We start from the raw sequence: 71,217 nt of genomic DNA on the forward strand, positions 1-71,217 counted from the left end.
TAGGCGGGCCCAGGTACGTACGTTCTTTTAGAGCAGAGCTACAGATTAAAAACGCCCAAGGCGAAGCAGTTAAGAGTCTGTCTGTACTTCACAGCAAAAGATGCAAACTCAGCAGCCTGCAACAAGTGCTTTATGGTGATACTGTGCAAAGGAGGTAACACCTCGAATCTGATGAAACACCTGGCAACGTATAGCATTTTGTTAAAAGCCGAGAAATGCACCGTATTTGATAGCTTGCTGCGAGACCTCACACTGAGCACATCTACTGCGGGTGTGGTGCCTGTTATCAGATGTGAAGTTAGCAACATCCCCCAAGAACCCGAAGAGGAGAGTCCTGGCCCCTAGCGCTGCCAGTGTAGCAGAAATGATGACGGATGATGATGGCAGCAGCAGCCGTTCTTCTCTGCGTGAGTAGCTTAATGTTGTTCGTGTGTAATTTACGTTGAGTAGGCTAACCACGTTATTACATTAATGCATGTAAGGTGAACTAGCAAACACCGTCGTAGTTACATGCGCCTGTCTTCTTTTTTGATGGCAGATGCTCCCTTCACTCTGGCCAAAAAGGCTAAAATGACCAAAGAAAAAGTGGGAAACAGCTAAACATGAGAGGTTTTTGGACAAAGTTGGTGTTTTTTTCCCCCATTGATTAAGCACTGCTTCCAGCCAAGAGTGATACCATAAATCCCCTATAGCTGCAGAAAAGGCTAACATTGTTATCTTTTTACAAAAAACAAAACAAAAAAAAAAAAAACAGCTGAACATGAGAGGTTTTTGGACAAAGTGTGTGTTCTCCATTCTTTAAGCACCAGTTCAAGCACCGTTTAAGCACCAGCACCGTTTCAAATGTACTGGTTTGGTACTGGTATCGGATAAAACCTAAACAATACCCATCCCTATTGATGTCACAGGACCATGACAGAGTGATGTAGATACACAGGTACCGGAAACTGATGATCAGGGGCTCATAATTCCTTGCCTGCTTTGTAGTGAAGTCTATGATCAGCTCCTTAGTCTTGCTGACGTTTAGGAGGAGGTTGTTCTCCTGGCACCAGTTCTCCAGGTTCTTAATCTCCTCCAGGCAGGCCTTCTCGATGTTCTCAGAGATCAGGCCCACAACATGTGGGAGTGAATGTGAGTGCGATTGGTTGTCCCCTGTCTATGTGTCAGCCCTGCAACCGACTGGAGACCTGTCCTGGGTGTACCCTCCTTTTCGCCCTAAGACAGCTGGGATAGGCTCCAGCAAACCTGAAAAGGAATAAGCGGAAGTGAATGAATGGGTAGGTTAAGCTATGAAAGGGAAAAGAAGTGCCCTCCTTGAAAGCCTGGATTTCCGTGCTGACAGATACTCTTCACCTGGAAAGGAACCGCTTCGTTATAAAGGACAAACTGGAGGACTTGGATCAGATTTGGGGGCCACTTATTGAGCATCTGGAAATTATGAACAAGTGAGAGCTACTGTGTGGACTTCACCATAGGTTACAATAAGCTGATAGCACTCTGGGATAAGGTAATTGTGTGGGAGGGGTGTTTTTCCCCCTTGTTTTTTGGCTACCCTTTTTGTTACTTTCCACTTTCTTGGTTGTGTGTTTTGTTTTTTGTTTGTTTTCCCCCTTTCTTGATGATAAAAATATAAAAAGGAAGCAATGTCAGCCTATGGGGCAATTTGTAATTGTGTGGATGCTTAAAGCATCCACACTATTGAGTTCCTTCTTGGTGTTTCCGTACACTTTTCGCCGTGGATCTACTTCCACAATTTTTGTGCTATTTTCACCGTTCAAATTTTAAACTATTCTGCTATTTCTGTTAATGATGGCTATATCTTTTGGTATTTTTCACTATTATACTTTTTAAAATATTAAGCTTTTTTCCTTTAATTTGAAATGAATGGGAAACTTCTGCAATTCTGCTAAAATTTGCTTGTTTTTGAAACTTAACTACTTCCTCATATTTTCACGTAGAACAACCATTCAAACTTTAAAATGTTCTCAAATTATTGGGCTATTCAGGTATAAATCAGCTTTTTCAAAGCTTTTACCGTTTTACTTTTATTCCTCTTAAAGTTTTGAGTTGCCAAATTGTGATTTTTCACAAAATACATGCGTTGTTATGGTTGCTATACTCTTGGCTTCCAGTGTGCCACTGAAGGTTTTGCAGTTTTCTCTTCATGTCCGAACAACTTCTTGCTACTTGCTCAATTTTCACTCAACTTCCACAAATTATACATCAAAATGTAGGTATTTTTGCTGGCTTTCAGGAAATGTCACTATCATTGTTGTGGGACTTATAGGATCTTTGCAAATCTCCTCAGACCAACACAAAGTCGGAAAACTCTCCATAGAAAGTCAATGGAGAGTTTGTTCAAAATCACCGCTTGATTTCTGTAATGAGAGGCATATTCGAATCGTCATATCTCCTTAACGAAACAAACTTAAGACATGAGGCTTGTCCCAGTATATCTTCAGACACTCCTGACGCTCACAATTCAAGAATTTCTTTCTCACCTATTACCGTTCTGAAATGAGTTAGACTTGTTTGAGGGTAGGAAATTTGTCCTTCGCTCAGATTTCAAACTCTGGAAATGAACCACTTTTTTCTCTTGTCATAACTTTTTGTTGGATTTCCACAGAGACCTGAAAATTTCCATGACTGTTCACCAAAGCCTGCTGTCTCTTACGGTGAAAGAATGATATTGATACTCCAAATAGATTTAGAGTTAGAAAGCGTTGTTTGAGGGCAAGTCAAGGCAGTTTTTGCTTCGCCTCTACTCAGTTATGGTGCATTACAAGTCAAATATCTTTAATAATTCAGATTTTAATGATAAATTGTCAACACTGGAAGATTCCCCCATCTCTTCTGAACAAAATGGTCTAAGAATGACCGTTCTAGCCTCTACGGTTAGGAAATTACGGCCATTTGTTTGAGGGGAGTCCGCACTACGAGAAATAGACTGCAAAAATCAGCTGTCCATTTTGCTTTTCCAATTTTTCTGTTTAAGTTATTACTAGTTCTGCTATTTTATAAGATTTGTGCTAAATATAGTATTTCTGATTAATTATAGTTTTTCTACCAAATCATAGTACAGTATTTTTGCTTTTTAAAGGATTTTTATGGGATATTTATATTGCTTAATATAGTATTTGTGCTTTTTATAAGATTTGTGCTTAATATAGTATTTGTGCTTTTTATAGGATTTGTGCTTAATATAGTATTTCTTCTTTTTATAATATTTGTGCTAAAACATAGTATTTCTACTAAATGTAGTATTTATGCTTAATCATACTATTTGTGCTTTTTATAGGATTTGTGCTTAATATAGTATTTCTGCCAAATGATAGTATTTGTGCTAAAACATAGTATTAATTTAAAATTACAATATTCATACTTCATCACAGTGTCTCTGGTAAATCACAGTATTTCTACTATGTTGTACTATTTTTCTAAATCATAGTGTTTCTGTAATGTTCAAGTATTTTTGGCTAAATATATTCTTTCTGTTATCTTATACTATTTCTCCTAAAGTCTTGTATTTTTGAGAAGTTATCATGTTTCTGGTAAGTTACAATATTTCTGCTAAGTTCTGCTATGCTATTGTATTTCTGCCAAGTATTATGTTTCCTCTAAGATATTGCAGTTCTGCTAAGTTATTACATTTTAGCAAAGTTCCTTTGCTTCTGCAAAGTTTTTACAATTTCTGCAACTTTTCAGCTTTTTCAGCTAGTTTTTGCATACAGCTTCAGCTTTAAAGCATCCACACAGCATTTTCGCAGGAAATGCAAATTTTTCTAGTTGTTACTTGTGCTTCACAATAAAATATTTGAAGATAAATAAAGAACGTTTTTTGGAAAACCAAACAAATAAAAACACACACGACATTGACTTGAGAGCAAGCCTGAGGATTTGTGCAGTTGTAGCATCCAGCCTGTGAGGGGCAGTAGTGTTTCACCTCTGCCTATTACTAACAAAGAAGAACAAAGCAGAAGTGACCTACGTTTCCGGGGCTCGCGGTGATCGCAACGTTTTGTGGTTGTTGTTTTTATTTTTGTTGTTGTGGTTTTAAGTTTTCAGGAGATAAACATGTATGACCAGGATGAAGGTGAGCTGCACAGCTGTAAAACGTCATTACGTCACATGGTGGATAATTTTATTTGCATTTATTTGGTAATTTTATTAACAGGACGTGACAGAGGAGCTAACCCGTGCTACAGCTAACCATTTTAGTAATTTCTGAGAGAACAAAAGCTAGTATCACTCATCCAAACAAACACCTGTCACACAGGTACGCGTCAGCCTCACGCAGATCACGAGCCTCACCTGATTCGTGTGCTAACATCAGCTAAAAGCAGCGGGGCTTTGTGTGAGCTAACAGGCTAAATGCTGCTAATGCACGAGGACCCTTTATTTAACTTGATTATCGCTGCAGACGTTTACACTCAGCGTTACTGTGACACTACACCCACAAATACTACAATATATAAACAGTACCACAGTATAAAAGCGAACACTTATATTATGTGTAAATTCTGCGGTATAAAAACTGTGTACAATCCGCCATATTTACACAGTATAAACACTGCATAAAGAAAGCTGGACCGTGATCAGAGATTGATCAGCAATGGAAGTAAATGTTGACCACAAGATAATTGACCGATCTATCTTTAAGTTAAAGGTGAGAGGTCATTACCCAGTTTCTCAGGGAGGCAAAGCTACAGGCAGCAGGTCAGTTCATCCTGTCTTCTCCTCCTTTTAACCTGTAAAGGTCATGAAATGAAAGAGATGATGAGAAAAATAGACGTGTGGTGTGCTGAGACACACTAGTCTCCTTAATTACGTAAGGCTGAAGGGCTGCGGTGTTAAAACTACAAAGTGCAGAAGATGGACTACAAAATGTCTTCCTTCATCACAGGTGTTTTACAGGTTGTGATAATGAAAATGTCCCTTCAAAGACAGGACAGGATGTCTGCAGCAGCTCAAAACACTCAGCTGTCTTTATAAATTTCCTGGAATAACTGAAGAGGCTCAGGTTTAGGACTCAAAGACAGGGACAAAGTGTTTTTGCAGTAGACTAACAACACAAGTATTTGTAAGAGATTACTTTCAAGAGCAGAATATTTAAATGAGCCACAATAACTGGATTTGTTCCACAAACTTTAACTCTTAGTAAATAGTGTGTTAAGCAGAGTGTAATAGCTGATTTGATCATTTATGATTCATTGGAATGAGGGGGACGAGAGAATTGTAATCAGCTCAAAGCTGTGAGAGTAGGGCCAAGACTCATCACTTAAGTGTTTCAAAAGCCAAGCTTGGATTTTATGAAACAGTTGTTTGAGCTCACAGGGAGTGTCATCTGTAGTGTGACAAATGAAAGTCTGTCAGACTGCAGCTGTTAATTAGATTCTGTGTGGGCTGGAAAACACTGAACGTTGGATTTAGCCATCATCACCATCGTGCGGTCAGCAGTTTGGAATCAGCTCTCTGATGAACCCTGAGGCTCAGTCTTCAGGACCTCTCACAGTTCATATCAACAGAGTTCTCCTGATATCACTAGCTTCAGGCTGTGTGCTGCATTTGCCTGCACTCAGACAGGAAGTGATGTCATTACACTCGACTCACACAAACAGGAAGTTGACTTAACAGATCAGATGTGTTGCTTCTGATTGATCAGTTTGCGTGATCAGAACCAGTGAGTTAAAAACAGAACGATCAATAACTTTCCTGTGAGATTGTTATCTGTTTTTATTGATGTATCTGATCAATTCACCAGTTGTTTAAACTGATCATTAAACTCTATGTGCAGTTATCTGTGAAAAGGAAGTAACCTGAACCGACAATCTGTCATTGATTGATCGGTGAAGCTTCAACGTCTCAGTATGTGTATTGCTCACGTATATTTATCCCTGCTGTCTCTGTCAGATAATCAGTATGATGAAGATGATGATGAGATCACTCCTGACCTGTGGCAGGAAGCGTGCTGGATCGTCATCAGGTAAACTCACCTGTGTGTCCTTGTGGAGATGTAGTGATCATCTGTTCTTACAGGAAAAATATTATGGTGAGTCCACACAAAGCGCGGACCGAACGGCACGTACACGGACCCGCCATCGGTGTTCAAAGCTGACAGCTCAAAGGTCTCTGATGCTGCAGGTGTTGTCTCTCTCTGAACCAGCAGAAAAAGAAGATCAAACTATGTTTCTCGTTTGATAAACATCATTATTAATTCCCTCTGACTTTGGTTAGTTTTCCATCTCAGATCTCTGTTTTTTGCATTATTCACCCAACAGCAATGTTCCCTTTAAACTGCGCGCATGTTAGAGCTGGGCGATAGAACGATAACGATATGTATTGCGAAATAACTTTTTCTCGATAGAAAAATTAAACTATTGCGATAGACCTCGCCGCGCTTGTCCTCTTTAAAAAGAAAAAGAAAAAAAAGAACAGCCAATCCAAATTAAGTAGTAGCAGAGCCGAACCAATCACAGCCGCAGCGTCACGTCACGTGACTTGTTACGTACAGCACAAGTGCCAAGCCGCACATGTGTATTTGTTTGGGAAGCAGCCAGCCACCGTGCCGCTGGGTAATGGAGGAAATGAGTGTGCCGACTAGAGAAAAATCAACCGAGCATGACCGAAGGTTACCGAAGAGACAACAGATGATGGTTCCAATGCCGGAGAGATTGTCGAACGGAAGAGCCATAGAAGTTCCGTAGTGTGAAGGTATTTCGGCTATTTCAAGTCTGACAAAAAACAGAGTAGCGTTCACTGTAAACTGTGCCGAAAGCAAGTCTGGAAATACAATAAAGCGGTGCATGCTCAATCTCTGACTGGAAGCGCTAATTCGTCATTCGGCTTTTGTCAGACTAAAGTAACTGTTAAAACTGGTTGAAAAGCTCAGCTATACAACAAGGAGAGATTGAGAATTTCCTTTTAGTTCTCAGTTTATTTGATATTGACAAAAGTTAGTCAATTTTGTCTGTTCTTCTGTAAAACTAAGATTTATTTTTAGAATTAATATTTTGTTTCTAAGTGGAATTGACAATTTAGTAGCCTGTTTTGTTTGTTCTATTTTGAAACTTAAACGCTTCAGCGGCTGCCTTTTGTGTAGTTTGCAATATTTGCCTTTATTTATCTGAAAAAGTCTCATGTTCCTTAAGTACATCTACCCTGTTGAACTTATTATGGGAAATAAATATATAAAATAAAAACAAGCTGCTGATTATTTCACATTTTACTTGTGAGCAACGGCACATTTAAATCTTACAAATATAGTTATTTGGCTTATATCGTGATATATATCGTTATCGCCTGAAATGGAAAAAACCTATCGTGATATGAAAAAATCTTATATCACCCAGCTCTAGCGCATGCGCAATTGCGCACTGCTGGCACGGTCTCTGTGCACAGAAAACAATCTAACCTGAATTGAAATTAAAATAAATACGTTAACAATTCTGTTTTGCAGTGTTAGTCAGTGAGTGACTGAACGATGCCACCTTATCCCATAGTCCAGCCAATGATGTGATTCACATTCATATATACGTAGCTAATCAACATCGTTGACAGGCTATGACAGCGTCCTTATGGGCCGACACCGGTGTTTTAGCTAGCAAAGCGGCGTGGCTGATGTGGAGTGAAGCCACGTTAATGACAAAGTGTACAACCATTGGAGATGTGAGCAGGACAGACGGAACAATTGACGGTGTGTGGACTTTATACCAGTTTTAATTTTGTGTTGATAGGCCACGTAAAACCAGAATTATGATGAAAATATCTGCAATGTTTGGTTTTCTTCCTGAATACTGTCGTTGTTTATATTTACTGCGGGAAGAAATGGTAAAAACGGCGTTTTATAAGGAAAACGCTCGAAAGCACTTTCCGCCTGTGAGCAAAGACAACACCAAAAAAAACCCCACCCTTTCCTATTGGTCGAAAAAAGTACCATGTCGACCAATCAAAAAATGATATGGCAACATGGCATTTAGTTGTTTAGGAAGGGGGAAGTTTTAGGAGTGACGGCGGTGTTTTGAGATGTGAGAGATTTGCGACGTCTAGCTCAAATCTTGTGTAGTTAGCGTGTAGTGTAGTCAATAGTTTTGTTGTGTGTGTCAGAACAATGAGGCGACTACTGAATGTTACAGGTGTTACAGCAGTGATACATCTGCTGCTGTCAGGCCTGCAGGTATCAGGCTGTTGTTCTCCTTTATCTCATAGTGGACAGAAATTATTTTTGGAGTGGCACAAATAATTTGTGTGGCATTAGATTTGATGCAGAACAGCTGATTGTTCTGTAAATAGTTTGTTTATTTAAAAAACGCCTTGGCTGCATTTTTAGGTAAACAGCTGCAAAAATCTTTGTTGTTTGCAAAACTCAGTTACTTTTTAAAAGAAGTAACTATATAATTAATAGCCCAACATTGGTCATTATTTACTGTATTTTGCAGACAGAGTTACAGGACTCTCTCCCAGACCACAGACACAGACTCATAATACAAGTCAGAACTTTGTAAAAAAGAAGAAAGTTTTGTTTTCAAAATTGGAGTTCAAGTTATTTTTACTTCCAATAGTGTTAACATGCTACACAGGTCATGAAATAAATTTTTTAATTTTCATTGTAAGTGGGCTAAAGCAGTTAATTAAAAGTAGTCTAACATAAATGTACATGCTGTAATTTGATTATTTTAATAAACCATTGTTATGACCCGTCTAGGGCCAGGCAATAACATGAGTGAGGCACTCGCTTCCCCCCCCCAAGACCCAAGCAGCCACAAGAAACAAATCCGTTAGTTACAATGTGGTTTATTTACAATGTGAAATAAAGGAACCAAAACGGGAGTGTCAACACTTCAGGGTGAGCCAGGGCCAAAGCAATAAACAAAACAAATCTACACAAATCCCGCACCCCTGACCTTACCAAAACAAAGTCAAAAATAAAGACAGTCTGACCTCCTTAACTAACTCAAAACAGGAGAAAACGGGTGATCAAAAGAAACGGCAGCTCACCCCTACCCACTCCACTTCCACAACTTTTAAGCGCACTGCAGCCAGCGGCTGCCACAGGAATACTGCTGGGTCATGAGGAGAAACGCCAGGACCTCTCCCACTGTAGCACTCCAGCCTCCTTTTAATGGGCGGGTCCTCCTGCTGGAACCAGTCACGTCGGGGCAGTGTATCCACGCGCCAATCGGAGCAGGGCCCTGGCACAGCTAAATTAACATAAAAAGACACAACACCTGCACAAAACAAACACATGGACATGCAAGTTCGTAACACCATGTAACTTGGATGGATTCGATGCTGGCGTGACCACAGTGCACACGTCTGCTGTTGCTCACAGTGGTCCAAGGGACTACTCAGGGAGTTTGTGTGTTCGCTTAGACACATGAAAAATTAGAGGGAACATTGCTCACCAGTCTACCGTTTTTTACAGCGCTGGCGGCTGCTGTGTTAGGTTTTTTTTTTTTTGGGGGGTTTTTTGCAAGCAGCCGTTTTAACGCCATGCAACCTCAGGTTTTTGGCCTGCTTGGATGTTCTATCAAAAATTGTGCTCTGTTGTGTATCTGATGAATGAAAGCCAAACCAGTAACACACCACTGAAGTTGCAGCATTTTTACAAACCAATTCTGGTTCATCTGTTTCATTTAACGATCCGCTTTCCCCCTTCTCATTCTCCGTCGCCGCCATGCTTTTTCCACCATTTGCGTATGAAAACAAAGGCACTGTCTTTTGCTAACCTGGCAGATTGCGCTGCAGCAGTCGCAGCTGGTTTGTAGACACAAGTATGCGAACGTGCCATTTCCCCCCGCTATTTTAATGATAATCGTGCACAGAGGCTCAGAGACACACTGACACACACATGGAGATGTTGCAAATGTTTGAAAACGTAAGTTTGTGGAAAGAACTTTGCAAAGACACATTTGACAAAGTCTCTGCTTCCAGTTTTGACTTCTTCTCCTCCTCATCAGGGTGTATGATGCAATATTGTCTGAGTGGCGACACCTATAGTTTTGGAGAATACTGCAGCGCCTTCCTGCGCCTTAACAGCAGGTAGAAAAGGTTGCATCTGACGCAGGGGTGAGTGAAGCCACCACTGCAGGGGGGATATATTGGCACCTTAACTATTTACACCCCAATTTTGTGCTTTGGTGCTTCATCTAAACTCTGTAGCACTTATTTGTCACACCAAATATACCTGATCCTGGAGATAAAATACTGTGAGAACCTCCCTTAATAATGTCAGAAAGCCTTCCAAGAAAACAGAATATCAACGTCGACTCTGCATTCACCAACAAGCTGAATCAGTTCTACGCCTGTTTCGAGGTTAGCCAGGCGGCTAATGCTATCTACCGCCTAACTACCGAGGACAGTGACGTCATCAGCGAGAGACCGGTGACCAGCATCGCGGAGCATGACGTTTGAGTGGCATTGAGGAGAGTGAACACAAGGAAAGCGGCGGGGCCAGACGGCATCACCGGCCGTCTGCTGCGCTGCTGTGCTGACCAGCTAGCAGGTGTGTTCGCTTACATCTTCAACGAGTCCCTGGCGAAGTCTGTGGTCCCCACATGCTTCAAAAGATCCACCATCATCCCTGTGCCCAAGAACAGCAAACCATCATCCCTGAACGATTACCGGCCAGTTGCACTGACCTCTGTAGTAATGAAGGTATTTGAGAGGCTGCTGAAGAACATCATCTCCTCCTCCATCCCAGACACCACAGATCTGCTGCAGTTCGTCTACAGATCCAACAGATCCACAGAGGATGCCATTGCCCACGTCCTACACACTAGTGATGTGCGATACCACTGATTTCCTTTCCGATCCGATACCAAGTACTTTTCAGGGTGGTATCGACGATACTGATCAGATACCGATACTGTAACAAAAAATAATTTCCCCCAGGGATCAATAAAGTATTCTGATTCTGATTCTGATTCTGATTTATACAAAAAAACTTATTTTATTTATTGTATCTCAAATTATAGCGTCATAATGATTACAGGACATCAGATTACTTGTTCTTATCACTTAATAATGCAGAGTTCATCATATAGAAATAAAAAAAAAACTGAAGTTATGCGCTATTTGAACACGTTGCCTGCCTGCAGCACTAAAGGACTCTGTGAGAGACGTGTGTCTCGCCCTAGCAGCACCTGTCCCTCTCCTCCTCTTCAGTTCGTCTCAACATACGCGCCTCATATTCTGTGATATGATTTACTCTGAGGTGTTTGACAAGGTTAGTGATGTTGCCACAACCAAACATGCCAACCCTCCCGATTTTTCCGGGAGAATCCCGGAGCCACCATTCTCCCGAATTTCCACCTGGACAACAAAATTGAAAAACCATATTGCAGAATTCATAGCGCAGCCGAGCCAATTCCAGTTTCCAACAATGGTGGCAGTTACTTAGTTTTAATATTACTCTTCTTTCTCTTTCTGGGTCGCAAAAAACCCAACTTTTAACATGTTTTCAGGTGAGAATGTAGCTGTGTAAACTTCAAATATCTGAGCCGATCAACACATCGTCTTCAAACCCCCGCAGGCTTTCACTACTTGGGTTAAACATGATATATAAGTCACTTTGATAACTTAAAAATGTTATTGTTTGGCTTTTTCAGTGTTTTGTTTGTTCGTGAGTAAATCGGTTTGGCTGAGATTAAAGTTATTAGATTAGATTAAATTAAATTTAACTTTATTAATCCCTCAGGTGTGTTCCTCCGGGGTTTTCACACTGCTGAATAAACATCAAACAGAAAACTAATTAAAGAAAGTGTGAGACGCCAGCGCCCGGTTATATTTTAGATAGCAAGGAGCAGACGGCTGAGTTTCACTCCACCGAGGGAACTCAAGACGTACTACCCGGCTTTCTTTAGACCGGGAAGGGCGGGTCCTCAGGTGGAAGCAGCCTCTGAATTTGGACACCCCCGCTGTTTCGGTGACATTTAACGTATTTTATCTGATAAATAAACCCTGTAAAATGTGCCCTTTTGATTGTCTCCCTAATTCTGAGGTCTCAAGGTTGGGAAAGTATAGCCACAACACCTCACTCTTGGAGCACTTTTTTGCCACATGTATCGCAAACCATGTCTCAGCTGTTTGTGGAGGTAAAATACGTCTGCACAATTAGGCTCAGCTATTGTTGTGAGTGCGCGCGCCAAGGGACTGCGAGTCATTTATACAGCCGTATTTCGCACATGACTATGAAAGGCAGAAGAGGAAGTAGTTCCTTTGAATGTAGACAATCCGAATGTTATAGTTTCCTTCCACTGTGTTGCTGTTAATGATAAACTACAAATTAACCCTAAATTACTAAAAATATCGATATTTTAATGTGAGAATCGATTCTAGAACATAAATGACTGGTATCGGAGGAATCTATATTTCAGGATCGATCCGCACATCACTACTACACACCACTCTCAGCCACGTGGACAAGAAACAGGGTAACTATGTGCGAATGCTGTTTGTTGATTACAGTTCAGCGTTTAACACAATAGTGCCCTGCAGACTGTTCACAAAGCTCAGGGATCTGGGACTTAACAGCCGTCTGTGTGCATGGGTGTTGGACTTCCTCACTGGCAGAACTCAGGTGGTGAGGGTGGGTAGATGCGTCTCTAACAGCATCACCATCAACACAGGAGCACCTCAGGGATGTGTCCTCTCGCCACTGCTCCACTCCCTCTACACTTCAGACTGTGTGGCCACCCATGGCTCCAACACCATTGTGAAGTTTGCTGACAACACAGTGGTGTTGGGTGCCATCTCCCACAACGATGAGGCGGCCTACATGGATGAAGTGAAGATTCTGGCATCATGGTGCCAGGACAATCACCTCCAGCTGAACGTCGGCAAGACCAAGGAGCTGGTGGTGGACTTCAGAAGGAGTCAGCACAGAGACAAGGACAGAGAGACTCAAGAGGAGCTTCTATACCCAAGCCATCCGGGCCCTAAACACACACACCCGCCCTCTCACATCATCTATAATTGACTGAGACACGTGTGTGTGTGTGTGTGTGTGTGTGTGTGTGTGTGTGTGTGTGTGTGTGTGTGTGTGTGTGTGTGTATGTGTATATCTTTGATTGTAATTGTGCAATATTAAAATTTAAAAAGGTCACACTAATAATATTAATATATATATATTAATATTATTAGTGTGACCTTTTTAAATTTTAATATTAGAGTTAATAAAGTTAATAAATTTTAATAAAGAGTTAATTTTTTTGTCAGCTGTTATATGCAGTAAACTATTTAAAAACCCTGCAGTTACTGAAATGGAAACCAATGAGCAGCTCAAATTGAAAATTCTTGTTTTTCCCTCTTTTGAATATTTATTATTGCTCATTTATAAGACAAAGTTATTTCTTATCTTACCGGATTAGTAAAATAATCCATAGCTGCAGCCCTAATCCAGAATAAGAGTCTGGTTAGATCCTATATATCTACGACTGCATGTTCTCCCCATGTTTGCGTGGGTTCTCTCCGGGTACTCCAGCTAGTGGGGATAGGTTAACTGGAAGTTCTAAATTGTATGTATGCGTGAATGGTTGTCTGTGTCTATCTGTCAGCCCTGCGACAGACTGGCAACCTGTCCAGGGTGTACTCTGCCTCTCGCCCTAAGACAGCTGGGATAGGCGCCGCCATTGTGGACCCTGAAAGGGATAAGCGTGTGTTATCTGGCTTCATGGATAGATAGTTGGGCGTATCGAACGCTGCACTGAGGTCTAGCAGGACAAGCACAGAGATAAGTCAGAGGCTATAAGAAGATCTGTTGCCACAAATCTGAAACTGAATTAAATGATCATCTGCTCTGTAGAACAGTTCATGTCTGCCATTTTGAACTCAGCTGCAGGTAAGGAATCAAAGTTGTACCAACACCAGACCAGCGCTGGTCTAGTGATCAGTCCACTGATCAACATTGAAGTATCGATCAGAGACTGGACAGGTAGATGTTAAGCTTGGGTCATGCGATGGCCTGACAGGGTATTTTTTTTTATTTTTTTTACTGAGTGCAGAATCTGGCATGAGCCTGTGAGGTTCTGACGGGGCCAGCACAGCTCTTATTTTGATCTCTCTCTCTCTCTCTCTCTCTCTCTCTCTCTCTCTCTCTCTCTCTCTCTCTCTCTCTTTCTCAGCTCTTATTTTGACGAGAAAGGGCTGGTGCGGCAGCAACTAGATTCCTTCGATGAGTTCATTCAGATGTCTGTTCAGAGGATCGTGGAGGATGCTCCGCCCATCGACCTGCAGGCTGAAGCTCAGCACACCTCAGGGGAGGTGGAGGAGCCGGTGAGTACCACCAGGTGTGACTGAGAATGGGGGGGGGGGGTCGCTCTGTCACGTGGGGCGACGTGGCTCAAGAGTTGGCAGTTCGTCTTGTAATGGGAAGGTTGCCGGTTCGAGCCCCAGCTTGGACAGTCTTGGTTGTTGTGTCCTCGGGCAAGACACTACTGCCTACTGGTGGTGGTCAGAGGGCCCGGTGGCGCCAGTGTCCGGCAGCCTCGCCTCTGTCAGTGCGCCCCAGGGTGGCTGTGGCTACAATGTAGCTGCCATCACCAGTGTGTGAATGGGTGGACGACTGGATGTGTAAAGCACTTTGGGGTCCATAGGGACTAAGTTAAGCGCTTTACAAATACAGGCCATTTACCATTTACATCACCGACATCACTGTGTTTTTGGTGTAGCCTCGGTATCTCCTGAAGTTTGAGCAGATCTACCTGTCTAAGCCCACCCACTGGGAGAGAGATGGAGCACCATCTCCCATGATGCCCAACGAGGCACGGCTGAGGAACCTGACGTGAGTTTTACCTCTCGCCTGTCTTTGCTGTCATTTCCTGTTCACCCCTTCTCATATCCTGTCCCATTTCACCTGCCCCTCAGGTACTCTGCGCCACTGTATGTGGACATCACAAAGACAATCATCAAGGAGGGAGAGGATCAGCTGCAGACGCAGCACCAGAAGACCTTCATTGGGAAAATTCCCATCATGCTTCGCTCCACGTACTGCCTGCTAAGTGGCCTGACTGACCGAGACCTGTGCGAACTCAACGAGTGCCCATTGGACCCTGGAGGTTACTTCATCATCAATGGGTCAGAAAAGGTGTGCTTTGACATCATTGCGTGGCGAGCTGCTTACTCGAGAGAACGATGATTCTGCTACGCCCGCACGCCGTGTCCTGCTTACAAGCTAACAGGCGCACATTCATGTCTTTGCATTGTTTTACATGGAGCGTCATACACTGATACCGCATCAGTGGCATCAGGCAGCCGTGTAAACAGATGTGTCACTGTTTCCAGGTGCTGATCGCTCAGGAAAAGATGGCCACCAACACGGTGTACGTGTTTGCCAAGAAGGACTCGAAGTATGCGTACACCGCAGAGTGCCGATCCTGCCTGGAGAATTCATCCCGCCCAACCAGCACGATCTGGGTCAGCATGATGGCTCGAGGAGGGCAGGTGAGTTACCTGGAAGCAGGAAGTGAAGTGAGCACCCAAGCCGGGCTGCGATTAACTGAGAAGAGCTCATAACATTGAGTTAGAGAGATGAGCGATGCTCTTATTTCTGTTGTTGGAAACAGAACGTTGTCTGCCAATTGACCCAGACCACTGATTGTTGATTGCTGTTAATCTCTCAGGGAGTGAAGAAGAGCGCCATAGGTCAGAGGATCGTCTCCACGCTTCCCTACATCCGACAGGAAGTTCCCATCATCATCGTGTTCCGGGCACTGGGCTTCGTATCGGACAGAGACATCCTGGAACATATCATTTATGACTTTGATGACCCTGAGATGATGGAGATGGTCAGTCTGCGACGCATTAATGATTTTTTTTGATTGTCTCAGTCTGCAGGTAGTAACTTTTAACCCCGCCTACTTCAGGTGAAGCCCTCTCTGGACGAAGCTTTTGTGATCCAGGAGCAGAACGTGGCGTTGAACTTCATTGGCTCACGAGGCGCAAAACCCGGTGTGACGAAGGAGCGACGGATTAAATACGCAAAGGAAGTCCTGCAAAAGGAGATGCTGCCACATGTCGGCGTAAGCGATTTCTGCGAGACCAAGAAGGCCTACTTCTTAGGGTGAGTCACACCTGAGGCTGGCTGTCGCACCTGAGGCTGACCTGAGTCACGCACTTGACAGGAATCCTTCTGTGTTTGTGTTTTCAGGTACATGGTGCACAGGTTGCTGCTCGCCGCTCTCGGCAGGCGGGAACTGGATGACAGAGATCACTATGGCAACAAGAGGCTGGACCTCGCCGGGCCATTACTGGCCTTCCTGTTCCGAGGGTGAGGACTCTCTGTTGTCGACCATGCAGATTTTGTGTACACGCAGGTTCTGTTACTCAAAGAAGGCTTTCCAGTGTGACGCTGTTATTGTTAATCAGCTTTCTGTTTGGAACTCGCAATCTGATTGGATGAAGGAATGACATCATTCTTCTTCTCCTCCTCATCAGCATGTTTAAAAACCTGCTGAAGGAAATCAGGATCTATGCTCAGAAGTTCATCGACCGCGGGAAGGATTTCAACCTAGAGCTCGCCATTAAGACGCGTATCATCTCTGACGGGCTCAAGTACTCTCTTGCCACAGGTAACTGGGGTGACGTGAAGAAGGCTCACCAGGCCCGAGCCGGCGTGTCACAGGTAAGCCTACCTGTAAACTGATGCTCACTCTGAAATACAAATGAAAGCCTGACACCTGCCGCTCTACCTCCACTGATGCTCATCATTTTTGTGTTCACAGGTGTTGAACCGTCTCACCTTCGCATCCACACTGTCTCACCTGCGCCGGGTCAACTCTCCTATCGGTCGAGATGGAAAACTGGCGAAACCTCGACAGCTGCACAACACGCTATGGGGGATGGTGTGTCCGGCCGAGACGCCCGAGGTAACGCACACCTGGCAAGTTGTAAGATTGGTTCACCTTTAACACAGCGATCCGGCGTATTGATTGTGGAGTTGATGGTTTGCAGGGTCACGCTGTGGGGCTGGTGAAGAACTTGGCCCTAATGGCCTACATCTCTGTGGGCTCGCAGCCATCGCCCATCCTGGAGTTTCTGGAGGAGTGGAGCATGGAGAACCTGGAGGAGATCTCACCTGCGGCCATTGCAGAGTCCGTGACCATTTCATAGTCAGACGAGGTTATTAATTACCCTGCAGGTGTGTAATGTGTGTCCTGCTTTAACATTTTAGTGCCACTAAAATCTTTGTGAATGGCTGCTGGGTGGGAATCCACAAAGATCCAGAACAGCTGATGAATACACTGAGGAAACTCCGCAGACAGATGGATATCATCGTCTCTGAGGTAACCACCGTTGCACACATCCACACGCGACCAGTAATCAATACTGGAATGTTCACACGGTGGATGGTGACAGAAGGCATAAATCTGTTTTCTGCTTGTGAGACGTCACAAACACTTTGATTACGGCTGCCGCCTCTGCTTTACCTGATAGAACAGGTAAGCTGGTTGTCTCCCCCTGCTCTCTGCTCTCATTGGTCATTCTCTCCGAGACTTGTAGTAATCAATAACTGTTTCCTGTTCATGCAGCCTGGATGCAATTGATTTAGCGGTGTGTTGTGTATACCGAACAGTACACTTCACTGATTTCCATCACACATCAAAAGTAGACAGTAGGGCTGCCACGATTAGTTGACTATCAAAATCGTTGACGACTAATTTAATAGTCGCCGCGTCGTTTGAAGCTTTGTAAGATCCCGAAAGACGCAGGAATAAGTAGTAGGATTTAAGCGTGTAATAATGGACTGAAACAGAAGATGGCAGCACTGCATGTACAAGGATGCCAGCTGCCGTTAAACCCTGAAGAAGAAGCTGTGTCCAAATTCGGGGACCGCATCCTTAAGAGGCTGCATTTACTCAGGTTAAACATGATATATGAGTCACTTAGATAACTTAAACATGTTATTGTTTGTTTTTTTCAGTTTTATTTGTTCCTGAGTAAATCAGTTTGGCTGCGATTAAAGTTATAGTTTTTACACAGCTGAATAAACGTCAGACAGAAAACTGATTATACAGAAGTGTGAAATGGTCGAGAGTTTACTCCAGTGTCCTGTTATATTTTAGATAGCAAGGAGCAGACGGCTGAGTTTATTAAACTCCACCAAAACAATCTGCAAACTTCATTGAAAGTTTAATAAATTATCTTCTTGTCTTTATTTTTAGTTAGCACATACCTGAAACACTATAAGCTGTAAGCTAATGATAGTTGTATAAGAGCAGATGCTGCTGGTGCAATAAGCTGTACGTTTCACGTCCAATGGATGCATGATCTGATTAGTCGACTATCAAAATAATTGTCTGTGGCAGACAGGATGTTAACACAAACCTTCAGAATTTGAGTTATTGATTGGCGGGGCAGCGCTTGGTCATTCAAACGGTTTACCTGATCAAATATTTGATGGTATTTAATTGAAATCCTTGTTAGGCCCACCAGGCTGTTGATCAATCACTGAGAACTCGCCTGACCGTTTCAGGTGTCGATGATCAGAGACATTAGAGAGCGTGAGATCAGAATTTACACGGACGCTGGACGAATCTGCCGACCGCTGCTGATTGTCGAGAAACAGAAACTGCTGCTGAAGAGACGCCACATCGACCAGCTGAAGGAGCGCGAGTATAACAACTACAGGTGAGGCAGAATACAGACAGTTGAGATGGTGCTGAAGGTTGGCAATTGCTGCAGATGCTTCAGGTGGTGTTGACATAAATGTTCTTTGGCACTTAGCTGGCAGGACTTAGTGGCCAGCGGTGTGGTGGAGTACATAGACACCCTAGAAGAGGAGACCGTCATGCTCGCTATGACCCCAGATGACCTCCAGGAGAAAGGCGTGGCCTATTGTTCCACCTACACCCACTGTGAGATCCATCCATCTATGATCCTTGGAGTGTGTGCGTCCATCATCCCATTCCCTGATCACAACCAGGTACTCAGACAAAACAAACTAATAAACAAGCAAACAGATAAATAGATAAGCAAGCAAACAGGAAGCTTGGGCCTGAACACGCATGTTTTCAGTCTCCCAGGAACACATATCAGTCCGCCATGGGGAAGCAGGCCATGGGTGTTTACATCACCAACTTCCATGTTCGAATGGACACGCTCGCTCACGTGCTGTACTACCCTCAGAAACCACTCGTCACCACCCGCTCCATGGAGTACCTGCGCTTCAGGGAGCTCCCCGCAGGTATGCTCAACTGCCCACTGAGATGCTCAACTGTCCACTGAGATGCTCATGTATAAAAGTTCTCACACCTTTCAGGTATTAACTCGATTGTGGCGATCGCCTCATACACTGGCTACAACCAGGAAGACTCTGTGATCATGAACAGGTCAGCCGTGGATCGAGGCTTCTTCAGGTAAGTTGTTGGCTGATGCACCTGTGACCACATGTGTGACAGGAGTGTTAAAAGTGTGATTTCACCTGGCAGGTCTGTGTTCTATCGGTCATACAAAGAGCAGGAGTCTAAGAAAGGCTTTGATCAGGAGGAGATCTTTGAGAAGCCGACGCGTGAAACCTGTCAAGGTGAGAACTCATTAATTCATCTTGGTTCAATTCAGTTTTATTTATACAGCACCAAATCACAACAACAGTTGCCTCAAGGTGCTTTATATTATAAGGTAGACCCTACAATAATACATACAGAAAAAAACAATCATATGACCCCCTACAGGGCTCTAGAGTGCGACCCATTTGGTCTTAGGTCGCACCGGTGCGACCAACTGTTCAAAAAAAAAAAAGTCTCTTGGACACTTTCAGAGTTGCAGAGACTTTTTTTTATTTTACTTTATTCAGCGTGTTCAGCGTCAACAACAGACACACATTATGCCCATATTGTGGTCTAAATCAATCAGAGATGGTCAGGGACATTAATTAATGGCAGGACTTCTTTGAGCAGTTTTGTAGGAATGGGGTCTAAAAGACACGTTGATGGTTTGGAGGAAGTAATTATGGAAGTTAACTCAGAAAGATCAATTGGAGAAAAAGAGTCTAACTTAACATCAACAGTACTAAAAGTAGCTGTAGATAATATTACATCTGTGGGATAGCTAGCCGGGGTTCAAGGCTCACTAGAGCCGGCAAGAACAGCGAACTCCGGGCACATCATTTTCAAACCCCCGCTGTCTTTCTCTACTCAGGTTAAACATGATATATAAGTCACTCAGATAACTTAAAACTGTTATTGTTCCTTAGTAAATCGGTTTGGCTGAGATTAACGTTATAGTTTTTACACAGCTGATTAAACAGAAGTGTGAGATGGTCGAGAGTTTACCCCGGTGTCCTGTTATATTTTAGATAGCAAGGAGCAGACGGCTGAGTTTATTAATCTCCACCGAAACAATCTGCAAATTTCCTTAAAAGTTTAATAAACTATCATCTTGTCTTTATTTTTAGCTAGCGCATACCTTAAACATTTAAAGCTGTAAGCTAATGATAGTTATATAAGAGCAGATGCTGCTGGTGCAATAAGCTGTACGTTTCACGTCCAATGGATGCATGATCTGATTAGTCGACTAATCCCAAAAAAAACCATTGGTGACTATTCGACTATCAAAATAATAGTTTATTGCAGCACTATTAGTGAGGAGGTGAAATTATTAACAAGATGATCGACCTCTGTTGGAGTAGCGTTCAGATAGCTGCTCTGCTCTGTGTTAGTACAGCGCTTTCAGAAAGAAATCTACTGTGATGGGCCCTGGAAGACAATCGATTATGATTGCAGGTTTCTAGTTTGACATGTCTCAAAACAAAATCAACACTTACTCTAGTGTTTATTCCCCAGGGTGTGTGTCACAGTGTGGGGAAAAACATTTAGACACATAAATAGGTTGGTGGTGTACCCAGGGCTTCTGTTTAACACTACGCTTCCTCCTCACGGTCACCCAGCCATCATGTTTTCCCAGCTGCTTGGTACTGTCTGCTGGAGGAGAACTAACAGAGCCTTCGCTACCTTGGTACAGAGCTGCAAACACTACACTACAAGTATCATTGTGAATGTAATCAACAGAGTGCGCTTTGGATAAATCATGTGAAGATGCAGTATGAAATAAGAAGTTTTCTATAAGCTTTAATTAAATTGGTTACATAGATAACCTATACAAGCTGTGTACTGGAACAGGAAGTGATACTCTACTGCAGAGAGAGCCACACCCAGTGTGCCATTTACAGAAAAATACCTCGGGTCTGACAACCGGTCAGGTTTTAGGAGGCGGGGCTAATCATATTCTTATCACGCCCAGGGATGCGACATGCCATCTATGACAAACTGGATGACGATGGACTCATTGCACCTGGCGTCCGTGTTTCTGGCGAGGACGTGATCATTGGGAAGACGGTGACACTGCCAGAGAATGACGACGAGCTGGATAGCACGAACCGCCGCTACACGAAGAGAGACTGCAGCACGTTTCTGAGGACCAGTGAGACGGGCATCGTGGACCAGGTCATGGTGACCCTGAATCAGGAGGGCTACAAGTTCTGCAAAATCAGGGTGAGCGCACACCTGAGACACCTGAGAGGTCAGATGACACGGCCACAGTTTAACAGCTTCGTGTTTCCGGCAGGTACGCTCTGTCCGAATTCCTCAGATCGGCGACAAATTTGCCAGCCGACACGGACAGAAGGGAACCTGTGGGATCCAGTACAGACAGGAGGTAATCCCAGCAGGTCACGTACCTATCATCAGGGCACCGCTCCCCATACACACGAAGGATTCATTCAAGTTATATTTTTTAACACAACAGGAAAGGAAACAGCAAAGATGCTCAAAGTACAAAAACAATCAAAACTGAGATTTTATTTTTGAAGGCTCTCATTGATTTGCTTTATTTTGAAGGACATGCCATTCACCTGTGAGGGGATCACTCCTGACATCATCATCAACCCTCACGCCATTCCGTCCAGAATGACAGTCGGCCATTTGATTGAGTGTCTGCAGGGGAAGGTAACGATAATTACACATCAGTTTATTCACATAGTGCCAGTCACAACAACAGTCAAATTGTAGCAGATCTTTAATTAATTTATAACAACTGATCTTTAAGGTAAAGAAGTCTAACTCTGTGACAAAGTACAAGGTTTTTGTCATAATAAGGCTTTTATTTTGACAGTTGTGCTAGCGTGTGTCTTCCTGAAAAGATTTCTGAAAGCTGTTAGCTCAGGCTACTCTGCAACCCTGTGCTAGCTTTAAAGCCCAATTTCAGATCTCTTGCTTCTCTTACCTGATGACAGGTAAATGAAGAGAAAAAAAATGGCCTGTATTTGTATAGCGCTTTACTAGTCCCTAAGGACCCCAAAGCGCTTTACACATCCAGTCATCCACCCATTCATACACACATTCACACACTGGTGATGGCAAGCTACATTGTAGCCACAGCCACCCTGGGGTGCACTGACAGAGGCGAAGAGTTTGGGTTATTTCACACCTTTCATTTTGACACTGTGGGGATCAGCTGCTAGCTGATGAAGCCTTCTGCACTATCAGAGGCTCAGGTACCCAAGTACACTTTTACTTCACCGTAAAGACTCATCTGAGCACCAGGTGTGGAGTTTTGAAGCTAACGCTGCTCATTTGGATGTGGAGGACTGAAGATGGTGTGCAGTTAAAATAAACACCTGTGCATTCGTGGGCCTCATAATTAGAAATCTCTGCAAGAACGATTGAAAAGAACGTATGAAACGATGCGATGAAAGCGTGAATAAAGTGTTTGCTAATTATGTTAGCAGCTCTGTGTTTAAGTAAAATCTCTTGATGTTGGGCAGAAAATGAAGTGAAGTGCACACATACAGTCGTGGCCAAAAGTTTTGAGAATGACACGAATATTAGTTTTCACAAAGTTTGCCGCTTCAGTGTTTTTGGATCTTTGTGTCAGTTGTTTCTATGATGTATTGAAGTATAATTACAAGCACTTCATAAGTATCAAATGCTTTTATTGAGAATTACATCACGTTTATGCAAAGAGTGAATATTTGCAGTGTTGGCCCTTCTTTTTCAAGACCTCTGCATGTTGCCAATCAACTTCTGGGCCAAATCCTAACTGATGTCAACCCATTCTGTCATAATCAATGCTTGGAGTTTGTCAGAATTAGTGGGGTTTTGTTTGTCCACCTGCCTCTTGAGGATTGACCGCAAGTTCTCAATTGGACTGAGGTCTGGGGAGTTCCCTGGCCATGGACCCAAAATGATTTGTTCCCCGAGCTACTTAGGTATCACTTTGGCCTTATGGCATGGTGATCCATCGTGCTGGAAAATGCATTGTTCTTCATCAGACTGTTCTTGGATGGTTGGAAGAAGTTGCTTTCAGAGGATGTTTTGGTTCCATTCTTTATTCATGGCTGTTTTTGGCAAAATTGTGAGTGAGCCTACTCCCTTGGACGAGAAGCAGCCCCACACATAAATGGTCTCAGGATGCTTTACTGTTGGCATGAGACAGGACTGATGGTAGCGCTCACCTTTTCTTCTCCGGACAAGCCTTTTTCCAGATGCCCCAAACAATCGGAGAGGGGCTTCATCAGAGAAAATGACTTTATCCCACTCCTCAGCAGTCCACTCGCTGTACTTTTTGCAGAATATCAGTTCGTCCCTCATGTTTTTTTTGGAGAGAAGTGGCTTCTTTGCTTCCCTTCTTGACACCAGGCCATCTGCCAAAAGTCTTCGCCTCACTGTGCGTACAGATGCGCTCACACCTACCTGCTACCATTCCTGAGCAAGCTCTGCACTGGTGGCACTCTGATACTGCAGCTGAATCATCTTTAGGAGGCGGTCCTGGTGCTTGCTGGACTTTCTTGAGCGCCCTGAAGCCGTCTTCACAATAATTGAACCTCTTTCCTTGAAGTTCTTGATGATCAGATAAATGGTTGATTTAGGTGCAGTCTTAGTAGCAACAACATCCTTGCCTGTGAAGCCATTTTTATGCTACACAATGATGTGTTTCCTTGCAGGTAACCATGTTTAATAGGAAGAACAACAATTTCAAGCATCACCCTCCTTTTAATGCATCCAGTCTTCTATTCTAACTCAGTCAGCACATAATGATCTCCAGCCTTGTGCTTGTCAACATTCTCACCTGAGTTGATGAGAACATTATTGAAATTATCTCAGCAGGTCCCTTTATGGCATGAAATGCTGAATGATGAAATGCAGTGGAAATTGAATTTTTGAGATTAAGTTCATTTTCATGGCAAAGAAGGATTTAGCAATTCATCTGATCACTCTCCATAACATTCTAGAGTACAAATGAAATTGCTATCATAAAAACTGAAGCAGCAAACTTTGTGAAAACCAGTATTTGTGTCATTCTCAAAACTTTAGGCCACGACTGTAGGTGTGATGGAGCCTCATCGTTGTTGCTTATGTTGTGCAAACAAAGATAAACATGTACCCGAGCTTTTGACTTGCAGGCTGACGGGTGTCTTGTTTCAGGTGTCTGCCAACAAAGGTGAGATCGGTGACGCCACGCCATTTAACGATGCCGTCAACGTGCAGAAGGTGTCAAACTTGCTGTCTGAATATGGATACCATCTCAGAGGGAATGAGGTCAGCGCAAGGTCACACTTCCTATTGGCGGAGTCTGATGCTTTTGAATATTTATATTGAGTACTGGTTTGTGATCAGGTTCTGTATAACGGCTTCACTGGGAGGAAGCTGACGTCTCAGATCTTCATCGGCCCAACTTATTACCAGCGCCTGAAGCACATGGTGGACGATAAGATCCACTCGAGAGCCCGCGGCCCGGTCCAGATTCTCAACCGACAACCCATGGAGGGGCGCTCACGGTGAGTAACGCACCTGTCCGTGGCTGCGCATGTCTGCGCCCGGCATCAGCCTGCCTGTGCTCAGTAAAAAGAGATTAATGTCTGATCTCGTCCGTCCATCCTCAGTGATGGTGGTTTGCGGTTTGGCGAGATGGAGCGTGACTGTCAGATTGCTCACGGAGCAGCTCAGTTCCTGAGGGAGCGTCTGTTCGAGGCATCTGATCCCTACCAGGTGCACGTTTGTAACCTGTGCGGACTGATGGCCATCGCCAACACACGGACACACACGTACGAATGTCGTGGTTGCCGCAACAAAACCCAGGTAAGCATGATCAATATTAAGTCCATCAAGGTTTCTGGCACAGCTGTGTTGAGCAACCTGTCTCAGACTTGTGTTGACCTGTCCACGGCGCTCTGCCTATACTTTTTTTTTTTTTTCTTTTTCTTAAATGGCTGCTTGTGTCTCCACGTGTACTGTGTTTCTGCATTTCTACCGGTCGTGTAAATTCATGTGACACTTTGCTGCGGGTAGAGGTCATCAGCATGCGTGTTTGCCCTGAGTTGTGCTTTGTGTGACACAACAGAGCAGCCATGGTACCATAGAAATGCTGTTTAAGTGCTTGATTTAGACATAACGATCGGTTCTTACCATGTGTCTAGATGCGCAGCCGGTACCTCATTGGTGGATATATACAGGGAGTGCAGAATTATTAGGCAAATGAGTATTTTGTCCACATCATCCTCTTCATGCATGTTGTCTTACTCCAAGCTGTATAGGCTCGAAAGCCTATTAAGCATATTAGGTGATGTGCATCTCTGTAATGAGAAGGGGTGTGGTCTAATGACATCAACACCCTATATCAGGTGTGCATAATTATTAGGCAACTTCCTTTCCTTTGGCAAAATGGGTCAAAAGAAGGACTTGACAGGCTCAGAAAAGTCAAAAATAGTGAGATATCTTGCAGAGGGATGCAGCAGTCTCAAAATTGCAAAGCTTCTGAAAGCGTGATCATCGAACAATCAAGCGTTTCATTCAAAATAGTCAACAGGGTCGCAAGAAGCGTGTGGAAAAACCAAGGCGCAAAATAACTGCCCATGAACTGAGAAAAGTCAGGCGTGCAGCTGCCAAGATGCCACTTGCCACCAGTTTGGCCATATTTCAGAGCTGCAACATCACTGGAGTGCCCAAGAGCACAAGGTGTGCAATACTCAGAGACATGGCTAAGGTAAGAAAGGCTGAAAGACGACCACCACTGAACAAGACACACAAGCTGAATCGTCAAGACTGGGCCAAGAAATATCTCAAGACTGATTTTTCTAAGGTTTTATGGACTGATGACATGAGAGTGAGTCTTGATGGGCCAGATGGATGGGCCCGTGGCTGGATTGGTAAAGGGCAGAGAGCTCCAGTCCGACTCAGACGTCAGCAAGGTGGAGGTGGAGTACTGGTTTGGGCTGGTATCATCAAAGATGAGCTTGTGGGGCCTTTTCGGGTTGAGGATGAAAGGAGCAAAGAAAGGTGGCTATATTGGTCGCTGATTTGGTTTTGTTTTGTTTTTGAATGTCAGAAATGTATATTTGTGAATGTGGAGATGTTATATTGGTTTCACTGGTAAAAATAAATAATTGAAATGGGTATATATTTGTTTTTTGTTAAGTTTCCTAATAATTATGCACAGTAATAGTCACCTGCACACACAGATATCCCCCTAAAATAGCTAAAACTAAAAACAAACTAAAAACTACTTCCAAAAACATTCAGCTTTGATATTAATGAGTTTTTTGGGTTCATTGAGAACATGGTTGTTGTTCAATAATAAAATTATTCCTCAAAAATACAACTTGCCTAATAATTCTGCACTCCCTGTATGTTGGATTTATTGATTGGCTGCTTTTTAGATAGATCTGCAATGACCCTGATGAGACCACAGCTACAGGGTTGAGTAGTTTATAGTTAAATACGTTCTTCAGTTAATTAAGTTGTTCATACTGAAAGTGTTGCCAGACCTTTAACCTTTGCTTTACTTTAAATGGCCTGTATTTGTATAGCGCTTTACTAAGGCTATGTTCACACTGCAGGTCAAAATGCTCAATACCGATTTTTTGATCAAATCCTATTTTTTGTCTGCTTGTTCACACTACAAATAAAATGCGACAGCAAACGCTCTCTAGTGTGAACGCTCAAAGCGTAACAAGTCACGCGACGTGACGCTGCGGCTGTGATTGGTTCGGCTCTGCGCTACTTAATTTGGATTGGCTGACCTTTTTTTTTTTTTTTTTTTTTTTTTTTTAAAGAGGACAAGAGCGGCGAGGTCTATCGCGATAGCTTAATTTCTCTATCGAGTAAAAGTTATATCGCGATACATATCGTTATCGTTCTATCGCCCAGCTCTAAGATAACCTAATAATGATCCTTATAGCTGTTTTAGAGGAGCGGTGCTTCAAAGGATAGTTGCAGATTTGTCAGAATCTGCAGATTATACAGTACAAATAAAATGTTCACGTTTCTCCAACGTTGTCTTCCCAACAGTTTCACTGACATCTACACGGGATGGCCAGGAAGCGTTCGCGATGTCTTCTCGGGCACTGATAATTGGCGTCTGTCTTGTGTCAGTGACGTAAAAGACTGATTTAATGCGACATGACCGTTCAAACAGCAGTCGCTTTCTAAAACATTGGATATGTATTGGATTCAGTACCACATACGAAAGTGACCCAGGTCAAATTTGAAAATATCGGATTTGTGCCGTTCACACTGTCATACCATGATCGGATATGGGTCGCATAGGGTTAAAAATAAATAAAAAAATCTGATTTGATGCGCTTTCGCCTGCAGTGTGAACGTAGCCTTAGTCCCTATGAACCCCAAAGCGCTTTACACTACATCCAGTCATTCACACAAACACTGGTGATGGCAAGCTACATTGTAGCCACAGCCACCCTGGGGCGCACTGACAGAAGCGAGGCTGTCGGACACTGGCGCCACCGGGCCCTCTGACCACCACCAGTAGGCAACGGGTGAAGTGTCTTGCCCAAAGACACAATGACCGAGACTGTCGGATAGGCCTGGGCGATATGACCCAAAATTCCTATCTCGATATTCTTTAGCTGGATGGCAATATAAGATATGTGTCAATATTTTTTTTTTAAAGCCATAAAGTGAGGACAAAAAGAGTTCTTAGTCAAAGCTGTGTCCCAGCTTTCACACAGGCACTTTTATTAACATACAGCGTAGATGTACAAGAAAAAATTACTCAGAAATAAATTATGAGCATTTACTGGATTACAATTACTTTTTTCAAGTAACAAGTAAAGTAAGGGATTACTGTTGCAAAAATGGTAATTAGATTACTGTTTCCCGTAAGCACACTGCGTTACTAAAACCATGATTTCTTTTTTGCGAGTGTGACGTTCGTGACAACAGCTGTGTGCAGATCAACAATGGATAATATATTGAGTGCGGAGAGAGTATGAGCATGTAGCGTTTAAAGCGTGGAAGTACTGACCTTACTTTGAGTTTGATTCCATAAAAAGTGACAAAAACATTAGCGTCTGCTGTTCACTGTGTGGGAAGAAAACTTCTTTTTACAGCGAAAAAAAACCCCTAAACTTCCGAGCAAGCACCGAGTGCGCTACGACGTAATGGGAAATTCAGAGAAACTCGCGGATTCTTCCACTGACCGATGCGGCAGACCTGCACCAGGGTAAACCTCCGCCTAACCCACTCCTGCTATACAGGAGAAAATAGAGCAACAGGACCGCTGAGTCTTTGATTTTATTTATTTTCAGCTGTGTTTTACTTGCATCTATTTGAAAGACTGAGTGTAAACACAAATATTTTATTTTATGTGCTGGAATGTGCAGAAAATGGGTTTAAATGTTCAACAAATTTCTTCCAGTCAGAGAATGGTGCATATAATAAAATTTTTGCTTGGTGCATAAAGTTAAAAGATTAAAACTGATAAAACGTTTTTTAAAAGTTTTAAAAAGAGACTTCCATTTGGTTACATTTTGTATGATGGGTTATGCAGAAAAGTAGAATTGGGCTGAAAGATCTATCACTTCTATCAATCGTGTTTTTAAAAAGTAACTAAGTAATTAATTACTTTTGAAAATAAGTAATCAGTAAAGTAACGGGATTACTTTCGGGGAAGTAATCAGTAATTAGTTACTGATTACTTTTTTCAAGTAACTTGACCAACACTGGTCCTTATACACACACATTACGGTAATATTACGTTGAAGCAGAGTACGTATAACTCTGCGAGGCTCCTCTGTAATGCTCCAACAATCCATCAAGCAGTTTCGTAGCTTACCAAAGTCGTACCAAAACATTTTTGAAAGGTTTCTGAGCGCCGTGTGCCACATACAATCGGTTTGCGGTCAGTAAGCACAACCAGAATTCATACATAAGGCGCACTGTCGATTTTTGAGAAAATGAAAGGATTTTAGCCTGGTCAGCTCATTAATGCGTTGACACCGTCCAGCCCCATGCATGGGGCGATCCGCGGTAACCCGTTAAGAGATTTGCCCTGTTAATGCAGTTATGTCGTTTACCGACCAGCTCTTCTTTGATAGCTGCCGTGTCCATCTTGTCATTGCCTGCAGGTGAAGCGATGGGGGAGGGGGAGTTGTGTTCAGTGAAGGAGAGGCGAGGCCGATTAACGTTGCGTAGAGACAAAAGTGGACGAAAGAGAGGCAAACTTGCGGCTCCACAAGTATAGTTCAAACGTAACATAGACTATATCGATATAAACAATATTGTCACATCTCATATCTCATATAAAAATATATCGATATATTTAAAAATTCCATATATTGCCCAGTCCTACTGTCGGAGCTGGGGCTCGAACCGGAAACCTTCCAATTACAAGACGAACTGCCAACTCTTGAACCACGATCTCCCCACACACTGTGACAGAGATTTCAATCCTGAGCTCACGATAAATCCACCAATAGAAACATCTGCAAATGTATTCAGTCTGAGCACTGAATACATTTTATATATAACACAGTAGTAGGCTTACAAAACAGTAAGCGCTTACTGTTTTGTTTTTTTAACTTTTTATTTAGAATTTTCATTCTGACAGGAGTATGACAAAAAACAAATAAACAAAAAAACAGCAAAATTAAAAGAGGAACAAAATGTTCCAATCATCACACAAAAAGAGAGATAAGCAAAATTAAGTGACAGAATTTTCAAGCCTTTGCTTATATTTATGCCATTTAGTCCAACGTTGTTGAAAGAGATGACCTTTTAGTCGTAGAAGGAAAGTCAGTCTCTCCATAAGATGCATTTCCTCTATAATCTCTAGCACTAACTCAGGGAGGATCTGTCTTAAGCCAATTCCTTGTTATGGCCTTTTTAGATGCGATCAACTGGATTTTAAAAATATATCTGTCATTTTTTAGAATCAAATCTCTGGGTAGCAAGCCCAGTAATAAGATTCTGGGATCCTTAGGGATGGCATAGGACATGATGTTATCTGTTAACTTGGATATACTGTCCCAAAAGGAAGTCAATTGTGTACATGTCCAAAAAATATGAGAGTGATTGGCGTTCGGGTGGCCACACTGTCTCCAACATTGTTGCCGGTGCCCTTGAAAGTTGTTAGTAATATGTGGAGAAATAAAGAATCTAAAAGTTTTCCACCTGAATTCCCTCCACCTTTAGGAGCTAGTTGATGTTTGTTGTGTGGTACACATTTAGAGCCAATCACCCTCTGACAATCCAATTTTCAACTCTGCTTCCCATTTTGACTTCACATATAGTGTGTTGTTGCCATATTGTTTTTGTAGCCCTTTCTAGTGTTTAGACACTGTTTTGGTGGGCAGACATTTGTAGGCATTTGTAAAGACTTTGACAAGATCAATTTCTGGGGAGGAGGGGCCCTTTATTTCTGTATTGGAAAAAAATGACGAACCTGCAGATATCGCAACAGATCCGTATTTTCCAGATTGAATTCTGTTTTCAATTTTTTTTAAATGATTTAAAGGTGCCTGCTTCTACAAACAGACACAGAGCAGTTAAACGTTTTCCAATACAACCCAAGAATGTTGGATCTAACCTTCCAGGTGGGAACTTCTGTAAGTAGGAAGGCCATGACAAAATGTTAATATTGCTCCCCAGATTGTATTTGTTAATAACTTCATGCCAAATTAAAAGAGTGTTTTCCACTATATGGTTATCTAAGTTACTTATCCTTGATTTTTCTACCAACCGTGTTTGGGGAGGAGACATGCTAAACTCAATTTGTTTCCATTGGGTCCCCACTGCCGGGGAACATCAACAAACAATGTTGCTGCCAAGTAATAAGTTGGGGAGGGCCAGTCCGCCATGATCTCTATCAATTTGAAGGGTTTTAAATTGTATCCTTGGTCCAGCTCCTGCGCATATAAAGTGTGATATTAACTTGTCTCAGGATTTGAATTGAACATCTGGGATTTTAATGGGAAGAGCCATAAAGAGATATAAGAATCTGGACAACAGATTCATCTTCACAATCTCTATTCTTGTACTAAAGTCCGGAGTCAGTGAAGACCAGCGAGTTGTGTCCTCCTGAATTGAGTTCAGCAGATTATCAAAGTTCAGGACTTGTGTTTTAGTAATATTTAATTTATAACCAGACAGGGCCCCAAACTCTTTCAGAGTTGACATGAGCTCAGGGGGTGACATATCAGGATTCAGGCTCAATAAACAAAGCGAAGAGCGAGGGGCTGAGCATCCTTGCCGGGTGTCTCTATTCAATTGAAAACTAGAGGATAGATGTCCATTGATCTTTAACCTGGCCACTGGGCTACTGTATAATGATTGTATACATTTAATGATCTTGTTGAATCCTAGACACTCTAGTACCTTATAAAGAAAGGGCCAGCTGACCAGGTCAAAAGCTTTTTCTGCGTCTAGGCTTACTAGTGCCATATTCAGTTTCTGATTCTTTGCTTCTTCTATAATATGAAGCGTTCTTCTGATACTGTCATGTGTTTGACGCCCTTTTATGAAGCCTATCTGATCTTCGTGTATTAAATCCAGCAAATGGACTTCTAGTCTAGAAATTATTGACGTAAATAATTTATAGTCTACATTCAAAATAGAAATGGGGCGGTAAGATTCACAGTATTCTTTATCTTTACCCTCTTTAGGTAGGACAGATATTACTGCCTCACGCCAGGATGGAGATATTTTAGCATTGTCGAGGGTCAAGTTAAAGGATTCGAGTAAAGTAGGGGCAAGTTCCTCTTTAAATATTTTGTACCACTCATTTGGAAATCCATCACTACCAGGGCACTTATTTGCTTTAAAGTTACTGATTGCAGTATCTAATTGTTCTCTAGTTATGTGTGCATAAAGCTTCATTCTGTAATAATCCAAGAGAAGGAAGAGCTAAAGAGGATAAATATTTCTGCTATTGGAGCTAGACACGAATATAACGATTGGTAGTAGTCATTAAAAATTGTGTGAATTTCTACCAGATCATAAATCAAGTTAGCGTTAGAGGGGTCCCTGATCCGAAGGACAGCATGCTTTTGTTCTTGCTTCCGGAGCCACCTAGCTAGAATTTGTTGCTTTCGGGGATGATTCGTAAAGGGATTGCTTGCAGAATCTTAATCTCTTTTCCAATTCGTCTTGCACTAACACTTTTATCTTGTTTTTAGTTACTCTAATTTGGTTGACCAAGCTTTGATCTTTGCCGTTTTGTTGTAGTTTGATTTCTACGTTTCTCAGATCTTTTTCGAGATCATCATATGCTGCCCTTTTACCTTTTTTTTTTTTTTTTTTTTTTTTTTTTAGATGAGCCACCCTTGAAATCAGTCTACCCCTCTCACTGCCTTAACCGTGTCCCACACCACAATCGCCTTAACCTGACCATCGTTATTATCTCCTGTGCAACTGGTTATTTCCCCCTTTAACTCCTTTATAGCAGACTCTTTATTGAGGATACCTAAGTTCCATATTGTAGATTTGGCAAAACTTGATAATTGAACAGATAAATAAATCATATTATGATCTGATAAATCTGAAGTACCGATCGACCACTCCTTTCCTCTATGTCAGTCAACAACGTTCATTAGGAAGAAATCAAGTCTGGAATGAATTTGGTGCGAGAATGAGCAGTGGGTGTAATCCCTGTTTTTAGGATGGAGGGCTCTTCAAACATCGAACAGACCAGTTTCTTTCATCAAGATATTAAGATCCTTTGAACTATGTTTTTTGTCTCTTACAACTTGTCATATCCAGGGAGACGTTAAGAATTGTATTCCAGTCTCCACCACAGAATAAAATCCCTTCGCCCACTCTAATTAAAGCATCAAAAAAAATAACTTAAATAATTTTCTATCACATTCGAGAGGAATATACACATTAGCTAGTGTGATAACAATATTATTAACTCTCCCTTTGATAGATATCTGCCCACCTTGTCACCAACCTCATCAAGGAAATCAAAGTTTAATAGATTAGAAATAAGAGTTGTTACTCCTCTTTGTCTGCTATTGCTACAGGTGCTATAAAAAAGTGGAATATCTGGGAAATTAAAATTTAGCGTGTTCCTTTTTTTGACAAATGTGTCTCTTTTAGAAAAGCCACGTGTGAGCCATCCTTTCTTCAATTTCTCCAGAACCCTTTTTTTCCTTTTAAGTGGATTGCCCAAACCATTAACATTCAGGGAGGCTATTTTAAAACTATCCAACATTGAACAAGACAGTAAAAATAAGTGAAACTGGAACAGTGGCCCCCGAAACCATAGCAAAACAGATATAGGGGAAACAATGAAGAACTGACTTCTAGAGGAGACTCTTACTCCCCAACTAAGACCCCGTTGGTGGGTCGGGGGGAAGCCTCTCAAAGTGAGAGGGCCTGGAAAGGAAAGTAACTGTCTATAGACATAAACACCACCATCCTAAAAGTCCCAACGTATAAGAACGTAAACGGAGAACCAACTCTCCCACCTGGCTGGTGAATGAAGTGAGGCCAAAAGGGAGCGGAAAGGAGCTTCCTCATTAAAACTAAACCACTGGATCTCTTTGGAAACCCTGTAGCTTATCCTTTGCTCTCATTGCCGTGGCTAGGCCGTTGCCTTTTGCTGATTGCCAGCCCAGAAGCTCTCGAAGTTGCGACACTGCATTCGGCTGATCTTCCTCCTCTGAAACCAAATGTTTTTCTCTTTGAGCAGCTTCTTTATGGCTGTATTCTTTGCGTTTTTTTGACAATTTCACATGGATAATCATGGTCGAAATAGATGAAGCTGGCACCTACTTTGATTTTTTTTTTCCATGCTCTCAGGACCATGTTGTTGAATATTCCTGAAAGTTGATGACAGGTCCCGGAGGTGCCCCCGGTAGGGGTTTACTTGCCAGCGAGCAATGTGCGCGTTAAATTTTCATGTCAAAATCCTCCGGTATTTGCAGGTGGGTCCATGAATTATGGAACCGGGTTCTTTTCTCCCCCCTCCAACAAACCGAATAGACGAATATTGTTTCTCTGTGACCTTGATTCCAGATCAGTAATCTTTTGCTGAAGACTTTTCCGCTCCTCCAGACTCGTGCACATGGCCATGGTCACCTCTTCAGCCCAGCTCTCCATCCTGGACTCCGCCTCATCCACCCGCTCTGATAGGCACTGTATGTCCCAGGCAATGTTATCCAGCTTGCATTAATTTCATGGCTCAGTTTGCCCATATTTTGTCTGCTGTCCTCTCGAATCTCCGCTTTTGGCTTTACTATAGCTTTGAGTATCTCCGAGTCTTTGCTAGCGGCTGCGTTGCTGCTAGCATTAGCTTGGTCCGGCTGAGAGTTAGCTTTAGCGGTCGAAGCGCTTCTATCTTGTTGTTTCGGCATATTCTCCCACTCCCTTAAAGCATTTTAGGGGTTATAACCCTTTCGATGTTGAGTGAGTAGAAAACAATCCAAGATAACGAGATTAGAAGGAATAACTAAAGGTAAGGTGGGAGAGCAACTCCTCAACGTGACCGGTTACTCCATTGGCTGAAGCAGAAGTCCCTAGGCTTACTGTTTTTCAAGAACAGAAAAGCCAGAGTTTTATGTCAGGGTCCAAGCATGTTTCAGAAAACCAGCTGAAGAGATGCTTTGGTTGTCTTTGTTCTTATGTGTTGTTTACCTCACTTTGTTTGTTGTTGTCAGATCTCTCTGGTGCGGATGCCATACGCCTGTAAGCTTCTGTTCCAGGAGTTGATGTCAATGAGCATTGCTCCTCGTATGATGACATCATAAAGTAATCAACCGGATGCAGAGAACATTGTGACGTCACAAGAAAGTGAAAGTCGAAGTTTAGTTGTTGTTTTTTTTAGTTTTTTTTGTCTTGCTTTTTGTAAAAGTCAATAAATCAGTTCCTGATCATGTGATGATCTGTGTTTTGTTCTTCATGTGACTATCCTGACGGGTTATGACTTTAAGGTACAACTGGTGAGTCTCCAGTATTGATCAGAGATGTTTTTGAGTCAGGTGATCGATTTAAAAACTCAGATGATCAAGTTAACTGAATCCTCTCTCACTCTGAGCACGCTCACGTTACAGGCATTTGAAGGGTCATGTTACCTGCATATAAGAATATTAATATATACACTACCAGTTAAGTTTTAGAACACCCAGTTTTTCCAGTTATTTGTTGCAATTCAAATTGTGTAAGTCCAGGGAACAGCTTGAAATGGTACAAAGGTAAGTGGTGAACTGCCAAAGGTTAAAAACGGTAAGGTTACCCAAAACTGGAAAAACACGTACATGTCAGAATTATATAAAAAGACCTTTTTCAGGGAACACAACATGAGTTAACAATTTAACCTCCTAAGACCCAAAGTCTTCCATGGCACGCATTTTTAATTTCTCTTTGATATTTGGGCATATTGGGACCTGATGAATGTAAAAACCATTTTTAACCTGATTTTTGTTTCTAAGAAAAATGAGATCCACATATGAGGATATTCGTTTAAAATTTCGATAGAACAGTAGCAGTATGTAACCGAGGACAAGGTATGAGTAAATGGGGCAAAGAAATAAATTGATCATTTATTTATTACATCAATTAGACAGGACTTACAACACATTCTGCTGATATCCCAGCTGCACATGAGACTTACCACACCAACGGTGCGAAAATAACACTGCAACCCGTCACACCCTGCTTAGCGACACTGCAATCGTGGCACGCACTGCAAACTATTTGGGTCTCAGCGCAGCTGGGAATCAGCTCTATGCATGACCTGCGATCTGGGAGATAAAGGGAAGTGGCACAAACAATTAAACAAAAAACAAAAAGGGAGGTTAGTCCGCCCTTACACAACTCACTCTCAATCAATACCCGCCTTTACGGCTGGACAACTAACCAAAACAAAATTACAAATCAATCAAAAGAACAAAGAAAGGACAGCAGAGACTATCGAGATTATCGATTAAAATATTACCCAATAAAATATCAGTTTTATGAAACCATTCAAAACAAACACTCAATATACCTACAATATTGATCAGTTTCCCTGCGCGCCGTCGATCTAGGGCTTGATCAATTCTTCTATTAAAATTCGTGGTCACACTAAAAAAGTCCAACAACACATTAAAAATAGGCACATACAATAGCAAATGATCCAAACAAAAATGGCAAAAGTCTCTTACCGACAGTATACCCACTCGCACTCGAGTGAATTAATTGCCTCTGTTTTTTTCCACAGAAGAGCGCTGACTTCACCCCACAAACCCACTACCTTTTCACAGCTCTTCAGCCAATCACCTGGTAGAGAGCAACAAACTGCCAGGTGACACTTGTTACAAGTATAATATCCTCCTAAGTGGATATTTGGCCCTTGTAGAGCGAAATTGAGTGTTTTGGTCTAAATACCCAAAATGTGATGTCGCCAGGTCCTAGGAGGTTAAAGCTGTTCTGCAGTATTGGAGATTGATCAGCCTTGAAAGTTGGTGCTACTAATTCCTACAGGTGTTCTAACTGTTCTGGATTACGTCCCCCTCTGTCTGCATGAAGCAGTGTTGGAGCACACTGTGGTACCATACCCTCGTGGGCATCAGCTGAACAGTACTGTACTGTAGTGTGTTGATACAAACATGGCGAGAATAACAGTGGAAAAGAGACAGACCATCATAACACATAAATGTCATAAACTGCAAACAAAGTCAAGATGTCAGTGAGTCCAGTTTCCTTTAGCATCCAAAGGATCAGAAACAAACTGACAGGAAGAGGTCTGCAGACCCAAAGACACGACTGAATCAGGCTACGTCCACACAGCTTAATAGTGGTCGTAGTGAGCAAGTCTCAGTTTCAGGTGTGAAGAGAAGGCTTTGAGCTGCAGGTTTGACAGGACGAGCTGCAGCAAGAAAGCCAGACGTCAGAATAAGACAAAGGCTGTGTCCCAATTCAGGGTCTGCATGCTTGAAGTACGCATTTTAAGTGCAGTTACATCACCGCCACGCGACGACGGCTGTCCCAATTCGAAGTGTACTTCAAATGCATACTCCAAATGCGCCGTCGATTTCCCCAAATATCAAGCGTGGTCCAGTGCACGCTTCGTGGTCCCATATATCCCACAAGTCATAGCGCGGCGGTGGATGTGGAGAATTTTGCCGCAAAATACGGCAGAACGGAGCGGCCGAAGAGGGGTTTTTTTTCCCCAAACTTTATTAATCAATATCATAATAATCTGACAATAAAGCGAAAAGTCAGTCATTCCAGTTCAGTTTGTACAGCAGACATACAAGGCAAATAAGAGTAACAATATACAGTACAATGAAATAAGAAGGATAAATAAATAAAGGAAAAAAACAAAAGAAAAAAAAAGGGGGGGGGGGAATGTGACAGACTTCATAACAACTTTGTATTTGAAAGTTGTGACAGCTCATTCGTTAAACATTTCTGAATGAATTTCAATCAATGATAAACCTTTTTTATTGGAAGTTAATTTAAGAGAGTTTAAGTAATATTCAATTTCAATCAAAAACAAATTAAATGATGGGGTTGAGTTTTGAAATTTACATTTATGTATGTGGAATTTCCCTAATAAGATGGAGCGGCCGAAGAGTGAACTGTCAAAAGTACTGAATATGACGTCACTTATTTATGTGCGAATGTTTAATAATTAAAGTCAGTCATATATCCACAAACACAACAAGCTGAAAGTCAGTGATATATGTATATGTGTGTGTGTGTGTGTGTATATATATATATATATATATATATATATATATATATATATATATATATATATATATATATATATATATATATATATCATAATCAATATAATAATCAATATCATAATAATCTGACAATACTGACTTTAGTCTCATGAACAACATTAACTAATTGTTATTTACTAACTAATCTTAAATGACTGTTCAGCACAGAAATGAAGCCCAACAATCATGTTTTACAGTCCTCTGGTCTCAGCCTCAGATACTCAACTAATCAAAGTGATGTCATGACAAAAATGAATGACTGACAAAACATTTTTCTCCTTCGTTTCTGTCAAACAAAGCTGTATGTAACGTGTCTCGCGGTTAGTATCATGGTTGCTAGGCAACCTGAACAGCGCGACAAAGCGTATACCGTCCCATTTCACAAGCCTCTCACTTCCGCACTTCTCGTACTTATAGTACGCACCGTACGTAGTATGCGTAGTGCGCGTACTTCAAGCGTGCAGACCCTGAATTGGGACACAGCCAACGAGGCTTGTCTGGACCATGAAACGCCACCATTGCACTACTGAAGACTGGAAGGTTTTATGGACTGAGGAATCAAACTTTGAAATCTACGGTTCATCGCGCAGGATCTTTGTACGCCGTTGACTAGGTGAAAGGATCTGCCCCAGGGCCTCCTCTCAGCTGACCTAGGAACAGCTTGATGTTCCACTGGATCAGCTGGGGAGAGGGAGGTCTGGGCTTCTCTGCTTAGCCTGCGGCCACCACGACCCAGCCGCAGATAAGCAAAAGCAAATGGATGAATGCATGTTTGTATTTAATGAAAGTTCACATTGATCACAAGGAATTAGTTGATCTTTCCATTTTTCTCTTTTTATTTTTGAAAATATAATGTTTTTCTGGGACCTTCACAGTAAAAACATTGATTATTTAACTGAAAGAGTTGAAATATTGATTAGATTCAAACAACACACAAACATTATTATGGTTTATTAAATTGAGAAGAAAAACATGCAGTTTAAGGTTCATATTTAATGTGTAGACTGCAACAAACAAATACACCTGTTTCACCATTTCAAACTTCCGCTGGTGCCCAGAGGAGGAAAAATACTTTAAAAGTTACAAATATAACAAAAGATATAACATGTAGAACAAAAGACTGAAGTTTGAAAAAGGCTGGATTAAAACTAAAAACGACTGAAAGGAAACAAATTCAGGTTTTAGTGGAAGTTAAAAGTCTGGGATTCCTGAGACGATCAGCTGATCACAGGTTGACTTCCTTTGTCACTGAAAGAAACACGACATATTTACTTTCAGATATGTTTCTTTTCTTGTTCAACAAATTATCATTTTAAAATGTCAATAATGTAAAGGCGGTGTCCCAGGCCCTGTGCTTCGTACGTCGCTTACTACATCCAAGATCAAATGAAACATCCAAGACCAAATCATCGCGCTAACTCTGAGCTCGCTATTCCGGTTCCCCGAACACACCTGTTGTTGACGATTAGTATAGCTGGATGAAGTAATGTGAGATCACTGGGTGGCCCAACAGGGGCTACGCATCGATAGTAGAAACATTGATCGGCAACCCTTTGATTGGTCGGCGAAAATGTCGAAGGAGCGCGCTCGGTATTTTTCGGCAGCAGAGCAAGAACTCTTGAGTGAGGGATTTCAGGAGTTTCAGAGTTTAATTAAAACGCAAGGGAACACTGCAAAGGCTGCAAAAGCAAGGAGAGAGGGCTGGCAGAAAGTTGCTGACAAATCAAACTCGTAAGTAATTCAATAATAACAATAATAATGGAGTGGATTTATATAGCGCTTTTCAAGGCACCCAAAGCGCTTTACAATGCCACTATTCATTCACTCTCACATTCACACACTGGTGGAGGCAGCTACGGTTGTAGCCACAGCTGCCCTGGGGCAGACTGACAGAAGCCAGGCTGCCATATTGCGCCATCGGCCCCTCTGGCCAACACCAGTAGGCGGTAGGGTAGATTTATCATATCACACCATATTATCCAATATTATATTACATTATATTATATTATAATATGTTATATTATATCCCCTTTCACATTAGAGCCACAACAGGACCCACTAGAACATGGGAACAAGTAAAAGTGAAATATAAGAATATTCTACAGAATGGTAATATTTATCACTTATATTGCTTGTCGTCTCTTGGAAAGAGACCCTGGAATACTCTGTTTGTTTGTTCATAACAGCAACCAAGAAAAGGGCAGAGCAAAAAAAAAGACAGGTGGTGGTCCTGCACCCCCTCGTCAACAAGTTGGTTAAGTGAATAATACCCTCACGGGAAAATCGATATCTCTCTATGAGCACACTGTTGCGCTGAGCTAAAGGATCCTGTCTGTCCCGCAATATACGCTGAATTCTGAGGACTCTCCTTATCAATCTTGCACCTTCCGCAATGGGTTGCTCGCGTAAACGGACAGGATATGACTGCGACAGACTTCCCAAATCCACCTTCGCTTTTATAGCCGTGGTCTCTCATCTTGATTACACGAAGTAATTAGTGTGAATGCTTGAAAAGCATTCACAGTATTGTTCTTCTAATTTACAATTACTACTCTGAAATATGAATTACATCTGTAATAATCACATACATGTAATAGAATGTTAATAGTACATTTCCCTTTTTTAGGGAATGACCTGTATGTATCTGTGTGAAATCAATAAAAGGATCAAGTGCTGCATTATCTTTAGTTACACTGATGTTATTTATTTATGGTGAAACAGTGGTGGAATATCGCTGTTGCTTTCGTATGAATGACGCGGACATACCTGCGTGGCCGCGATCTAATCCTGTTTACATAAAGTAAACCTGCTCCCCAGCAGGTTTACGCTTACGGCTCTGTTGCTATGACAGCAAGTCCCGGATGGGCTTCGGGGAACCGAACGATCCAGGATCACGCGAAATCGTCAACAATCTCATCCAGCTAACTCACTTAGCGCGGTACGAAGAACAGGCCCCCAATCTTTTGATATATTGTTTATATACAGTGGTGCGAAAACATGTTTGCTCGTGGGTCTGCTCATGTCAGATCATGAAAGATAACACAAGTAAAAAATTAAAAACATCATGCATATTCTAAATAAAGGTGTTTGTTCATCTTTGGGGAAAAAATCCAAACCCATGTGTGAAAAAGGTGATCGCCCCACTCCAATTTATAACATAAATTACCCTAAGAGTGGAGCAACGGCACATCCAAAAGGTCACAAAAGACCCCAGAGCAAGATCCAAAACACTGCACACCTCACTTGCCTTAGTTAAGGCCAGTGCTCATGACTCCACCATAAGAAAGAGACTGGGCAACAATGGCCTGCATGGCAGAGTTCCAAGACAAAAACCACTGCTTAGCAAAAGGAACAGAAAGGCTTGTCTCGGTTTTCTAAGAAAACATCTTGATCCCCAACATACTCTGTGCTCTGGCAAGACAAAACTTTTTGGCAGCTGTATGTCTTGCTGTTGTTAATGGAGTCGTGAATTCTACCAAAACATCTTGAAGTGCACTTGTGTTCTGCAGCAGGATGATGATCCAAAGCACACCAGCAAGTCCATCTTTAATTTGGAGTGGCCTAGTCAAAGGCTACGTTCACACTGCAGGCAAAAGCGCATCAAATCCGATTTTTTTGACACTATGTGACCCATATCCGATCATGGTATGACAGTGTGAACGGCACAAATCCGATATTTTCAAATCCGATCTGGGTCACTTTTGTATGTGGTACTGAATCCGATACATATCCGATGTTTTAGAAAGCGACTGCTGTTTGAACGGTCATGTCGCATTAAATCCGTCTTTTACGTCACTGACACAAGACAGACGCCAATTATCAGCGCCCGAGAAGACATCGCGAACGCTTCCTGGCCATCCCGTGTAGATGTCAGTGAAACTGTTGGGAAGACAACGTTGGAGAAACGTGAACATTTTATTTGTACTGTATAATCTGCAGATTCTGACAAATCTGCAACTATCCTTTGAAGCACCGCTCCTCTAAAACAGCTATAAGGATCATTATTAGGTTATCTACATTATTATGTGAATAACAAAATAACTTAAAGCAAAAATTGGGAAACGTAAAGTCCGAAGTCTCTATATTAAGGGCCATCAGTCAAACAATACTGTTTGCTCTGGGTCTAAACAGAGCGCGTTGTGTGTGACGTCTTCTTTTGTGCATGCGGGCCGCTTTGAGTGTTCACACTAGAGCGCGTTTACTGTCGCATTTTATTCGTAGTGTGAACAAGCAGACAAAAAAATCGGATTTGAACAAAAAATCGGAATTGAGCATTAAGACCTGCAGTGTGAACGTAGCCAAAGTCCTGACCTGAATCTGAATGAGATGCTGTGGCATGACCTCAAAAATGCGGGTGATGCTGATAAGAACAATTCTCATATGATGAGTGGACCAAAATTCCTCCACAGTGTGTAAAAGACTCATTAGCAATGATCACAAACACTTGGGTGGCATATATACATGTATGTATGTATAAATGTAATACTTTCATACATAGACATATACACGTCATCCCACATACAGTGTTTATTAACATTTCTGTTTTTTAAAAGGGTCCCAATCTTTTGATTTTCCTGTATATTCAGTTCATTTCATCATCTCCTTGTGAATGTGATGTTACGTTCTCTGTTTGCATTTGTTTGACGTGTCATGTACAACACATGTTACTTGTATGTAACTTAACCATCACCAGTCACTTCTAAATCTGGAATGAAGAATTTAGAAGAATAATGAAGCAGCCTGGGCTGCTTCATTATTCGTTTATGTTAGAGACTTTTGGCAATGCTGGATTCTGATGGCTATGCTTTATTTTGTCAGTAAGGTTGCAGTGCTCTCCATCTAGACCCCACATTCCTGTATGATATATCTGTGATTAGTGAAGAAAAAAAGACTGATTATCAGAATAAATTGGCAGGAGCCCAGCAGTCTGTAACTGGATGATCTGGGCATGCTTAGAATCATCTCTGGATCATTTTTCTGCTTACTTTGTAATGGGATAAGAAGAGAACAGGCCTCAGGTAATAAAAGCTGGATAATGCCTCTGCAAATGTTTTATTTATCATTTTAAAAGTTTCAGTAACAGGAGCTCTGATTCCACTGCCGCCCTAAAGCGTGTTTCACTGACATGGATAAGTCTGCTTCTTGGACTAGAAACATTTTTCTTCATTTAACAGTTTATAGTTATGGAAGAAGTGGAAGAATCTACGCCTGAAAAACTGAGCTGAGTCTGATGGTGTTTTTGAAAGGCTGACAAAGGCTGAGGTAAATCCTCCAGAGACCAAGGTCAGTGATGACCATGGGGGATGTTTCATAAGGTAATTTTAGATGTTACCTTTCCTGGCAGTGAGCTCATCGATGGACTCAACCACATGAATTGCTCCAACTGCTGAAGCTTCTCCTTTGGTGTTTGTGGCGTGACACTCGTACGATCCTTCTTCTTCTTTGGTCAGAGGCGAGATCTGAAACACAAACACCATGGTCTATTTTGATTGGTCCCACTGCAGCAGTGACATAACATAGTGTTTGTACTGACCAGCACCCAGCCGGTCACTTCATGCTTCTCCGGTCCTCCTCGAGTCTGGATCGCCAGATTGTCACGGTCTCCAGGAAGAAGCTCCATCTTCTTCCCACTGAGGATCTGAAAGAAGAAACCCATCATTATCATCATCACTCTAATCTTAGAGATCCAACTTCAAATACCTTATTGACTCTGTGATGACATCACAGAGTTGTCTAACCCCTGTGGTCTTCTAACGGGTTTCTCACTCATACTCTGATTGTGGTGGAGGAACCACCTGACATCCCCACCTGAAGCTGAGACTGATGATTGGACATCCTGCTTCACCACAGCTCTGAGCAGGTCTTAGGGCTTAAGGTCTGTAAATTCTCTTCAAACAGGCCGTTACTTGCCACCCTGATAGACACACCTGAACATACCTGAGCCCTTAGTGTACAAGCCGTCAGAATCAGTTTTTAAGCCCTGATTTAAAAAAAATAAAAAAAGTTCATGAAACATGCTGATATCTCTGAATGCTGTAAATTAACCTATTTATTATATTACTGCCTTGAGGCAGCAGCTGTTGTGAAGTTAAATTGAACTCCTCACATAGCCAATCCGGTCTTTAAGTCTGACGTTATTAGCCATGTCTGGGCCCAAACTCCGCTGCAGGTCCCAAACAAACACTGCAGCATCACTGAGAGTTTAAACTGTCTAAATTCTTTCATCTGTAATAAAATGATCAGCGTTGCTGCTTTACCAGGTGTAACTATGAAGTTTAACATCCAGGCATCCATGAAAACAGGATTTATGATATTTAACAGAGTTAGAAGTTAGCAGGGAGTTAGCTCACTAGTTTCCACCTAAACATGATATAGCATGTTCTGACTGAGAGATTTCTGAAAAATTCAAACGTACAGCTCTGCTGTCACTTCCAACATAAATGAAGACAGAAAACTAAACAGCAGTGACGTTTGAAGGGTTACTGAAGTTGGGCTAGCTGGTATATAATGTTGTGCTACGTGATCGCTAGCGACACAGCTATGTTAGCATAGCATAAACACAGTGAAGCTGGAGGATGAATACTAACTTTTTTCCACTCTATAAAAGTTAACGTGAGGGTTCCCAATGGTTAGAGACAAATACAATTGCATGGCAGGATGCTGTAAACGGACCAAACTTCAGTCAGGAGAACAACTGAGATAATCCATCCACAATATGAGGTTAGTCATTCTACTGCTGCTTGGGCTGGGCTGTAGTTACATCGTAAGGGTTTAAAAACTGAGTTTTAAAATGAACAGCGGTAATAAAAACCAAGAGAGGCCGACAGTGATCACAGACTGTTTTTAGGGTTTTTTGAGATTAAATACAACAAGATACAAAGCATTAAAACATGTTAAAAACACAAAAAGCCTTATTAAACGCAGGGTAGTTTGGGCCCGGAAGCATCATGTCATAACTTAAAGACCGGATTCCAACGATAACAACGATTATCATAATGATATGTTGGAGACACAGGCCAAGACGATCTTCATCTCTAGCTTATCAATCAACAATAGAGCCAAAAACAATTTAAGTTTTGAAAGGCCGACTCTGAGCCTCATAACACGCTAACCAAAAAACTGAATTGTTGTTATCTATCATGCAGCTGACCCATACTCAGACTTTCTCTACCATTTCTCTTTTACTGAAAATAACAGCCTCAACATGGAATTTAATCTATTATTAGACTCAATTGAGTTCACACCCTTGTTCTGACATATCCCACAGAAAGTGAACATTTAACTGTATTTCTTGAAAACTGTCTTTCGTGATCATTTTTAATAACATTTAAGTTTACAGTAACAGATTACACAGCAGTGGGTAATACACTGCATTACATGTCCTTCTGAAGGTGCAGTAACAAAGTTTAAGGATAGAATTCATCCGTGTTATTCTCTCATGTTATTGAAGAAGCATATCATCCACTCCCACAGAGGTTGGTTGTCTTTTAATACTGTTACATCCTCACCAGAGATTTTCAGTAATGCATTACTGCAATCTGATTACTTTTCGCAAGTAACGAGTAAAGCAAGGGATTACTATTGCAAAAAAGTAATTAGATTACTGTTGCTTTCCCCTAAGCATGCTGCATTGCTGTGGTACTAACCTGTGATTTTGTTTGTGAGAGTGTCTCATGACAATGATGTAAGCGTGTGGTAACAGACGTGTGGCGATCAACAATGGATAATATGGAGTGCGTACGGAGAGAGTACGACCATGCAGCGTTTAAAGCGTAAACATTTTTTCATAAAAAGTGACAAAAACATTAGCGTCTGCTGTTCACTCTGCGTGGGAAGAAAACTTCTTTCTACAGTTGAAAAAAACCCTAAACTTCTGAGCGAGCACGCTGCCACGGGAATGTGACATTCACAGAGAAACCCCCGGATCCCCTCACTGACATGACTGCTGTGGGCAAACCTCCACCCGCCCCACTCCTGATAAACAGCTGACAATAGATTTAAGAGCTGCTGAGTCTTTGATTCTATTTATTTTCTGCCATTTTACTTGCATCTATTTCAAAGAGTGTAAACACAAAATATGATTTTATTTTATATGCTGGAATATGCAGAACATAGGTTTAAGTGTTAAGCAATTTCTTCAAGTCAAAGACTGTTGATATAATTTAATTTTTGCTTGGCGTCCCTCTAATACTGCGGGGTCTGTTCCTTGCATGTTAAAGTACCTCAAGGTGACTATTGTTGTTAAGTAGTGATGTAAGCTGCTGTTCAGGGAAATGTTTAAATCAGGATAATTTCCTGTTTTATGTTTCCAGGTGGAGAACTTTGATTGTTTCTATTGGCAGCGGCAGGAAACAGGAAGTCAGCAGCAAAGAGGAAGGCAAACACTTCTGTGGAGTCACGCCTGAACCTTTGAGTGTTTCTTTTTATGGAGAAAAACAAAATACATCTTAAATGTGTGACAAGCTGCTGAATGATGGCACACAAACTCACCTTCTTCCAGGTTAGCACTGGTGTGGGCACGCCCACCACCTCACAACTCAGGTACACCTGAGAGCCACTCACGTTGTACACCTCACCTGGAGGAGTAACAATGAGTGGAGCTGCAGACAGAAAGAAAAGATGAATGTGGGTGAAACAGGTCCAGACAGGAAGTCCTCAGTGACCTCACAGGAATTCAGTTTGCTCTGAGCACACTCAGTGGGTCTTTTCATGTAGAAAGGAATGTGATGTTTGGGATGGAGGAGGATTATCAGAGGCGAGATCAGTCTGTAACTGACAGACTGCCTCATAGTCCGCTGGACCACAGAAGGGGAAAGAGACGTTTAGGTTTTTTTAACTGCTCTACATTTACATCACAGCAACGTATAAATACATACGTATATATGTACGTCAGCTGCAGGTTATTTCTCCAACTGTATCAAGCCACATATCAGAATAAGTGACCCCCTTCTGCAGGCTGTAGGCTACATAGATTGATACCATGACCTGCGACCTCACCTGAACCACAGCGACCTTTGTTCTGCATGTTGACAGATTCTTTTCCCTCACTCTGGGCTCGCAGGCCTGCAGTTTTCAGTGCACAGGTGTTCATGTAGGTCACTCCGTTTGTCCCGCAGACCTCGTATTTGCTCTTACAGACACAGACTCCCATCTTGTTCTTCTTGTTCTCGCCGCTTCTCACGCACTCCAGACCGGAGCCACAGCGGCGAGCTGCCGACCGGCGACCTCCGCACAGCTCACCCTCTGCGGCAGCGCAGACAGAGCAGCAGCCACAGGAGTCCACCAGAGAGCCAGCAGCACAGCCCTCCGCTGGGAGAGGAGCACACTGAGCCAGATCACAAGATCCACATCCCAAAGGAGCAGAGTCCTGGACTGAGAGGACCGGGAGGATCAGAGAGAGGAGGCAGAAAGACTTCATGTTTGCGAGCAGCTCTGAGTCAGTCTGAAACTGAGGGGCTGAAACACAGCTGCTCCAAGGGTGGGACTCCGCCTCCACCCACAGCTGATCCCACCCTCAGCCTAGAAGATAATACGACCCTGTAAAGTAATACTGCATTACTGTACTGTGTACTACTGTACTTTACACTATTTCCATACAGTATTACATGCACAGAGACCTGCCACCTTCAGAAAATTTCTGATGACTCCTTTGTCACGTGATGCGAGCAGAATCATCTGCAGCTCAACGTGACAAAGACCAAAGAACTGATTGTGGACTTTAGGAAGACCAGGAAACTCGTGACCCCCGTTTCAATCCAGGTGGTCAATGTGGACATTGTGGAGGAGCATAAATACCTCAGAGGACACACTGATAATAGGCTGGACTGGGTTAAAAACGCCACTGCACTCTACAGGAACGGCCAGAGTCTCTGAGGTCCTTCAACATCTGTCAGACAATGTTCAGGATTTTTCTATCAGCCTGCTGTGGTCAGTGCTATCCTCTGTGCTGTTGCATGCTGGGACAGCAGGTTGAGGGTAAATAAACTGGTCACAAGGCCAGTAATGTTGTGGGAATGGAGGCCATCTCTGTACAGCTCCATCAGCACACAGTGCAGTAGTTATACTCTTTGCACACGCTCTGCAGTAAATAACAAAGTTTTACATTTTAAAGTAAAATGTGAATCGTATATATCACGTATTATTCTAGATATTTATAATTGAGTTATTTTTATATATTAGAGCTAGTTCTTATTTTGTAAACTTTGCATTATAGTGTATTATTATTTAGTTTGGTCTGTTACTGTTCTTATTGACTTTGTACAACTGACACCACATACTTTCCTCAGGGATCATTAAAGTATTCTGATTATTACAACTGTGCTGTACTCTGTGTTATAGTATTACTGTGGGAAGCAGTCTGACTCGAGTATCAAGGAAGGGGGTAAGGTAAGCAGACATTTTGGGTTCCCAGAGACGGGCAATTTACTTACAGTGACCTCCATTATTTGTGAAACTTAACAAACGCACATGGAATCGGTAACACAGCTTACCTTTCCTCCTTCACCTTAATCAAGCAGAGACTGACTATAGCTGTGTCCCAATTCCTAGGCTGCATCCTTTGGAGGACCTGTCCTTCGTAGTCTACGTGGGCCGTGTCCTCCAAAGACCGGGTAGGCCTGAAGTGAGTGGCTGTGAAATTGGCCGTCAGATTTGCGTCACCGCTGTCTCGGTGGGGTTTAATACACTCAGCCGTCTGCTCCTCGCTATCTAAAATATAACAGGACACTGGAGCAAACTCTCGATCATCTCACACTTCTGTTTAATCAGTTTTCTGTTTGACGTTTATTCAGCTGTGCGAAAACTAGAATTTTAATTTCAGCCAAACCGATTTACTCAGGAACAAATAAAACAGTGAAAAAAACAAACAATAACATTTTTAAGTTATCTGAGTGACTTATATATCATGTTTAACCTGAGTAGCCAAAGATCGCGGGGGGTCTGAAAACGGTGTGCCGGGAGTTCGCTTTCTCTAGTGATGGGAATTCCGGCTCCCAAGCAGCTCTTCAAGTTGTTGGTTTAATTAATTTATTATCAACAGTAATATAAAATTATGCACAAAATGAATTACTAATGTAAAACAATAACAACATGTTTTTATTTATATGTTTATATATAAATATGCTTTTATTTATTCACTCCACATAAAATGTAAACAAATCAATTATATAATAAAAAAACAACCATTTACATTTCAACTTTTAACTGTGTTATGATCCAATGTTGTCAGTGTTTGTTTTATGTGTGACTCCTCCCACCAGAGGATAGCTGTGGGGGGTTTTTTCCCCTTTTCTTTCTTAGGGGGTGGATACCTGGGCGTGTCTGCTGAGTTGTTGGGTGGAGTCTCTGATAATTAGATAATTGATTGATCACTTCCAGTATTTAACCACCAGATGACAGCCTCCACCATCCAACAAAGCGCAAAAGTATTCGGCCCCCTTGAACTTTCCCACATTTTGTCACATTACAGCCACAAACATGAATCAATTTTATTGGAATTCCACGTGAAAGACCAACACAAAGTGGTGTACACGTGAGAAGTGGAACGAAGATCATACATGATTCCAAACATTTTTTACAAATAAATAACTGCAAAGTCGGTGTGCGTAATTATTCAGCCCCCTGAGTCTTTGTAGAACCACCTTTTGCTGCAATTACAGCTGCCAGTCTTTTAGGGTACGTCTCTACCAGCTTTGCACATCTACAGACTGAAATCTTTGCCCATTCTTCTTTGCAAAGCAGCTCCAGCTCAGTCAGATTAGACGGACAGCGTTTGTGAACAGCAGTTTTCAGATCTTACCACAGAGTCTTGATTGGATTTAGATCTGGACTTTGACTGGGTCATTCTAACACATGGATATGTTTTGTTTTAAACCATTCCATTGTTGCCCTGGCTTTATGTTTAGGGTCGTTGTCCTGCTGGAAGGTGAGCCTCCGCCCCAGTCTCAAGTCTTTTGCAGACTCCAAGAGGTTTTCTTCCAAGATTGCTCTGTATTTGGCTCCATCCATCTTCCCATCAACTCTGACCAGCTTCCCCGTCCCTGCTGAAGAGAAGCACCCCCAGAGCATGGTGCTGCCAACACCATATTTGACAGTGGGGATGGTGTGTTTAGAGTGATGTGCAGTGTTAGTTTTCCGCCACCAGAGATGGGCAGTAACGCGTTACTGTAATCTGATGGTGGTGGTGGTCAGAGGGCCCGGTGGCGCCAGTGTCCGGCAGCCTCGCCTCTGTCAGTGCGCCCCAGGGCAGCTGTGGCTACAATGTAGCTTGCCATCGCCAGTGTGTGAATGTGTGTGTGAATGGATGAATGACTGAATGTAGTGTGAAGCGCTTTGGGGTCCTTAGGGACTAGAAAAGCGCTATACAAATGCAGGCCATTTACCATTTACCATCTGATTACTTTTTTCAAGTAACGAGTAAAGTAAGGGATTACTATTGCAAAAACGGTAATTAGATTACCGTTACTTTCCCGTAGGAACGCTGCGTTACTGCGTTACTAAAACCGTGATTTTTTGGGGAGAATGTCTCACGACAGTGACGTAAGCGAGTGCACCGTTAGTGACAACAGCCTTGTGCAGATCAACAATGGATCACATATTGATTATGGGAGAGAGTATGAGCGTGCAGCGTTTAAAGCGTGGAAGTACTGACCTTACTTTGAGTTTGATTCCATGAAAAGTGACAAAAACATTAGCGTCCATTGTGCGTGGGAAGAAAACTTTACAGCGAAAAAAAACCCTAAACTTCCAAGCAAGCACCGAGTGCGCAACGACGTAATGGGGAATTCAGGTCCAGACCAAAAAGGCTAGGCAGCGCCTGTATCACCTACGACAACTGAGGAAGTTCAGGGTCTCTCCAAAGATCCTCAGGATTTTCTATACAGGCGCTGTGGAGAGCATCCTCACACAGAACATGACATCGTGGTTCGGGAACAGCTGTGTGAAGGACCAAAAAGCTCTCCAGAGAGTGATCCGTACAGCAGAACGCTGCTTCAGGACACCTACACCAGGAGATGCCGGACTAGAGCAGCGCAGATACTGAAGGACCCGTCCCATCCTGGCAACAAACTGTTCCAACTTCTGCAATCTGGTAGAAGGTTCCGCATCTTCCGGGCAAGGACAGAGAGACTCAAGAGGAGCTTCTATCCCCAAGCCATCCGTGCCCTAAACACACACACCCGCCCTCTCACATCATCTATAATTGACTGAGACAGGACTCTTCCAGACACTAAACCAAGGCACAATGTACATTTCAAATTCCTTTAATTTTAAATATGTTTATATTGTCTATCCTGTAAAATAGTCAGATATCTATTCATATTAATGTACAGAATTCACCTGCTTGCTGCTACTACTGCACATTCACCCAGTGTATATACTATATGTGTGTATATATATATATATATACATATATATATATAATGTTCTTCCTCTACACCCCCCCCCCCCCCCCCCCCCCCAATTTTTTGCACATGTCGAGGAGCGTGTCAGGCTACATTTCACTGTGTGTTATACTTGTATAACTATGCATGTGACAAATAATAAAGAACCTTGAACCTTGAACCTCACAGAGAAACTCACGGATTCTTCAACTGACCGCGGCACACCTGCACCAGGGTAAACCTCCGCCTACCGCAGTCCTGCTTTACAGGTGAAAATAGAGCAACAGGACCGCTGAGTCTTTGACTTTATTTATTTTCTGCTGTGTTTTACTTGAAAGAGTGAGTGTAAACACAAAAAATATTGTATTTTATGTGCTGGAATGTGCAGAAAATAGGTTTAAATGTTAAACTAATTTATTCAAGTCAGAGAATGTTGCATATAATTAAATTTTTGCTTGATGCATAAAGTTAAAAGATTAAAACTGATAAGACAAGTTAAAAAAAAGATACTTTTCCATTTGATTACATTTTGTATGATGGATTATGTAGAAAAAGTAGAATTGGGCTGAAAGATCTATCGCTTTATCACCTCTTCAGGTTGTAAATCGTGTTTTTAAAAAGTAACTAAGTAACTAAGTAATTAATTACTTTGAAAATAAGTAATCAGTAAAGTAACGGAATTACTGTTTTGGGGAAATAATCAGTAATTAGTTACTGATTACTTTTTTCAAGTAACTTGACCAACACTGTCCGCCACACATAGCGTTTTGCATTTGGGACCAAAAGTTCCATTTTGGTCTCATCTGACCAGAGCACTTTCTTCCACAGGTTTGCTGTCCCCCCCACATGGCTTGTGGCAAACTGCAAACTGGACTTCTTATGGTTTTCTGTTAACAATGGCTTTCTTCTTGCCACTCTTCCATAAAGGCCAACTTTGTGCGGTGCACGACTAATAGTTGTCCTATCGACAGATTTCCCCCACCTGAGCTGTAGATCTCTGCAGCTCGTCCAGAGTCACCATGGGCCTCTTGGCTGCATTTCTGATCAGCGCTCTCCTTGTTTGGCCTGTGAGTTTAGGTGGACGGCCTTGTCTTGTAGGTTTTCAGTTGTGCACTCTATTTAGTCATTAGCACTCATCAGGCAATGTCTATGGGCAACTGACTGCACTCAGACCAAAGGGGGCTGAATAATTACGCACACCCCACTTTGCAGTTATTTATTTGTAAAAAATGTTTGGAATTTGACCACAACCAGTAGGCAACAGCTGAAGTGTATTGCCAAAGGACACAACAACCGAGACTGTCGGCGTTAAAACTAAGTAGCTGCCACCATTGTTGGAAACTTGGCTGGGCCACGCTATGAATTCTGGGATGTGGTGGGCCACAAAGGATACACCCGACCCATCCTTCAAATCTGGGAAAATGAAGGACATATTTGTTGGCCCCATTTGGAGCAGCCTTCGTCACGTCGCTGTAACTAATCGGCCTTCAAATCCGAAGGACGAGGCACCTGAATTGGGACGCAGCTCAAATCAGTTTACCTTCAGTTATTCTAGCCAGTACCATTGGCTTGAGCTGAGGAATCTAAAACTCAACAGAAATGACTGAGAATTACAAAAAGCTCCCCAATCTTTTGATTAACACATTTATGACTAAATGGCTCTATATAAGAAAAAATATGCAACAAATCCCTTTGTATCATGAGACAAACAAAAGCAAGCAAGCAAGCAAGCAAGAAACCCCTCCTCCTGGTTTAACCTGCTGATGACAGATCATCAGTAGTAGTCAGGAGATGCTGGGCGGGCCTTTCCCGCACATGACCTGTGTGCAGATTGAAAACAAGAAAACAAATGACTTAATTCTGTGACATAATAAAATATAAAACAACATGTAACGGAGTATTTGCTTTAATTTGCTGGCTGTTTGTTTTTCAGGCGACTGAATGCTCACACAAACAAAGCCAGGAGACTCAGTGCATAGCAAATCATAGCAAATAAATATATAGAAAGAATAATGTACACAAAGTCAGTACTTCTGGGACAAGTGCAGAGTATCACAACAGCTCATCCACTTTGTGTCACACTGTGTGACAGAAGAATCAGAGAAGACACTATTGATCCACACAGGTATAAATACGGGAAACATCTGATCAATAAGTAGCTGATCTGTAATCCTTCCTCTTTAACGGTTTCTAAGTTTAGAGAGTGTCTGTGGGAAAATAAACAGGCGGTCAAAGATCATGCATTCACTGTTATTGTTCAGAGATGAACTTGAACACAGAGCATTCACAGTCTGAAGTGACTTTATTTATGACCAGACAGACACATCTCAGATTAACATCAAACACTTTAAATATCTGAGGTGATCACATCATCGCAGACGTTTATCTGACTTTATAGGACTTTAAACTCTGACAGGAAGTTACAGTCAGCTGTTTTTGGTTTTTTTTTTTTTCCATCAGGTGGACCCAGGCAGCTAGTAAATATTAAACTGAGTCAGTTTGCTGTCCTCAACTTGTTTTGTAGGTGTTTGCAGCTGTATTATCTGACAGCGCGGTCATTTGCGGTATTTGGCGAAGAAGGCGGTCAGTAGGTCTCTGTATGGAGATGTCGAGTGAGGAGTCGACAGTTGCAAGAGTCGGCAGATTGAAGGAGAGCGAAGGAGGAGGTTGTGACTGAATCCCACCAGACTGGAAGCAAACCAGTACAGAGCCATGGACTGTGAGGAGAGACACAGTGAGACACTTTCAGAATAAAACACCTTAATCTGATTAATACACAGGAACATTCTTTCAAAATAAAACCCTGAACAGACACTTTAATCTGATGACCTGACAGGAATGCGGGAGCGACTCAACACGTTCAAACATTCGTTGACTTGGCAGATCTGAACATGAAACATTCCTCAGTCAGAGCTGTGTTTATGAACAGGAAACGAGGCAAATGCTGCTTCACTCACAAATGTCGGGAGAACGAGCTCACCAGTGTAAAGCTCGTAGGTGGCAGTACCGACATTTCACAGACTGTGGAGAGATTAAAAACTTTCACTTATATACAGATCAACTTAATCACCTAAACCATTCAGTGGCCATAATAATCTTTTACCTGTAAGAGATATAAGCCAATTAGAGCTCAGATCAGGCTCAGAGAGGGCGGGGCTATGACACTCATGATCAGCTGATGTGAAGGATGAAGAATGCCTTAGAATGCTTAGATTCCATCAAACGTTGGATGGCTGTAAATTTCCTCCAACTCAACGAGGGGAAAACTGAAGTCCTCGTATGTGCTCCAGACAGATTTGTATCCCAGATAGTGAAAGCCCTTGGTCCTCTTCCTGTGTATGTTAAATCCTCTATCAGGAATTTAGTTGTCACTTTTGACTCGACTCTCACATTGGATGGGCATGTGAATTCTCTGGTCTGGTCTTGTTTTTATTATTTAAGAAATGTGGCTAAGTTAAGCCCTATTTTATTTTGCCCTGAACTGGAGATAGCTATACATGCATTTATTTCCTCACGCTTGGACTATTGTAACTCTTTGTTTATGTGTCTAAGCAAAGGTTCTCTGGATCATCTGTAGGTTGTGCAAAACGCTGCAGCTAGACTTTTGACAAGATCCTCCAAGTATTCACATGTGACACCATTGCTATTTCAGCCACACTGGCTTCCTGTTGAATTTAGAGTACATTTTAAGGTCCTGGTCTTGATATTTCAATGGTCAATGGTAACTTTATTGTCCCTAATGGGAAATTGATTTGCAGTATGTCCGTACAAACAAACAGACAACCAACACATCACATACACTCACCAAAATAATATAAGCCTGATAAAACAACCTAGATTTTTCATCAAAAAAGTGCAATGTGCAATGGCAACAACACTTATGGTTTAGTGTTATTAACTATGATAATAGCACTAGGTACAAAAGACAATCTATATCTCTTTGTCTTCACTGCAGGCACTTTATAACGACGATCTCATGGAAGCAGTTGAAAATCATTAAAGAGTTGTGTTCAGGACCTCTGTCCTGAATACAACAGGACAGAGGTCGCCTTCCTCAGTACCTGCCGGTTATAAAAGTCCACAACCTGGACCTGAGACCTCCCTGAAATATTGCCAGCCACTTTAACCAGGTTGTTAAGTCTGGTCTTATTATTCAGGGACATATTACCGTACCAAGCAATGATACAGAAAGTTAAAACAGATTCAATAAAACTTTTATAAAAAAAGAGTCATCATTTCAGATGAAACATTAAAACCTCTCAACCTCCTTAAAAAGTACAGTCTTTGTTGAACCTTTTTCACTGTAGCAGCAAGATGTGACTCAAAGGACAGGGTCTTATCAAGAACAACCCCCAAATACTTATAACTGTCCACTAGGGCTGCTCAATTAATCGAATTTTAATCACGATTACGATCTGGGCTTTCAACGATCATTAAAAATGACTGAGCCGATTATTAGCCCCTCCCTCATTTATCCGCGACACCTTAAAGGCCGGTCCGTGAAAATATTGTCGGGCATAAACCGGTCCGTGGCGCAAAAAAGGTTGGAGACCGCTGATTAAGAGGACCCGAGGGAAGCTCGGAAAGCTAAGCAGAAGTTATTTGGAGAGTGACTGCCGTTGGTTGAAAAGAGAGTTTAAAAAAAAAAAAACTTCAGTGGTGTTGCACACTATTTTATATTATTTTTTTAAAGTCATTGTTAACCCTTTAAAGCCGGTCAGAGCAGCACGCTCCGTTTTGCGTAACTATTTTTAAATCCCTGTAGAACCTGAACCGTGTAAGCTAGCGCAATAATTTGTTTTGCATATGAAACCGGAGGAGTTGTACTTACATCTTATGCCATCAGCTTGTCCTCGGTCACGGTTTCGTTCCACATATAGCTTTGCAAAAATTGCATAAAAAGCGCTTGCAGGAACAAAAACATAATATTCCAGAAACACGCTTTGCCGTTCCAATCAGCTGTTCGTAACACTTCCCACAGTGAAATGATGCACATGCTGTTTTCTTTGCAAATTTGCATCATAGGATTGTTTTTTGTTTTTCCTGCAGTGTATATAAAAATTGCTGTATCTCCAAAATAAAACTATGAAGACACTCAAAATAAATTTCCTGTGGTGGGAAACTATTTTTTGCAACTTTATTGTATTTAAAGTTTTGAGGGATAAACCTCTTAAATTTCTCCAAGTAGAAATATATGTAAACAAAACAAAAGCAATTTTCAATTTTTTTTGTAGTTTATTGCACTTTTTTGCAATTTATATAATTACTATGGACTTAATGCATACATATTATTAAAATATGGGCTATAACAGTTGTATTGATGTATAGCAACTTGAAATGCTCCCACAAATGGCACTACAGCATGTAAAAAAAAAAAATATAAGCTCTGGTGGACTTGGTTCTATAGTAGGTCTTAAAGGGTTAAATAAATATCGTCAAATAATCGTGATCTCAATTTCAGTGAAAATAATCGTGATTATCATTTTTGCCATAATCGAGCAGCCCTACTGTCCACCAGTTCAATGGTTCAGTTTAGAGCCTTGCATGGACTGGCACCAGCCTACATCTCCGATCTGCTACAGCCCTATATCCCTAGCAGGTCCCTGAGGTCATCTGATCAGGGCTTACTTGCTATAAAACAGACTAAGATGAGAACTAAGGGTGACAGAGCTTTTGCCACTGTGGCCCCGAGACTGTGGAACGCTCTCCCTCATACATTAAGATCTGTGGACTCGGTAGTTGTTTTTAAAAAACTGAAAACTCACCTTTTTTAAGACTGTTTTTGGTTAAATTTCTGACTGTTTTATATTGTCTGTTTTACCCTTTTATTATTTATTATCCTATGTGCAGCACTTTGTGACTCTGTCTAGAAAGGTGCTATATAAATAAAATTATATTTATTTATTTATTTAATGCCATTTTTGTCTCATGTTAACCAGCTTACTACACCTTCATCACCTGCATATTTGTGCTGTGTGAATGAATAAGACTCAGTCTCCATGTGTCCCATGGTGTCCCATTTGATCACAGATCAAATTCAAGTTCTTGTTCAGGTTGAATGGGACGTGTAGTGGTCGGGAAATGAGGGCGGTCCAGGTGTACACATGTCTAAGTGGGCTGTAATGTGTAAAGGTTATTTTCCCTGCAGGTGTAGTACGCATGTTTTATGATTAAAATGTTTTTCTTTTTTGTAAATTTCAGCTTGTAACTTTTTTCCTGAATGTCAAATGGCTGTTCTGACCTGGTCTAAGACCTCAGGCAGACAATGTGATGGACTACACCTTAAACTCACAGAGGGCACCGTGGCAGCGATTGGGATCATCAGCAGAGAAAATCCTCTAACGGTGTTCAAGACCAGCCGCTGGGTTCGAGACGCTGCGACTCTCTGCAGAGAAAAGACCTGAAGAAGAAGTGCACAGGAAGCTTAGATTGATTACACCACTGATCAGCTAATTACATACTGCTGACAAACTGACCTCTACGATGAGCAGGTTGGCGAGTCCCAGACAGACAGGTAGGATCAAGGTGGAGTCCGGTATGGTGAGGTCAGGGAACCACAGAGCACCTCCTGCTGCCAGCGCCCCCTGCAGGTCTGCAGGAAAAACAGAGGTCCTGGATTGGGAGTGGTGTAGACTACATCCTGGACCAGGTAAAAGTCACGGTACTATGCATGACTCTTGAGCAGGTGCACCAATTTTTCGAAGTTTGCAAACATATAGGTAAATATATTATGCAGCCTGTTTCAGTTGTTTTTTTCTCTGTGCCTTAAGCATTTCTCTTTGTCTCTTATTCATGATATCAGCCTGTTTGTGTGCAGTTTGTCACGCAGTATGTCTGCTAGCTGAAGCTCCAGCTGCTGTACGTCGCAGGGAGGGAAAAGAATGAGCGCGTAAGAGAACTATCGCACAAGAGCACTTAACAAAAATACAGGAAAGTCAAAAATTTTAAGACATGAGGGGTGGCTCAAGACTTTTGCACAGTACTGTATCCTACCTCATAATTTTGGGCTGGGTTAGGTTAGTTTCATTTGGTCCAGGTTCTTACCAGACTGATCCAGGCTCAGATTTCGGAGAGCCAGAGACAGACTGATCCAGAGTGGCAGCTGAACCCAGACCAGCAGACTGGCTTTGAAGGGGTGACAGTTATCTCTGACGTAGAGCTGAGAGACGATCCGCCGCAGGTTCTTCTTGAACTGGAACCTGGCAGGAGGACAGACTGACTGGTTGTATGCTGTCTATTGGATGTTTTTTTTTTGTTTCTTTGAATGTATTTGTTTGTTGTTGTTTTAAGTCTGTTAGTTGTGTCTCACCGGCTCTCTCTCTCCGTCCAGCTTCTCTCTCTTGCTGTGACTGACACTTCATAGCGTAGTCTCTTGGCCAGCTCAGAGATTTCAGCCTGTAGTGCCTCCACCTGCACATCACCTGAAGGTTACTATGGTTAGATTCTGGGGGGTTGGTTAATAATAGTTAGTTTTGTGGGTTTTTCATTGCAGGAACTAAGGGGCTGCTTTAGATAAAGCTTACATCTTTGCTCTGACCAACTGGAACTTTTTTGGGACATCTCACGGGGGAAAAAAGCACCTTAAATAAACGGATGCTTCTGACTAGATAAACTCAGAGGCAGCTGCAGAGTATTCCTCCAAAACATGATGAGGTAAAGTAAAGTAACTTAAAGGCGGTTAAAAGCTGATGTGTCAGCTGAGATTCTCAGAGGCTTCCTTTTTCATTTCAGTTTAAAAGGACACGAGGAGGAGGACGAGGAGGACAGAATTCGTGGGAGAGAAGGGGGAGGGAAAAATGTCTGGATTCCTGAAATATTTCTTCTCTCTGAGGACAAACTACAGTCTGATTTAAGGTCAGATGTAGAGACGTGGGAGTGCTGGATTTTCTTTTAGAAGCACAAAGATGGATTAGAGGCGGCAAAAACATCATGAGACCCTCAAACTCTGACCTGAGATCATGTGACCAGCATTAAGTATGTTGGATGAGTCTGTGGACACAGACAGACCTTTCCCCTCTTACTGACCACTCAAAGTATTTTAAACCATCAAACATGTTTAAGTCTGCTTTCATGCAGTGAAAGAAAGGGTCTGCACTCTGCACTCATCCGCCTCACCTACAGCCAGAAACAGGATCACACAGGAAGAACGAGCTGAAGCAGCAACCTTGTCATTGTGAGGTGACTCTGGTAACTACTGCAATGACACTGCACAGATGACCTTCAACAGCTACAGTGGGGCAAAAGAGTATTTAGTCAGCCACCGATTGTGCAAGTTCCCCCACTTAAAATGATGACAGAGGTCAGTAATTTGCACCAGAGGTACACTTCAACTGTGAGAGACAGAATGTGGAAAAAAAAAATCCATGAATCCACATGGTAGGATTTGTAAAGAATTTATTCGTAAATCAGGAAAATAAGTATTTGGTCAATAACAAAAATACAACTCAATACTTTGTAACATAACCTTTGTTGGCAATAACAGAGGTCAAACGTTTACTATAGGTCTTTACCAGGTTTGCACACACAGTAGCTGGTATTTTGGCCCATTCCTCCATGCAGATCTTCTCGAGAGCAGTGATGTTTTGGGGCTGTCGCCGAGCAACACGGACTTTCAACTCCCGCCACAGATTTTCTATGGGGTTGAGGTCTGGAGACTGGCTAGGCCACTCCAGGACTTTCAAATGCTTCTTACGGAGCCACTCCTTTGTTGCCCGGGCGGTGTGTTTTGGATCATTGTCATGTTGGAAGACCCAGCCTCGTTTCATCTCAAAGTTCTCACTGATGGAAGGAGGTTTTGGCTCAAAATCTCACGATACATGACCCCATTCATTCTGTCCTTAACACGGATCAGTCGTCCTGTCCCCTTGGCAGAAAAACAGCCCCATAGCATGATGTTTCCACCCCCATGCTTCACAGTAGGTATGGTGTTCTTGGGATGCAACTCAGTATTCTTCTTCCTCCAAACACGACGAGTTGAGTTTATACCAAAAAGTTCTACTTTGGTTTCATCTGACCACATGACATTCTCCCAATCCTCTGCTGTATCATCCATGTGCTCTCTGGCAAACTTCAGACGGGCCTGGACATGCACTGGCTTCAGCAGCGGAACACGTCTGGCACTGCGGGATTTGATTCCCTGCCGTTGTAGTGTGTTACTGATGGTGACCTTTGTTACTTTGGTCCCAGCTCTCTGCAGGTCATTCACCAGGTCCCCCCGTGTGGTTCTGGGATCTTTGCTCACCGTTCTCATGATCATTTTGACCCCACGGGATGAGATCTTGCGTGGAGCCCCAGATCGAGGGAGATTATCAGTGGTCTTGTATGTCTTCCATTTTCTGATGATTGCTCCCACAGTTGATTTTTTCACACCAAGCTGCTTGCCTATTGTAGATTCACTCTTCCCAGTCTGGTGCAGGTCTACAATACTTTTCCTGGTGTCCTTCGAAAGCTCTTTGGTCTTGGCCATGGCGGAGTTTGGAGTCTGACTGTTTGAGGCTGTGGACAGGTGTCTTTTATACAGATGATGAGTTCAAACAGGTGCCATTCATACAGGTAACGAGTGGGGGACAGAAAAGCTTCTTACAGAAGACGTTACAGGTCTGTGAGAGCCAGAGATTTTCCTTGTTTGAGGTGACCAAATACTTATTTTCCACCCTAATTTACGTATAAATTCCTTACAAATCCTACCATGTGAATTCATGGATTTTTTTTCCACATTCTGTCTCTCACAGTTGAAGTGTACCTCTGGTGCAAATTACTGACCTCTGTCATCATTTTAAGTGGGGGAACTTGCACAATCGGTGGCTGACTAAATACTTTTTTGCCCCACTGTACAAGATGGTGGCTCTGACATCCCACCTGACGAAGACCCTGGAGCGGCTGGTCCTGGCTCAGCTTCGGCGCCTTGTGAGCTCATCACTGGACCCACTTCAGTTTGCCTACCAGCCTGGCATTGGAGCGGATGATGCCGTCATCCACCTCCTACATCGCTCCCTCTCTCACTTGGAGACCGCTGGTAGCACTGTGAGAATCATGTTCTTTGATTTCTCCAGTGCCTTTAACACCATTCTGCCCACAGTCCTGAAGGACAAGCTGGAGAACTCTGGAGTGGATCATCACCTCACCACATGATTCTGGACTACCTCACCGACGGACCAGAGTATGTGAGAACTCAGGGCTGTGTGTCGGACAGGGTCGTCTGCAGTACGGAGCCCCACAGGGAACGGTTCTAGCTCCGTTCCTCTTCACCATCTACACTGCAGACTTCTCCCATAGCTCCACCCAGTGCTTCCTGCAGAAGTTCTCTGATGACTCTGCAATAGTCTGCCTCATCACTGATGGGGACGACAGGGAGTACAGAGAACTGACCCAAGGCTTTGTGGACTGGTGCCAGCTGAACTACCTCCACATCAACACCAGTAAAACCAAGGAGCTGGTGGTAGACTTCCACAGGCACAAACATCCTCCACTGCAACCACTGAACATCCAAGGTATGGACATTGAGGCTGTAGACAGCTACAGGTACCTTGGTGTTCATCTGAACAATAAACTGGACTGGATTCATAATTCAGACGCCCTCTACAGGAAAGGGCAGAGCAGGCTGTACCTGCTGCGGAGACTCAGGTCTTTTGGAGTGGAGGGCCCACTCCTGAAGACTTTCTATGACTCTGTGGTGGCCATCTTTTACGGTGTGGTTTGCTGGGGTGGCAGCATCTCTGCTGGGGACAGGAAGAGACTGAACAGGCTGATCCGAAGGGGCCAGCTCTGTTCTAGGATGCCCTCTGGACCCAGTGGAGGTGTTGAGTGACAGGAGAATGGTGGCCAAGCTGTCATCCCTGTAGGACAACATCTCCCACCCCATGCAGGAGACTTTGACAGCACTGAGCAGCTCCTTCAGTGGCTGCGACACCCACGATGTGGGACGGAGAGATTTCACAGGTCTTTGCTCCCCACTGCTATCAGACTCCACAACAAAGACTTCAACTGATCAAACACACACATCCACACATCCACACATGTGCAATAAGACTAAGTGCAATGCTCTTTTTCCAACAAAGTTGTATTTCTACTCAGTTGTATAAAGCATTTGTATTCTATTTTTATCCTATTGTATATAGTATTTTATTCTATTCTGTACAGTTGTGTACAGTACCTTATTCTTATTGTGTTCCAGTGTGCTCCAGTTTTTGCTATGTAACTTTGCACTGTCCACTTTCTGCGGTGACAAAACAAGTTTCCCACGTGTGGGACTAATAAAGGTTATCTTATCTTATCTTATATGTGAAGCCCTCCGTCACTGACCTTAGAGATGACAACCAGCTGGTAGGCAGCGAGCGGCAGAGTGACGAGCGTCCTCACTGACAGCGTCGCTACGCAGATGCTAAACCACCATGGCAACCCGCTCGCCTCCTGTACGCTCACCAGGAGCTGTTCACACAGGTGAACTGGGGTCGAGTCCGCCAGGCTGCTGTACCACCCACCTGCAGCATCGCTGCTGCCACCTGACAGGGCCCGCACACCTGACACGTGTGCCCCCCCTCCTGATCTATGGAGGTAGTTGCCAGGAGAGGTGATGACAGGTGGAAGTGACTTCCTGTAGATCACAGCTGAGCAGAATCCTCGTATGGGAAGGCTGAAGATCCTCGACGAGCCCCCCACACTTAACATGGTAACCCTCACAGGCCTGAAATGATGACACAGAAAGGACGGCCGTAAAATATCATATGACTGCAACAGGAACCAGGATGGAGTGAAATATGAAGTCCATGTGTAGGAGACCACGCTGAAGGGAAGGATGAGACTCCTCTTCATCTTCCATCATGAGCAGATTATTTACAGGTTATTACAATTGGTGAAGCAACTGTGAGCTCAAGGTTTTGCAGTGATCGATTTATCGATGAGAAACCTTCCTCAGAGATCAGAAACATTTCAGGACTTCACCTGTTTGCCAACAAACAAACGTGAGTGTGATCGGTGTTCCAGGTGAGCTCTCTCCGTGTTGCAGATGTTGCGTCGTTTTCACTGGATGTCGTCTCTGTCTCTGGTTCATGAGGTTTGACAAGACAAAAATGGGCTCCATGTCCAGCTCGTTCAAATGCATACCCATATCAATATTCTAGAGCTGGGTGATATAAGATTTTTTCATATCACGATATGTTTTTTTCATTTCAGGCGATAACGATATATATCACGATATAAGCCAAATAACTATATTTGTAAGATTTAAATGTGCCGTTGCTCACAAGTGAAATGTGAAATAATCAGCAGCTTGTTTTTATTTAAATATTTATTTCCCATAATAAGTTCAACAGGGTAGATGTACTTAAGGAACATGAGACTTTTTCAGATAAATAAAGGCAAATATTGCAAACTACACAAAAGGCAGCCGCTGAAGCGTTTAAGTTTCAAAATAGAACAAACGAAACAGACTACTAAATTGTCAATTCCACTTAGAAACAAAATATTAATTCTAAAAATAAATCTTAGTTTGTTTTACAGAAGAACAGACAAAATTGACTAACTTTTGTCAATATCAAATAAACTGAGAACTAAAAGGAAATTCTCAATCTCTCCTTGTTGTATAGCTGAGCTTTTCAAACAGTTTTAACAGTTACTTTAGTCTGACAAAAGCCGAATGACGAATTAGCGCTTAAAGTCAGAGACTGAGGCTACGTCCACACATACACGGGCATTTTTGAAAACGGAGATTTTCCGTTTTCGTTTTAAAAAATAATCCCGTCCACACATAAAGGCAGAAATGAAGGAAAATGCTGCTATGAACATGCCAAAGCAGCAGGTGGAGCTAGATTCCTAACCGTGCAGAAATGTTGGCCAATCAGAAGTCTAGAAGCCTCGGTGGGAAAAAGTAAACAAAGCTGGGGCATAGAAGCTAGTGATGTGCGATACCACTGATTTCCTTTCCGATCCCAAGTACTTTTCAGGGTGGTATCGACGATACTGATCCGATACCGATACTTTATACAAAAAAACGTATTTTATTTATTTATCTCAAATTATAGCGTCATAATGATTACAGGACATCAGATTACTTGTTCTTATCACTTAATAATGCAGAGTTCATCATATAGAAATAAAAAAAAACTGAAGTTGTGCGCTATTTGAACACGTTGCCTGCCTGCAGCACTAAAGGACTCTGTGAGAGACGTCTGTCTCGCCCTAGCAGCACCTGTCCCTCTCCTCCTCTTCAGTTCGTCTCAACATACGCGCCTCATATTCTGTGATATGATTTACTCTGAGGTGTTTGACAAGGTTAGTGATGTTGCCACAACCAAACATGCCAACCCTCCCGATTTTTCCGGGAGAATCCCGGAGCCACCATTCTCCCGAATTTCCACCTGGACAACAAAATTGAAAAACCATATTGCAGAATTCATAGCGCGGCCGAGCCAATTCCAGTTTCCAACAATGGCGGCAGCTACTTAGTTTTAATATTACTCTTCTTTCTCTTTCTGGGTCGCAAAAAAAACCCAACTTTTAACATGTTTTCAGGTGAGAATGTAGCTGTGTAAACTTCAAATATCTGAGCCGATCAACACATCGTCTTCAAACCCCCGCAGGCTTTCACTACTTGGGTTAAACATGATATATAAGTCACTTTGATAACTTAAAAATGTTATTGTTTGGCTTTTTCAGTGTTTTGTTTGTTCGTGAGTAAATCGGTTTGGCTGAGATTAAAGTTATTAGATTAGATTAAATTAAATTTAACTTTATTAATCCCACAGGTGTGTTCCTCCGGGGTTTTCACACTGCTGAATAAACATCAAACAGAAAACTAATTAAAGAAAGTGTGAGACGGTCGAGAGTTTATGCCAGCGCCCGGTTATATTTTAGATAGCAAGGAGCAGACGGCTGAGTTTCACTCCACCGAGGGAACTCAAGACGTACTACCCGGCTTTCTTTAGACCGCGAAGGGCGGGTCCTCAGGTGGAAGCAGCCTCTGAATTTGGACACCCCCGCTGTTTCGGTGACATTTAACGTATTTTATCTGATAAATAAACCCTGTAAAATGTGCCCTTTTGATTGTCTCCCTAATTCTGAGGTCTCAAGGTTGGGAAAGTATAGCCACAACACCTCACTCTTGGAGCACTTTTTTGCCACATGTATCGCAAACCATGTCTCAGCTGTTTGTGGAGGTAAAATACGTCTGCACAATTAGGCTCAGCCATTGTTGTGAGTGCGCGCGCCAAGGGGCTGCGAGCCATTTATACAGCCGTATTTCGCACATGACTATGAAAGGCAGAAGACGGCAAAGAGGGTTCAGTGGGGCAAAAAAGTATTTAGTCAGCCACCGATTGTGCAAGTTCCCCCACTTAAAATGATGACAGAGGTCAGTAATTTGCACCAGAGGTACACTTCAACTGTGAGAGACAGAATGTGGAAAAAAAAAAATCCATGAATCCACATGGTAGGATTTGTAAAGAATTTATTCGTAAATCAGGAAAATAAGTATTTGGTCAATAACAAAAATACAACTCAATACTTTGTAACATAACCTTTGTTGGCAATAACAGAGGTCAAACGTTTACTATAGGTCTTTACCAGGTTTGCACACACAGTAGCTGGTATTTTGGCCCATTCCTCCATGCAGATCTTCTCGAGAGCAGTGATGTTTTGGGGCTGTCGCCGAGCAACACGGACTTTCAACTCCCGCCACAGATTTTCTATGGGGTTGAGGTCTGGAGACTGGCTAGGCCACTCCAGGACTTTCAAATGCTTCTTACGGAGCCACTCCTTTGTTGCCCGGGCGGTGTGTTTTGGATCATTGTCATGTTGGAAGACCCAGCCTCGTTTCATCTTCAAAGTTCTCACTGATGGAAGGAGGTTTTGGCTCAAAATCTCACCATACATGGCCCCATTCATTCTGTCCTTAACACGGATCAGTCGTCCTGTCCCCTTGGCAGAAAAACAGCCCCATAGCATGATGTTTCCACCCCCATGCTTCACAGTAGGTATGGTGTTCTTGGGATGCAACTCAGTATTCTTCTTCCTCCAAACACGACGAGTTGAGTTTATACCAAAAAGTTCTACTTTGGTTTCATCTGACCACATGACATTCTCCCAATCCTCTGCTGTATCATCCATGTGCTCTCTGGCAAACTTCAGACGGGCCTGGACATGCACTGGCTTCAGCAACGGAACACGTCTGGCACTGCGGGATTTGATTCCCTGCCGTTGTAGTGTGTTACTGATGGTGACCTTTGTTACTTTGGTCCCAGCTCTCTGCAGGTCATTCACCAGGTCCCCCCGTGTGGTTCTGGGATCTTTGCTCACCGTTCTCATGATCATTTTGACCCCACAGGATGAGATCTTGCGTGGAGCCCCAGATCGAGGGAGATTATCAGTGGTCTTGTATGTCTTCCATTTTTTGATGATTGCTCCCACAGTTGATTTTTTCACACCAAGCTGCTTGCCTATTGTAGATTCACTCTTCCCAGTCTGGTGCAGGTCTACAATACTTTTCCCGGTGTCCTTCGAAAGCTCTTTGGTCTTGGCCATGGCGGAGTTTGGAGTCTGACTGTTTGAGGCTGTGGACAGGTGTCTTTTATACAGATGATGAGTTCAAACAGGTGCCATTCATACAGGTAACGAGTGGGGGACAGAAAAGCTTCTTACAGAAGACGTTACAGGTCTGTGAGAGCCAGAGATTTTCCTTGTTTGAGGTGACCAAATACTTATTTTCCACCCTAATTTACGAATAAATTCTTTACAAATCCTACCATGTGAATTCATGGATTTTTTTTTCACATTCTGTCTCTCACAGTTGAAGTGTACCTCTGGTGCAAATTACTGACCTCTGTCATCATTTTAAGTGGGGGAACTTGTACAATCGGTGGCTGACTAAATACTTTTTTGCCCCACTGTAGCTGTTGAATGTAGACAATCCGAATGTTATAGTTTCTTTCCACTGTGTTGCTGTTAATGATAAACTACAAATTAACCCTAAATTACTAAAAACATCAATATTTTAATGTGAGAATCGATTCTAGAACATAAATGACTGGTATCGGAGGAATCGATATTTCAGGATCAATCCGCACATCACTAATAAAAGCAGAACCGGGTCGTATGTGTGGAGGGACAGTAACTGTGTGTATATGTAAGCATTTAAACACTGCAGAGAGTAGAATTAACAGTAACAGTATTGTAGAAATTCATTTCACCGACACAATAACGTGGCGCACAGTGTGACGTCAAAAAATGCGCACATTTTTGATGCTGTGTTTTCTCAGTTTTTCTAGTCCACACGTAAATACAAAAACGGAGTTTTCAAAAATATCCACCCTGGCCGGAGTTTTTAAAAATCTTCGTTTTCAGTGACCAAAAACGCCGTTTACGTGTGGACGAAAGGTGCAAACGCATAGAAAAAATCTGCATTTTCAAAAATACCCGGGTACGTGTGGACATAGCCTGAGCATGCACCAGTTTATTGTATTTCCAGACTTGCTTTCGGCACAATTTACAGTGAACGCTACTCTGTTTTTTGTCAGACTTGAAATAGCCGAAATACCTTCACACTATGGAACTTCTATGGCTCTTCCGTTCGACAATCTCTCCGGCATTGGAACCATCATCTGTTTTCTCTTCCGAGCGTGGTCACGCTCGGTTGATTTTTCTAGTCGGCAAACTCATTTCCTCCATTACCCGGGCGGTACGGTGGCTGGCTGCTGTACGTAACAAGTCACTTCACGTCACGTGACGCTGCGGCTGTGATTGGTTCGGCTCTGCGCTACTTAATTTGGATTGGCTGTTCTTTTTTTTCTTTTTTTTAAGAGGATAAGAGCGGCAAGGTCTATCGCAATAGTTTAATTTTTCTATCAAGAAAAAGTTATATCGCAATACATATCGTTATCGTTCTATCGCCCAGCTCTACAATATTCTCATCAGACCACAATTCAATTATTTGAATTTTTTTTTTTTTTTTTTAAATCAAAAAGTCTTCCACCTAGTCTCACACCTCTGTCCTTCTGTAACTTAAATAACAAGCCAACATTTTCCTCATGACGCTACAGACAAAGCCTCAAGTTTACCTGCAAACATCCTGTTCACCTGTCAGCTGTTTAACACCTGCTGATCACGGAGAGTGGAATATGTAAACGGATCAGGTAGCTGTGAAGATCAGCTGCTATTATTTGGCACAGGGGAAAGTGGGGTGATTTGGTTTTTGATTGTTGCGTATGAACAGTTATAGAAAAGTCTGAAAACATTTCACAGATGTGTTAGAGATTTGGTAAGCTAGACTGTGAGTCGATACTCAAAACTGTTGGATGATGCCTTTTTTCAAAATGGTGTTGTTGGGGTAATTTGTGCCAAGGGGCCACACTTATGAATATTTTAAACATATTATTTTATTGTAACTGTAGATTGTATTTTTATAGTTTTCCACTGTGACATTCTTAATTTCAGACCAAAAACAGAAACAGACCCTCATGCCACAGAGTTATAATAGAGAGAGTTTACTGAGTGAATGAGGTGGAGAAGGGAAGTCCATTCATCAGGTGGCGAGGAAGATCAACATCCAGGATGACATTAAAATGATACATGGAAAAGAAGAAGATGGATGGTGTAAAAGTGAATATGTAAAGCTAGCTAATATATAATATAACGTAATATAATGTTTGTGCTTTTGTTTTAGTAACTTACTGTGTGACCAGACGTGAATGTTGCAAACGGAAACTAGCTTGATGTAACAAAAGACGCAAGAAAACTGCAAACTACTGATAATGGAGAAAAGGGAGAGAAAAACAATAGTAGAAAAATGAATGGCTCTAGCTACAGTCGACAGGGGAATAAGCTCTTACGTTGGTTCGTTGTCTGATACACGGCAAGGAATAATAAAAGTCATTCAACAACCATCAGTTCTGGCCTTCTCAGTTCGGCTGGATGCTACAGATGGAAATGCCATCAAGTCTTTGACACAACATCTAAAAGGCACTAGCAGCCTTTATATGTTCGTTTCTTTGTGAATACTCAAAAGCCAGTTCATGCACAAAGAAATTAGATTTTGATCCAGCTGGCAGGGATATCACATGCAAAAGCAGGTTTGGCTAAGTGTGCATTTATTAAGAAAAAGTAATAGAGAATATTCATAATTATTTCCCATAGAGAAAATGTGCATAAAACCATTAACCGCATCACAAAAACTTGGTGGTAGAGCCAGAAGGGAGCAGTGAGTAGCATCAACAGCTGGGATGTTATGGAGTAGGCCAGATTTGTGAAGACAACTGCAGTTAATTTCGTCTTCATTTGAATGTCATTTTGTTCTGAACATGTCAGAACATTTTTACTGCTCAACATCCTGAAATATGTGTACATGTTTTAGTTGGACATTACGGTCGCTTTAAAATCACTTTAAGTAAAAACTGGCACAACTCACCCCACTCTCCCCTACATTAATTAAAGACATCTCATGCGTTCTCCTGTTAACAGCTCGATATTGCATCTTTTTTTTAATGAACTTTATTTAGAACAATAACAATGACAATCTCAGAGACAAGCGACATATTGAATCATTCAGAACAGAATCACACCTCCTTTTTCTTTTCTTCGATATTGCAATCTTTAACATGACCGTACAGCGGAAACGTACCTGTGTGACGTCAGCCGTTAGGTGCTCTGTGCTCGGGGTCAGAGGCTGAATAAATCATTAAATCCCCGATTTTATTTGCTTGTATCTGTTCTATCACCTTGGCGCCTCCAACCACACGCTACGCTGTGTCCCACGTTTATGACGTTACACTGTTTACCACTTTGTGTCGGGTGAATGTGACGTCACTATGTGATTATAGATGAGTAAAAAAAAACAACCCCCCCCCCCCTTCACCGCACCGCTGATGTTTCAGATAAAAAAATTTCAGATTATCTAAACACGAACCAGCTTTATCGCTCCAATCAAAATATTTAAAGCCCGCTGAATATGTATCAAAAACCGTCATTTTTCCCGCCGGACGTTTCTTTTAATGTGAAAGAGCAGAGCGGAAGCGTGGCATCAGCGAATGTAGTTCTGCTTCCGATTCCTGTGTTTGACTACTGCAGTCATGGCGGAGTACAGCCAGACTGGCCTTCTGGTGGCCCTGTTCCTCTTCACGGCGCTCACCCTCCGGGACATTTATGTCGGAAGGTCGAGCTCGCAGAGTGGGCACCAACCACCCGACAACCCTGCCGTCTTCCCGGACACGGAACCGGGAAAGCCCGCTAAGGCGGCGATCTACAGCGGCCCCGTACTGCGGTTCCAGTACTGGTGAGTTAACGCAGAAGCTAACGGAGGCTAGCGGTGAGCATCCGTGAGAATGACCGAGGTGAAGAGAAACTAAAGACAGGGTGGGTGAAAATCTAAACACAAACCATCGACAATACGAGTTACGTTGGCGTGATCTACGGCGCCAGCGCTAACTAGCGGTGAATACTTGTCGTTAACGAGCTTCGGGTAACCCAACTTTGCTCATTTGGTCGGTTGGAATTTGGAGACTACCCGGATTTTGTTGGCTGATCAAGTTCGAGTTGCTTCGCTTCTGACCATCTAATTGGACACCTTAAGGCAGGTGTTCTTGTCTTCAACGTCCGTCTTTCGGGAAAATAAAAAAAAATACACCTGATAATTGATCGGCTAATGTTATTGTGTGTGACAGTGTGTGTGTGTGTAAGTGTGACAGATTATAATCACCTAACTGATGTGCTTCTTTCAGTATCTCCTGAGGTTACAGTAAAGTCTTCCAGGATTACTCTCAGGCCATCAGTGAGGTGTACCCGGACATCCGCATCCAAGGCGAGAACTACCCTCCCACTGGCTTCAGCAGGTGAGGTGCTCCGTCTGTAAACTCTGTCCCCAGCCTCTACAGCTGTGTCTAACCTGCCTCCTCCCGTCAGGTGTGCGGC

The 71,217-nt window shown here is 42.4% G+C and overlaps 4 protein-coding genes across 7 annotated transcripts in view; 2 read left to right on the forward strand and 2 right to left on the reverse strand.

Annotated features, from left to right (window-relative positions):
- Positions 1–3,938: 3,938 nt before the first annotated feature.
- On the forward strand, positions 3,939–35,109 carry polr2b (RNA polymerase II subunit B). 3 transcript variants are annotated; one of them, XM_026185633.1, is made up of 26 exons: positions 3,939–4,093; positions 5,911–5,983; positions 14,121–14,271; positions 14,667–14,779; positions 14,863–15,082; positions 15,280–15,438; positions 15,618–15,782; positions 15,861–16,057; positions 16,145–16,264; positions 16,432–16,618; positions 16,719–16,862; positions 16,948–17,087; positions 17,168–17,279; positions 18,470–18,624; positions 18,721–18,919; positions 19,012–19,180; positions 19,256–19,352; positions 19,425–19,519; positions 21,235–21,485; positions 21,559–21,648; positions 21,831–21,938; positions 24,417–24,530; positions 24,609–24,769; positions 24,875–25,070; positions 34,248–34,369; positions 34,889–34,929. In XM_026185633.1, exons 1-25 carry the CDS (start codon positions 4,075–4,077, stop codon positions 34,359–34,361), a joined length of 3,549 nt encoding a protein of 1,182 aa, XP_026041418.1. In that variant the 5' UTR covers positions 3,939–4,074; the 3' UTR covers positions 34,362–34,369; positions 34,889–34,929. The 3 variants fall into 3 exon arrangements, with proteins under 3 accessions (XP_026041418.1, XP_026041428.1, XP_026041434.1); XM_026185643.1 differs by lacking the exons at positions 34,248–34,369; positions 34,889–34,929 and adding an exon at positions 30,745–30,915; XM_026185649.1 differs by lacking the exon at positions 34,248–34,369 and having other exon boundaries at positions 3,940–4,093; positions 34,889–35,109.
- A 3,772-nt stretch (positions 35,110–38,881) lies between these two features.
- igfbp7 (insulin-like growth factor binding protein 7) lies at positions 38,882–47,806 on the reverse strand. Its single transcript, XM_026185659.1, has 5 exons — positions 46,943–47,806; positions 46,436–46,545; positions 43,479–43,583; positions 43,278–43,404; positions 38,882–39,193 (listed from the first exon to the last, which is right to left on the reverse strand). The coding sequence occupies exons 1-5, from the start codon at positions 47,361–47,363 to the stop codon at positions 39,171–39,173; spliced, it is 786 nt and encodes a 261-aa protein (XP_026041444.1). The 5' UTR covers positions 47,364–47,806; the 3' UTR covers positions 38,882–39,170.
- A 5,801-nt stretch (positions 47,807–53,607) lies between these two features.
- Positions 53,608–71,062, reverse strand: cox18 (cytochrome c oxidase assembly factor COX18). 2 transcript variants are annotated; one of them, XM_026185680.1, is made up of 7 exons: positions 71,006–71,062; positions 62,626–63,007; positions 58,634–58,734; positions 58,369–58,523; positions 57,801–57,916; positions 57,617–57,724; positions 53,608–54,041 (listed from the first exon to the last, which is right to left on the reverse strand). In XM_026185680.1, the coding sequence occupies exons 2-7, from the start codon at positions 62,989–62,991 to the stop codon at positions 53,880–53,882; spliced, it is 1,008 nt and encodes a 335-aa protein (XP_026041465.1). In that variant the 5' UTR covers positions 62,992–63,007; positions 71,006–71,062; the 3' UTR covers positions 53,608–53,879. The 2 variants fall into 2 exon arrangements, with proteins under 2 accessions (XP_026041465.1, XP_026041455.1); XM_026185670.1 differs by lacking the exon at positions 71,006–71,062 and adding an exon at positions 69,932–70,128.
- The window catches only part of selenot2 (selenoprotein T, 2), an 11,826-nt gene continuing 10,925 nt past the window's right edge, over positions 70,317–71,217 (forward strand). Inside the window, exons 1-3 of the mRNA XM_026185690.1 lie at positions 70,317–70,582; positions 71,028–71,138; positions 71,209–71,217. The exon at positions 71,209–71,217 is cut by the window's right edge and continues 118 nt beyond it. Coding sequence (XP_026041475.1) covers positions 70,380–70,582; positions 71,028–71,138; positions 71,209–71,217 — 323 coding nt within the window. The 5' untranslated portion in view covers positions 70,317–70,379. The remainder of the gene's footprint in view (positions 70,583–71,027; positions 71,139–71,208) is intronic.

The sequence above is a fragment of the Astatotilapia calliptera genome, chromosome 2 (genome assembly GCF_900246225.1).
Source record: "Astatotilapia calliptera chromosome 2, fAstCal1.2, whole genome shotgun sequence".
Lineage (NCBI taxonomy): Eukaryota > Metazoa > Chordata > Actinopteri > Cichliformes > Cichlidae > Astatotilapia > Astatotilapia calliptera.

What these genes read in the sequence shown, in the direction of transcription:
- polr2b (XM_026185633.1), top strand. An exon ending in CCCGAGCCGGCGTGTCACAG is followed by an intron (nt 16,619 to 16,718) that starts GTAAGCCTACCT and finishes TTGTGTTCACAG; the next exon opens with GTGTTGAACCGTCTCACCTT. An exon ending in ACAAGTTCTGCAAAATCAGG is followed by an intron (nt 21,486 to 21,558) that starts GTGAGCGCACAC and finishes TGTTTCCGGCAG; the next exon opens with GTACGCTCTGTCCGAATTCC.
- cox18 (XM_026185680.1), bottom strand. Translation starts at nt 62,991, where the DNA reads ATGTTAAGTGTGGGGGGCTCGTCGAGGATCTTCAGCCTTCCCATACGA. An exon ending in TCTGAGCCTGGATCAGTCTG is followed by an intron (nt 57,917 to 58,368) that starts GTAAGAACCTGG and finishes TTTTTCCTGCAG; the next exon opens with ACCTGCAGGGGGCGCTGGCA. An exon ending in TCGCTGCCACGGTGCCCTCT is followed by an intron (nt 54,042 to 57,616) that starts GTGAGTTTAAGG and finishes CTCTCCTCACAG; the next exon opens with TCCATGGCTCTGTACTGGTT.
- igfbp7 (XM_026185659.1), bottom strand. Translation starts at nt 47,363, where the DNA reads ATGAAGTCTTTCTGCCTCCTCTCTCTGATCCTCCCGGTCCTCTCAGTC. An exon ending in CAAAGGTCGCTGTGGTTCAG is followed by an intron (nt 46,546 to 46,942) that starts GTGAGGTCGCAG and finishes TTCTGTCTGCAG; the next exon opens with CTCCACTCATTGTTACTCCT. An exon ending in TGAGCTCACTGCCAGGAAAG is followed by an intron (nt 39,194 to 43,277) that starts GTAACATCTAAA and finishes TGTTTCTTTCAG; the next exon opens with TGACAAAGGAAGTCAACCTG.